Raw genomic sequence first — 72,089 nt, forward strand, 5'->3', positions numbered from 1 at the left:
ATTTAAGTGGAACAAAATTTTAATTGAGATTAATACACAGTTTTGTGGTTGATAATATATTGAAAAGTTTGCTTGTAAAAAATGTTCGAATCCAAAATATCACAGAAAATAATAGCATTAATTTACTAGAAAGTTACTGTACTTAATTGTACACCTATTATTAGAGATTGTTTTACCACTAAAAAAATTTGCCAAATTTGCCTCGAAATTATGAAAAAGTGTACCTTAAAATAATAATGCAATAAAAAATTGAAAATTATCTCACTGCATTAGATTGTTATTAAAAATTCAGAATTTCTTTAAAAATCATATTAGATCTCTATCCATAAGTGTGCAAAATTTCAATAAGATTGAACAAAAAATGGCAAAGATGTGGATTTACAAAAATATCAGTGCAAGACTGCCATGGTCTCGCCTTAACTTTGTGGCTGCATGCCTTTCCTAATGGTACAGTCGCCAGGTTAACCTAAGAAGGAGAGTCGTATGTGTCAGCGGTCTATGACTCCTGTGAACTCTGTTCTGTGTCTTATCGTACTGACTAGCGGCGCGTACCTCCGCAGAAACTGCTAGAAAACAACGCGTGCCCTTAACAGACTGTAAGAGTAGCAGTGCTCCAGACAATGTACACTCAGTTCTTCACTGCAGATGAGTAAAAGTTCTTCAGGTCACGGTCAGGTACTCTTCGGATGGTATTAAAGTGGTAAGCTACTGCCGTATGATCTCCACAAACTCAGTGCAGCTTTACTTTCGTATCTACAGGCTGACAATTATTGATCTATATGCAATAAAATCGCCATGACTTCTGAACGATTTGCGTTAGGACGTCCAAACTGCACGGTTGGCCGCGGGGCACGATGGGAATTAGTACGCTGGTTTAGCGACGAAGATGAGTTTCATCTGAAATGGTTCGTCAATAAGCATAATTGGCGCATTTGGGGGACAGAGAATCCGCATTTCGCGTTCGAGCAGTCTCTTCACTCTCACTGGGTGACTGCGTGGTGAGCAGTGTCCAGTGACGGAATTATGGGTGCGATATTCCTTGATGGCACGGTGACTACCGAACGGTACGCAAAGGTTTTGGAAGATGGTTTGATCCCCATTCTCCAAAGCGACCCTGATTTCGAGATGATGTGGTTCTTGTAAGACGAAGCCCAACTCATCAGAGCAGGAGAATGATGTCCTGTAGGAGTATTTTGGGGACCGCATTCTGGTTCTCTGGTGCCCAGAGGTCACTGGCATGGTCGCCACATTCTGCGGATCTGAACACTTGCAACCCCTTTGTGGGGCTGTATTAAAGACAAGATGTACAGTAATAACTTCAACAACATTGATGACCTGAAAACAGCCATTGAGGAGGTCATCGACAGCATCGAAGTTCCGGCGCTTCAGCGGGTCATGCAGAAGGTCGCTATTCGTCTGCGCCACGTCATCGCCAATAATGGCAGGCATATCTAACATGTCTGAAAATTCGAATATCTGTATTGACGTTTGCATGTTGAATAAAACGTGCGCACATAATAAGTTGTAACTAATTTGCATTTTTTTGTAATTCAATAATTGTTACCCCGTAAATACTGAGTGCCACATTATTCTTTCTTCGCCGCAGTGAAAACAAATTGGTTTTGAAATATTCTCTGATCCGCGCAATTTTTCGGAGGAAATACATTCTAAGACAAAAAAAGAAAAAAAAACGCACCACGAAGGAATAATCCGAATGGGACGAAAATACACTGATACTCTTAGGTGACAGAAGTCATGGGATAGCGATATGCACATATACAGATGGCGGTAGTATTGCGGACATAAGGTATAAAAGGGCAAAGCCCTGGCAGAGCTGTTATTCGTACTCAGGTAACTCATGTGAACTGGTTTCCGACGTGATTATGACAGGACAACGGGAATTAACAGACTTTGAACGCAGAATTGTAGTTGCTTTTATAGGCATGCGACATTTGATTAACGACATCGATAGGAAATTCAATATTCCACGATCCACAGTGTCAGGAGTGTATCAAGAATACAAAATTTCTGGAATTACCTCTCACCCCAGTCAACGCAGTGGCCGATGGTCTTCACTGAGAGCAGCGGCGTTTGTGTACAGTTGTCACTGCTAACAGACAAGTAACACTGCGTAAAATTACTGCAGAAATCAGTGAGAGACGACGGCAAAAGTATCCGTTAGGATTTGGCGTTAATGGGCTATGGAAGCATACAACCGACGTGAGTGCCTTTGCTATGGCGCGCAAAACGCCATGGCTGCTAGATGCGCAGTCGGCTGGGAAAGCGTGCAGAGAGTGGCAGCCGTGAGGGTTCAAATGGCTCTGAGCACTATGGGACTTAACAGCTATGGTCATCAGTCCCCTATAACTTAGAACTACTTAAATCTAACTAACCTAAGGACAGCACACAACACCCAGTCATCACGAGGCAGAGATAATCCCTGACCACACCGTGAATCGAACCCGGGAACCCGGGCGTGGGAAGCGAGAACGCTACCGCACAACCACGAGCTGCGCACGATGAGGGTTCGCTCAGAGCGCTGCAGAAGAAAGTGCTAAACTGAAGCCTAGGCACACAGATTTTGTAAATGTTAAGTGTGGCCTCTCCATGGCCAAACTTGCATGGTAACCATTAATAAAGATCTACTGTCAACTCTGCTTTCTTTAGTATCTAAGAGGGATTCCATGAAAAATGCCCTGATTCATTTCATCTGGCTTGTTAAATACTGGAAAATTCAAAGAAGCATGTAGATACGTTCCTTCAGTCCGTCACCCCCAGCCCAGGTTTCAGCTGGCGCCAATGCTGGTATCGTGGCATTGTTCTCCTGGAGACCTGTCTCAGTGAGGAGCTGCATTGTCTGCCCAGTATGGCTGTAGGCCTATCTGGCAAGGTTTACTGAGGGATGTGCTCGCCACCAGTTGCTTCCAACTCCCAACATGCCGTTTCTACTAGCTAAGAACTGTAAAAATACCTCATGCTTTTAGCGCCCTACCAGGCTCCATCAACGTCTGCTCAGACCATTAACATTCTAGAGTCTCGCTCAAAATGCACCAGGTTCTAACAAAATCTTTAACAATTTTCTGCATACGAAAAATTGGTGAGAGAGTAACTTGACCTTTCTCACTGCCCTCTACCTGCTGTCGATTTTTGCATGGGTAGTGTCTCACTTCAGTATTGTTTAGTGTGATGTGAACCACAGAAAACCATTGAAAAAAGTAGGAGAATCTCATCCTGATGACCAATATACTGGGTGGTCCATTGATCCTGACCAGGCCAAATATCTCACGAAATAAGCGTCAAACGAAAAAACTACAAGGAACGAAACTTGTCTAGCGTGAAGGGGGAAACCAGATGGCGCTATAGTTGGCCTGCTAGATGGCGCTGCCATAGGTCAAACGGATATTGACTTTTTTTTTTTAATGGGAACACCCATTTTTATTACATATTCGTGTAGTACGTAAAGAAATATGAATGTTTTAGTTGGATCACTTTTTTCGCTTTGTGACAGATGACGCTGTAATAGTCACAAACATATGACTCACAGATTTAGACGAACAGTTGGTAACAGGTAGGGTTTTTTAAATTAAAATACAGAACGTAGGTACGTTTGAACATTTTATTTCGGTTGTTTCAATGTGATACATGTGCCTTTGTGAACTTATCATTTCTGACAATGCATGCTGTTACAGCGTGATTACCTGTACCACATTAATGCAATAAATGCTCAAAATGATGTCCGTCAATCTCAATGCATTTGGCAATACGTGTAACGACATTCCTCTCAACAGCGAGTAGTTCGCCTTCCGTCATGTTCGCACATGCATTGACAATGCGCTGACGCATGTTGTCAGGCGTTATCGGTGGATCATGATAGCAAATATCCTTCAACTTTCCCCACAGAAATAAATCCGGGGACGTCAGATCCGGTGAACGTGCGGGCCATGGTATGGTACTTCGAGAACCAATCCACCTGTCATGAAATATGCTATTCAATACCGCTTCAAACGCACGCGAGATATGTATCGGACATCCATCATGTTGGAAGTACATCGCCATTCTGTCTTGCAGTGAAAAATCTTGTAGCAACATCGTTGGAACATTACGTAGGAAATCAGCATACATGGCACCATGTAGACTGCCATCGATTAGATGGAGGCCAATTATCCTTCCTCCCATAATGTCGCACCATACATTGACTCGCCAAGGTCGCTGATGTTCCACTTGTCGCAGATATCGTGGATTTTCCGTTGTCCAATTGTGCGTATTATGCCGGTTTACGTTACTGCTGTTGGTGAATGACGCTTCGTCGCTAAATAGAACGCGTGCAAAAATTCTGTCATCGTCCCGTAATTTCCCTTGTGCCCAGTGGCAGAACTGTACACGACGTTCATAGTCGTCGCCATGCAATTCCTGGTGCATAGAAATATGGTACGGGTGCAATCGTTGTTAATGTAGCGCTCTCAACACCGAAGTTTTTAAGATTCCCGATTCTCGCGCAATTTGTCTGCTAGTGATGTGCGGATTAGCCGCGACAGCAGCTAAAACACCTAGTTGGGCATCATTTCTTGCAGGTCGTGGTTGACGTTTCACATGTGGCTGAACACTTCCTATTTCCTCAAATAACGTAACTATCCGGCGAACGGTCCGGACACTTGGATAATGTCGTCCAGGATACCGAGCAGCATACATAGCACACGCCCGTTGGGCATTTTGATCACAATACCCATACATCAACACGATATCGACCTTTTCCGCAATTGGTAAACGGTCCATTTTAACACGGGTAATGTATCACGAAGCAAATACCGTCCGCACTGGCGGAATGTTAAGTGATAACACGTACTTATACGTTTGTGACTATTTCTCCGCCATCTATCACAAAGCGAAAAAAGTAGTCTAACTAAAACATGCATATTTCTTTACATGCTACACGAATAAGAAATAAAAAATGGGGTTCCTATTTTTAAAAAATACAGTTAATGTCGGTTTGACCCATGGCAGCGCCATCTAGTAGACCAGTCATAGCGCCGTCTGGTTTCCCCCTTCAAGCTAGACGAGTTTCGCTCTTAGTAGTTTTTTCGTTTGATGCATATTTCGTGAGGTATTTGGCCCTGTCACTATCCATGGACCACGCTTATATGTGAAAAAGGTAACTTTCCAATTAGGATTACCCATGGCTAAAACACATCTTAGCTTAACTTCATCCATTTCAGGGGTGATTCACTTACATGGAGCTGTAAGCTGGCAAGGGAACATATAAACATTGCTGTGAATAGTATGAAAAATCCCTCCAAAACCCAGGCGATCATTGTACGCAAAACCACCCCTTCCTTCCGCCTCCTTCATTTCTATCTCACCATCTATGGCCGTCCTATTGCCCTCACTCCCACCCTTAAGTACCTTGGCGTCACCCTCGACCGTCGCCTCTCCTGGACTCCCCACCTCCGGACAATCCAAGCCAAGGCACGCTCCCGACTCAGTCTCCTCAAGCTCCTCTCCAGCTGTACATGGGGTCTGGACCCCTCCACCATCCTCCACACCTATAAATCCCTCATCCGCCCTATCCTTTGTTATGCCCATCCAGCTTGGATCTCCGCCCCCCTACCTTTTACAAATCCCTCCAAATCCTTGAACGCCATGCTCTCCGCCTCACCTATCGCATCCGTCTCCCCTCCCCCATGCGGATCCTGTATGATCTCATCCCCTTCCCCCACCTCCTCCTTTTCCTTGAAAGGATACGGATCCTATACACCTCCCGTAAACTCGATCCTCCTCACCTGCTAGTCTCCCCGATCCTCTCCCACCTCCGCCTGCTGCCGCGCCTGTATTCCCACGTCCCACCCGGTCTCCATCTCTCCACCCTCCTTACCCTCTCCCAAGGTGGCTTCCGCCAGCTCCCCCTCCCTGATGATGTCCTCCTCCCCTCCATCTACTCCTCCTATCAACTTTGAACCTCCTCCCTTCCTGTGTCCTTTCCTTGAGGCACCCACTCACCCTCCCTCCCTCCCTCCCTTCCCTTCCCTTCTCTTCTCTTTCCTTTCCCTCTTCCCCCGGGCTTCCCCTCCCCCTTCCTCCCTCCCCCTCTCTCCTCTGCCCATGGCATCTCTGCTCTCCCGTCTCCCATTCCCCTCCTCCTCCTCCACCTCCACTCTTGGCAGGTCCCCGGACTCGTACACGCTCAGCGAACATTCGCGCGCCGGAGATCGTCGCCGTCAGTGTTTCGTGTGTGTGCCTTCGTTTGTGTGTAGTGTTGTTCGCCGTCACGCCACCACCGTTCACATGCCGTCGCCATCATCCATGTTCTGTGCACCGTGTCGCCTAGTGTTAGTGCTGTTTCTCGTCCAGTGTGAACAGCTACATGTTTTTTCGATTTTTAGTGTCTACATTTTTTGCCCACCGTTTTGACTGTCTTCTCTGTGCCACCTTTATGTACTACTTGTTGTCAAACTCGAGGCTGAAGAGCGGCGTATTGTGCTGCTGACAGCCCGCCTTTGTATAAGGTGTTTAAAATCACAATAAAGAAAAAAAAAGTAGTATGAATTACATTAGACCCAGGGGTCAGTGCTGCATCACAGACTTCTGATAAACATTTAATAGGCAGTTAAAAGGCCTTGCAGTATAGAAATATCCCATTCACACCGTATCCTGAGGTCAGAGATTCTAATGTCCTTAACCATTTACAATATCCTGGAGTATGAACTGTACTCTTCTATTGATTTACCCCTGCTCTATCACTCATTTGGTCTCAATCATCAAAGACTTACATTCTCAGATTCTCAATGAACAAGAAATCTGTTTGTCGTATTACTTAAGTTGTGTAAATTTGTGTATTACTTTCTACGACATGAAAACAAATACAGGCACATAATCAGATAATTAATAAATGTGCAGACAAATATATACCTCACAATCAAGATAGTTCAATTGATACATACAAAAACACAAAAAGATATTACATAATGTTATTGCAGGAAGGTACCCTATAACCCCCTTCACAAAGGTGCCTGGGGAGATAAATTTTACAGTTGAAAATGTCACACGAATTGAAAGCATGGCATTTATGCACTCACAGATGCTGTGACTGGTAGGACTGAAGAACAGCAGTTTGTACCAGAGTGGAATCCGAGATCCTGGCAGGGGACGCCACAATGAAAGTTTACCCTGTGGGGTCTTATATAAAATGATTGGAAATGAAGCAAAATTTACTAGAGTTCTAACAACATTTATTTTTCAAAAGAAAAAAACATATAAATTATGATAAAAAAGTTATGATTAAATACCGTAAATAATTAACAGATGTGAAACTGCCTGGCAGATTAAAACTGTGTGCCGGCCCGAGACTCGAATTCGGGACATTTGTCTTTCGGGTAGAGTACTTTACCGCGAAAGGCAAAGGTCCCGAGTTCGAGTCTCGGTCCGGCACACAGTTTTAACTGCCAGGAAGTTTCACATCAGCGCACACTCCGCTGCAGTGTGAAAATTTCATTCTGGAACTAACAGGTGGTTTAACACCACAATGGACAAGAATCATGGGTGGCAGAAGTGAGTCAATTACTCTGGCCCTAAAAATGTGGATAACGTAATCTGAATTGACCTCACGCAGAAAACCGAGCGAGGTGACGCAGTGGTTAGCACACTGGACTCGCATTCGGGAGGACGACGGTTCAATCCCGTCTCCAGCCATCCTGATTTAGGTTTTCCGTGATTTTCCTAAATCGCTTCAGGCAAATGCCGGGATGGTTCCTTTGAAAGGGCATGGCCGATTTCCTTCCCAATCGTTCCCTAACCCGAGCATGAGCTCCGTCTCTAATGACCTCGTTGTCGACGGGACGTTAAACACTAACCACCACCACCACCACCTCACGCAGAACAGACTTTGATTGATCAAATCTACTGAAGTTTCTCTACATAGAAGCACCTGAGAGCAAATGGCGATTGACATCTGTACACCCTTACAATGCCGGAGCGGCAGTACATTACCCTATTTGCTTCGTGCGGCGATGTAACTTGCAGCTGGCGAGATGTGTGCGGTGGAAGTGAGACGTGCAGGTGGCACCTGTGAATACATCACGGCCATGAAAGAAATGCAAAAATCTCACGGTCTAGCGATCAGGATGATGAATAGCAATTTAATCTTTATCAGAGCCCTGAAATCACAGGAGATTTCAGTGTGTGACATAACAATTCGCTGGTCGTACGAAGGACCAATTTAGCTCACTTATGCGACAGAGCGCACAAGGATACCAAACGTCAAGACTGATAAACCAAAAACGAATTAGTGTGCCCTCGACAAACGAGTAGTCCAAGACATTTGAAGTCACACAGTCATTACAGTAAGAACTTCACCACAGGCTCCCCAGTATAAACTAATAGCAAGTGAAGTCAGTCTGGGGACTGATGACCTAAGATGTTAAGTCCCACAGTGCTGAGAGCCATTTGAAGTCAGTCTCAGGACAGGTCCTAAGTACCAACCACACATGCCAGAGCTTTGACCAGAAGTGTTTATCAGACCAAAGTCCTGCATCCGATTGCCTCACACCTCTCCAGAAAAAAAATCCGTTTTCCAGCAAAGTGCGCGAACGATACCACCTTCACCCCACCTTGTGCCAATAATAGAGTTCTAGAGGCGCTAAATCTCCGCTCCCACACAACAACACAAACTCATATCGAACCAGGGCGAGAGTTAAGAAACCTGCATCTCTGGTAAAAAAGGAAACCGCCAATTACAGGCTTATTTAAGTTTTCGCAGAGGGGGAAGAGACGATTTTCTCCAAAGTCATGTTGCTTTCCACGTCAACAAGCGAACAGGTACAATCTTACACACCTTTATCTAAATCCCCTGTACCTTGGAGCTTGTTAGACCTAGCAATGAAGTGTAGTAATGATTCTATCTCTAAACGTTTTCCAGACGCCAGATTTTTCTTATGCAATCGAGGTGGCTGGGGGAAGTGGTTTACTGGTCTACTTGAACTTTCGTCGAACACGAAAACTTACGAACTTTTATTACACATGGTTCTGCACACAACGTCTGGCTTACGACTTCATTGTGTAGATGCATTCCTTTGGCCCATCGCCCCAGCCCAGACTCCTGCTGGCGCTGCAGCAGGTATCACAGCATTGTTCTACTGGAGGCCTGTCTCGATGAGGGGCTGCCCTGTCGGCCCTAGATGGCTATGGCCTGTCCGGCAAGATATACTAAGGGATGGGCTCGCCGCCAATTGCTTTCAACTCCCAACAAGCCATTTCCACAAGATAAGAACCATAAAAATACCTCATGCTTTTAGCACCTTACCAGGCTCCGTCAACGTCTGCTCAGGCCATTAACTTTGTACGGTCTCCCTCAAGGTACATCAGGTTGTAATGAAATCTGTAATAATTTTCCATATGTGAAAAATAGGTGTGGGAGTAATTTTTCCCCTCTCAACCTCTATTTTTCATTACATATTTTTCCGAATTTCGTGCAGTGTCTTTTTTTCACATAAATGTCAGCAGCTATCACCATTAACGAAATGATGGGCCCATCATCACGGACACATAAAGCTATAAGTAAAGCAAAAATTAAATTTTTTTTCGAATAGTTTCTGTATTATCGTTTGAGAAAAATTACAGGGTGTGCACCTCAATCCTATCATCAGTGACCAGCCGAAAGGTCGGAAACACTTACTGGCTTCCCCTTCTGAACTAACAAATTAATTCGCCCAACACTTTGGACGAAAGATGGTCACTGCTCATTGGCCACCATATCTTGCATGAGCTATAACAGCACAACATCGCCTGCAACACCTCTCTTGGGCCTGTGTCCATATCAGTTGAACTCTAGACGACTGGATAACCATTGCCTAGTCAGATGAGTCCCTACCTTCAGTTGGTAGGGTTAGAGTTTAGAGCAGAGCACATGAAGCCATGGAACCAAGTTGTCAAGGAAGCACTGTGCACGCTGGTGGTGGCCCCATAATGGTGTGGACTGTGTTTACATGGAAGAGAGTTGGTCCTGTGGTTCATCTGAACTGGTCACCGACTGGAATTGATTACCTTCGGCTATTGGAGACCGTTTGCAGCCATTCATCTATTTTATGTTCCCAAACAACGCTGTCATGTTCAAAATGGTTCAAATGGTTGTGAGCACTATGGGACTTAACATCTTTGGTCATCAGTTCCCTAGAACGTAGTACTACTTATACCTAACTAACCTAAGGACATCACACAACACCCAGTCATCACGAGGCAGAGAAAATCCCTGACCCCGCCGGGAATCGAACCCGGGAACCCGGGCACGGGAAGCGAGAACGCTACCGCACGACCACGAGCTGCAGACAACGCTGTCATGTCACAGGGACCTCATGAATCCCACCGAAAATTGATAGGACATAATTGAGGAGTCAGTTTGTGCACAACATGGACACCTATAGAGGCAGCATGAGTTAGTTTTCTGCAGAGGACTTTCAACAACTTGAGTTCATGCCACGTCGAGTTGTTGCATCACTGCAGGCCAAAGGAGGTTCAGCACGATAGTGGAAGCTCTCCCATGACTTATCAGTTCAGTGTACTCCTGGAAGCAGCCACCATTGCACTCGGCGGCAATCAGACAAAAGGCTGTTGCTGGCACTGTGTCCATCAAACCTGACGGCTTCTAGTCGGTGGACGTGGGCCAGCTGCAGGCTCACTTCAGCCACAGCGAACAATCTGTCTGCGTGTGGGTGCCCGGGGGAGGGAGGGGGGGGGGGAAAGGGGGGGGGGGCTGCTAAAGGCTAGTGTGATGCAGCTGCTCAGCCACTTACGCGCTGAGGGCGACTTTGTCTACAACAAGAATCACTGCGGATTCCCGCGCATTCTAGCGCACCCTAGTCGTGCTCAGATGATACACAAGCTGCCATGGTCTCCGCTCGTCAGCACTCCTGCACAACCACCGCGGCCGTGACAGGCTGCTGGCCGCCTATTGCGTCAGCGCTGTGGAGGGCGCTGCCACTAACGACTGTCGCTACGAGTGTTACACTTTGTTCGTCAATAAATGTGTGACTAATAACGAAGTTCTTATAAGCGGCCATCGGTCATCATACTGACAACAATTCACTCAACCTCAGCTTAATGCTGCCATTGTAGAGGTCACCTGCACCAGGCCTCTTCCTACCCCAGAACATGAACCGTGTTCTGTTCGTTGAGTGGGAGCCGTTACAGGAGTGGATTGTTTTCTAACAGGCACTCAGACTGCATTTGGGCAAGTCCCCATGTAAGCAGGTGCAAATATAGCACTGGACACTGTACGAGATCCACGCTCTCATTTGAAAAGCCGTAACAGTTAATAATAAAAGCAAAATTATGTCTTTCTTTTTTTTTTTGAGCTTTTCTGCGTTCGTCCTGTTCCTAATCCATTGTGTATGGAAACATTTCTATACGTTTTTCTTGCATTCACAGCGCCAGATTTGCACCTGATGGCCGAAATAGCAACTTTCTCCCCCCCCCCCTTCTTTTTCTTTTTTCTTTTCTTTTTTTTCTTTTTTTTTTTTTTAGCGAGAATCGGTTCCGCATTAAATCATGAGCGTACCTACCAAGTTTCGCTGCCATACGATAATTACAGCCACCCCTGCCTCTGTGACCCGGTAGAACCACTATTTAGAATACTGCCTGAATTTCCTGTAACGCCATGCGAGACTTCATATTTCAGTAAAAATGTTGTTACTAGGTATACTTGGTTATTATTTTTGAAATAACATTTTGATACACTACCATGGTTCCTCAGTTTGAAGAAAGAGCCTTAGTTCAGCTGCTACATTTACGATGTTCTAATTTAAATTTGGCACAATACATGAGTACGAGCCACAGTACAGTGATGTAGTTTAATTGCAGTACTACAACGTGTATAAACAATAAATTTTGACAACTTACCACAGTGGTATAGGGGACATAGATACCAGGAATCTGATATATTACATTTGCGATTTATCAAGCGTGGATTTAACCTTAGAGTCGCCTACAAAAACCACCTCAGCCACTACGTATGCGCGCCGCGCAAAATTCTAAACATCGTCCCGCTTTCTCAGTCCTTCGGCTCCGTCGGCTATTTCGCTAACATTTTTGGTTTAAACATTAGTGCGAGAGTAACGAAATAAAAAAAATTTTGCAAGCATAATACAAAAAACAAATATGTTTACAGTTCGTTCTAAACTTAATCCTCACAAACTCAGTACTCGTATTTTCATACTAAGTAGGGCACACAAACAAAACAATGTAATATTTAATTTTTTGCTGTTAAAATCGCATTATTTTGAGGCAAACTTTACACAGAGGTCAATTTTACGTTTCGCAGGAACAAGGGGTTTTTAATATTCGAGAAATACCTCGCTCGGCGGCTATGCGATGTGGCTTGGATAGGTTTTGTAGGCAGTTTGAATTTCTTTGCCGGCTTGATAACCACAAGTGTGCTGCGACAATTAGTTCGTCTCGACTTCACCTGCACCACTGTTGTGCATTGCTAACGGTCATCGTTTACTCCTCGTATTTCACGTTCTTCAGTTATATTCTTTCGCGTTTTACTGCACTGCGCATAAGGTCGTTTTCGTTTACTTATGTCCACAGTCCCGCAACATTTCAGAAAGGACAAATTTTTCCGGCTGGCCTGTTATTAAATGTATTTATTCCAACGATCGCGTTTCCGGTTTATTACACTATTCTCTGTTGATATCTCGTAAGGAATGCCTCAGTGAATCGTACCGTTTAAGAGAACACTGTCATCGTGTCACACATGTTTAAATATTCCTTGTTTATAATAAGGCAGCAAATTTCAGTACGTACACTACCTGACAAAAAGTGTGAAGCGCTCGGAAAGTGAAGAAGAAACGAAATGAAGCTTCACGGGTTCAGAGGCTATCAGACGTCATTTCTGCGATTACAACAGCGTGTCAGATACACAAAGAAATTGACAATATGGGTTCATATCAATATTAAACTGCATCGACTCTGGCCTTCTCAGGCAAGCTGGCCAGTAACTACATAACTGGTTCTTGATATAATGGATATTGGTAGTGGAACACATTTGACGACCGAGCTGGTCCTCAAAGTGTTCTGCCGGCGATAGAACTGCGGGATCTTACCGACCACGTTTAGAGACACCTGTCACGTGTGGAGGAGCATTATCCTGTTGAAAAACGGCACCCCGATTCTGTCGCATGAAAGGTAATACGTGATGACGTTGGTTCTCCGTGACGCACTGTTATGCCTTCAGAATTCGGTCAATGTCTACCAGCCGTGACCTGGAGTCGTTCACGATGGATCCCCGTACCATGACCCACGATTAGCCCCGCTGAGCCCCTCTAAATCACTGAAATAAAAGAGACCCCTCCCAGGCTCTCCACTATGCTCGCCGACGATGGTCTTCCGGAGTAGTGCTTCCCGTGATCCATCGCTGAGCACAATGCTACGCCATTAATCAGCAGACTGTAATCCCCATCACAGCATCACCCCAGAGTCTTTTGTGTTGCAGTGCCAACTGCAGCCCGCACATCGGACGGTAATTCCCTAGTCCGGCTGCTGGTTTCCATCCAGCGTTGTGGAATGACACAGGATGTTGCAGGAAATCCGTCACTTGTTCTCAGGTGGCAGGCGCAGATGCGAAGGTGCATTTATGTATTTAGTGCACTATACGGAGACAGCCCTTTCTGATGGTCAGTTGTGGTCGACCAGAACATAAGCGTAAGTCGGTCCTCATACTGCCACTGAGTCCAACATCGGGCCATTGTTACATATAAATGCTCCATAAGTGTGGATATTGCACGATTCCATCAAACACTCAAATGGATACCAACAAGAAAGCCGAATTCAGATTCTGTCTGACACGAGTACACCTGTTTCCTTCACACTGGTTACTCAGCCTCTGACACTGTTCACGCCCCTTTAAACCTTGTCAGGCATGATAACGATTCTGACATTGTGAAACCTGAGTCTCTCCTGGCGTATACAATTTTAAAACAACTTACGGGAATTCAGCCAGGTAATATTTACAGCGACCGCCGATATTTCGGCGGTGGTGCACCCCACCATTTTCAAGGCACAAACTGCAACGGACAGGCTACGTACAGGCAAATTTAAAACCACGGTTCTTGGAGTAATTCAGGAAAGATAACACACAAACACACTGAACACTAGTACCACCAAAGATGAGAAAGTCAGAGGTATCGATAATGGAAGTCTACGAAGTAGCAAGTGAGGTAACATTGTCTCTGTCCGTATGTTTTTTGACAAGGGAAAGAGCAGGATTCTAAGCATGGTTTAAACAAAAACCTCCATCCCTGTTTACAAGCCGGCCGGGGTGGCCGAGCGGTTCTAGGCGCTTCAGTCTGGAAACGCCCGACCGTTACGGTCGCAGGTTCGAATCCTGCCTCTGGCATGAATGTGTATGATGTCCTTAGGTTCGTTATGTTTAAGTAGTTCAAAGTTCTAGCGGACTGATGACCGTAGATGTTAAGTCCCATAGTGCTCAGAGCCATTTGACCCATTTGAACTTGTTTACAATATTGCTCGCTAATTTAATCTCAACAGCCTCCTTAATAACAGTGTCCCAATAGCTGGACGTGCATGCCAATATCTCGATATTGTTGTATAACATAGGGTGACCAGTATCCAAACAATGCTCAGCAATAGTAGATCCACTTGGCAGCTGTAATCGTGTGTGCCGTTCATGCTCAGTACATGGGTACTTCACGGTCCTGATAGTGTGACCAACATATGACCATATGACATGCCACAGCTACAAGGAATGCGATATACACCCACCTTACGCATACCAAGATCATCCTTAACAAAACCCAAAAGCACTCTAATTCTAGATGGAAGTCGGGAAACACATTTCACATCGTATTTCCGGAAAATATACGACCGATCTTGTGGGAAGTGCTTCCTACGTAAGGCAAAAGGCAGTAGACCTAGGTGTCGACTCAGTATTATCATCAATCACCCGATGCACAGTTGATCGATAGCGCAACGCACCTTCAGTCTGTCTTTCACTATAAGCATTTTGACGAAATGTAGCTTCAAGATGGGCCAGCTCAGCTGGCAAAGTCTCAGCGTCGGAAATAACGTGTACCCGTTCGCGCTGAGCCGGTTGGTGACAACTAACAACGTTTAAATGTAAGTCAGTACTCACACTGACTTGTATTTACGTTATATAACAATACCGAGATACTGGCATGCACGTCCGCCCTTTATTGTGAATAGGAATGGAGGTGTTTGTTTGACCCCTGCTTGGAATTCCTGCTCTCCCTTGTCAAAAAACAGAGGGACAGTATCAATGTTACCTGACTTGCTAGTTCGTAGACTTTCACTATCGATATCTCTGACGTTGGTCATCTTTGGTGGCAGTAGTGTTCAGTGTGTGTTTGTGTGTTATGTTTCCTGGATTACTCCAAGAACCTTCGTTCTAAATTAGCCTGTACTTAGTCTGTTCGTTGCAGTTTGTGCCTTGAAAATGGTGGGGTGTTCTCCAGCCGAAATATCGACGGTCCCTGTAAATATTACCTTGCTGAATTACCGTAAGTTGTTTGAAAAGTCAAACGTTCACTGGTGGCCGTTCTACATGCAACAGAGGAAGGAACTCTCATCATACACATACCCGAGTGAGGTGTGTAAGAGCGCGAAGTTGTACTGACATCCGACCATGCACTCTTGATTGCTTGATTTTCTTTGTCAGTGTGTGTAAAAAAATGTTCAAATGTGTGTGAAATCTTATGGGACTTAACTGCTAAGGTCACCAGTCCCTAAGATTACACACTGCTTAATCTAAATCATCCTAAGGACAAACACACACACCCATGCTCAAGGGAGGACTCGAACCTCCGCCGGGACCATCAGTCTGTATATGTAATGTATATTAGTATCAGCTGACGAGATGTTTTCGATAGAACTTAGTACTTAAAGTTCTGCGTTATTATACAAAAATGACAAAAAAGTCCCCTGTCTTATTATACAGAAGGACTGTTTAAACATGTATAAAATGAGGACAGTATCTTCTTAAATGGAACGATGCGTTGCCACGCTGCATAGTGAGCTATCATATAAACATGTCATAATAAGTCGAAATAGCGATCGTGGTAAATGAATAAATTCTATAGTACGTTATCCTCTCTGTAGCAGTTCATGTAGTTTTCACGCCGCTGTCCGATGCGCAGTCGCCTATTAATGGATGGAGATCGGTAACTCCTATTCATCGCAATTCATTATTAAGGGGACAGGGTATTGTTTCGACTACATATTATGTGGAAATCAACAAATATTTCATTCATGCGTTATTTCATTTGTATAAGTATTACAGTTTTGTAGTTTAGCTCAGGTAATGTTCAACGCTTTCTCAACAATTTTCAAGTATTTTGAGCAATTTAGAACATACTGACGTTTATAAAAAGCAATAATTAGGAAAGTGACGCACAAAATTTTCTAAAGTGCTTGTTCAAATTCAGGTTCTATTTTACCCAATAACACGAGTAAACCACACCAAACTTTTACCGAATGTGCATGACATGTTGCCTGCGATACCAGAACTATTTAATTTCGATTATCAAATATACAAACCTGAATAGAAATTATTATGCCCTTTAGTATAGTTTTTACAATATGCTTCCTAATTAAAAAAATTATTTTTCTATAATTTAGTTGCCGCACGGGATTAGCCGAGCGGTCTCAGGCGCTCCAGTCATGGGCTGTGCGGCTGGTCCCGGCGGAAGTTCGAGTCCTCCCTCGGGCATGGGTGTGTGTGTTTGTTCTTAGGATAATTTAGGTTAAGTAGTGTGTAAGCTTAGGGACTGGTGACCTTAGCAGTTAAGTCCCATAAGATTTCACACACATTTCAAAAATTTTTTTGTAAACACAATAAAACATAATAAAATTTAGGTCTGCTAGATAGGAAAAGACAATTTCAGGTAACATAAAAAAAATTTTTGCTACCCAAATTCAGAAAAGCACAACTTGCGGGAAATTGGTAATCAAGATGTGCCTCCGAGTATTACTGAAGCATGGTCGTTATAGTGCTGCGTTTCTTCGTCCTCAAGCTTCCTTTTGGCATTCTTTTTAGTACTTATCGTTTCATTGTTGAATACATATTAATTATATTTTTAGTCCATTTACTTCAGCGGAATAAAAAATTTAATAATTGTTCTTGCATGAGATTACTAGACAGATAAATACATTTTACACTGAAGCGCCAAAGAAATCGGAATAGGCATGCGTATTCAAATACAGCGATATGCAAACAGGCAGAATACCGCGCTGCTGTCGGGCAACGCCTGTATAAGATAACAAGTGTCTGGCGCAGTTGTTAGATCGGTTACTGCTGCTATAATTGCAGTTTATCAAGATTTAAGTGACTTTGAACTTAGTGTTACAGTCGACGCACTAGCGATGGAACACAGTGTCTCCGATGTAGCTATGAAGAGGGGATTTTTCCGTGGCGCCATTTCACGAGTGTGCCGTGAATGTCAGGAATTCGGTAAAACATCAAATCTCGGAAGTCGCTGCGGCCGAAAACAGATCCTGCAAGAATGGGACCAACGACGACCGAAGAGAATCGTTCAACGTGACAGAAGTGCTACACTTCCGCAGATTGCTGCAGATTTCAATCCCACGGACGATTCTACGAATCATCATCGATATATATTGTGGTACGACTTCATAGTCAGTTATTGACTATTGGAACATATTTTTTGATAAAGGGAGTCGTGAAATGTAAACAATGCGATGGTGCAGATTACCTGAATGTAACTGCACGACAAGCTAGTATGAATAGTTTAGGATCCATTTCAAACAGCATAACTGCTAACGCAGAAATTTGAATCATGTCTGAAGAACTGATACATAAGTTCCTCTCACTAATATGGATTGTTTTGTTTGTAAATTAGTTACTCTTCCGTTTTCTTTTATCGAATTTCTTGATGTATGGCACTTATAGTAATTTTTGCAGGTTAATCAGCATCTACACTCACAAAAATCTGTAGGATTTAGGAGGCAGACTTTCGGTACGACATAAACAAAACACTTGAGCAAAATGAAAAAAATGGAAAAAAGGAGCAAAGTTGATCATTTACGGATTCTGGAAACTAGCACTGTTGGTTTTCTGTAATTTTTTATATCCTGTTTTACATAATTGGGTCTTTGCTGTATACACTACGTGGCTCTAAAGTTTAGTATATGGCAGCAATTTTTCATTCTAAACCTAATAAAGTACACATCAGTATAGTCAGGAAAGAGTAGAGAACAAGGTAATAAAAATGATTTTTCCTCCATCCTTAAGTACTGTTAGGCATCCCTTCTCGGACAGATGAGTCGCTGGCCGTTGTGGCCATGCGGTTCTAGGCGCTTCAGCCTAGAACCACGCTGCTGTTACGGTCGCAGGTTCGAATCCTGCCTCGGGCATGGATGTGTGTGATGTCCTTAGGTTAGTTAGGTTCAAGTAGTTCTAAGTCTAGGGGACTGATGACCTCAGATGTTAAGTCCCATAGTGCTCAGAGCCATTTGAACCATTTGAACAGATGAGTCGGCGACCAGCAGAGCAGAGCAGAGCCAGAGTGTGGGCGGCCAACTCGAGGCCGCCTCTGCAGGTGGTCCGCCTGCATCACGGACCGCCCTCGCCAGCCGCGGCCGTAACCCTCCTTCTGTTCTCGGCGCTTCCCTTTGGGAATTTTATATTCAAATTAGCAGGCCCGCCCCTCCTCGCAGTTTAATTATACGCAGAATTTTTCACGGTCGGTTTGTACGGCCGGAACTCGGCCTGGGAGGGCTGTATCTCAGCGAAAGGGTCCCGACACAAGCTGCGCTACTGCGTTCCGGTGCTAACCGTACCCCATGGCCAGGCAAGCGCTGAGCGTTTCTCGGCAAATAACAACAAAAAAGAATACTCTGTCCTATTATACTTCGAAGACAGAACCAGTACATTGTACGAAAATATGACAGGAAAAAAAAACAGTCAAACGTAATAATAACGAAAGCTCTCCACATTATCTTAGTTTTAGTTACAATTAAATAATAACAACAGAATTTCTATACCGTTGTCAATTATTACTTGCCCACGCCAAAGTTTTCAGGCACATTAAATTTTTTTAAGAAAAATGCATCAGACCATAGAAAATGAAGGCCATTCAGACACAAATGGAAGAAGTGAATTGTACCAAAATGGCCGGCCGGAGTGGCTGAGCGGTTAAAGGCGCTACAGTCTGGAACCGCACGACCGCTACGGTCGCAGGTTCGAATCCTGCCTCGGGCATGGATGTGTGTGATGTCCTTAGGTTAGTTAGGTTTAAGTAGTTCTAAGTTCTAGGGGACTTATGACCACAGCAGTTGAGTCCTATAGTGCTCAGAGCCATTTGAACCATTTTTGTAACAAAATGACTTACGTAAACAGTAAAATACGTTTTAGGTACAATATACTGAAAAAGAAAAGAAATATACCTCTAATGTAACCCTGAAGCTTTTACAGAGGAGACCAGAATTTTGAGCAAACAATAATAGTGGATATATGGAAAATATTGAGCAAAAACTGTCTGTAAATGTCTTCGCAAATACGAGAGAAGATAGAATGAAAATTTATTGCTAGAAACATTAAAACGATGAAAATGTAAGGAATACAAAATTGAAACTCGTGTTGATAAGAACCGCATTTTATCTGTTAATGAGTGTGGCGTTAGCTGAAAAACATCAGTAACGTAATATTTATACGTGCAAAAATATTGGCTAAAGTTACTCTCAAAGATAATGATAATAAACGTTAAATTGGTTAATCTTTACTCTGATCAAGTCCAGTAATGATATACGTATAATGAAATAGCAATCAGTATCCTAAGCAAAGAATGCAGACAATGAATGTATCCGAGAGGAGAAAAATCTTATCAAAGTTACCGCTTGTGACCTCTCTCGCAGCAATATAATACGCGGACAGGCACAAATATTTTGATTATGAGTAACATGACGTCGACGTAGACATCACAGTTAATTATAAGTGGCTTCGATATTGGATCAAGCTATTCTATAATATAACAAGAAATGTTAGTTTCAACTGGTTATTTAAAATTTCTTCCCGTAGGCCCAGTACACAGTATATTTATACGTAGGTGTCCGTTCTGATCTAGCAGAAAACTAAATGGTAGGTCCAGTACACAGTATCTTTATACGTAGGTGTCCGTTCTGACCTAGCAGAAAACTAAATAGGGATGTAAATGCATTACAATGAGAGTCACACAGAGTAATCGATAAATGCGTGTCGTTTGCTCGGATGCCTGCGGCAGAAAGAGTGAAGACCGACACCAAAATATCTGCACGTCCAGTTAAAACAAACAATCGCTTAGGTTGTTATACTGCAGAAGGCCGACGGCTCTCTAACAATTAACAAAGGGAAAATTGTCCAAGTATTAGAAGATTTCTTTAAATGTTTGTGTATGTCATGAGATGGATCATCAATCACGAATGCAATGATTTCCCGCATGTAGTACCATGAGAGAGCATACGAGGAATGAAGAAAGAGAAGGCACTGGCAGACGATGGTATTTTGGTACAAATTATTATAGCTGAGGAAAAGGTTATACAAAAGACAATGTTCCAAAACCACAATAATTATTCCTCTTACAAGAAAGAAGGACATGTCACCACGGTCTGTAGTCCTATAACTACGAATTTCAATTGAAACGTTACGAAATTAACCGAGCAAACGTTGAACGTATGAACATCATAAGTAACTATAGCACAGTGGATTACTTTGAAATTTGAAAGAAATGCTGTTTTTGAGTATGTGCTTGAGGCGACCAAACAGTTTAGTTCATCAGTCTCTAATTCTGAAAGCAAATGTGAGAAAGCGTTCTAAAAGTCTCGTAGTGTTTTTTTAAGGTGGAACGTGTGAACCATCACGGTATTCACCTAGTTGGATGTGGGAAATCGCTTTGTCTGTAATTTCTAATCAAGACACTCTTTCCAGCTCCAGTACTTACCTATTTTTTTCCATTCAGTGTTTGTTTTGTGCTCATTATGGCCAATGTACCGCGCAAACCGTCCGTAAGCCAAGGTATACAGTTGCAGCCCAGCAAATCCAAGAACTCCTTGGCGGAACGACTCAACTGATGCCGCTCCAAACCTGTTTATGGGCATCACCTGCAGCATCGCAAGCAACGCCGCAATGAGCAGCCGCGTGGGGTACCCGCGTGGTCTCGGGCGCCTTGTCACGGTTCGCGAGGCTCCTCCTGTCGGAGGTTCGAGTCCTCCCTCGGGCATGGATGTGTGTGTCGGCCTTAGCGTAAGTTAGATTACGTAGTGTGTAAGCCTAGGAGCCGATGACCTCAGCCGTTTGGTCCCATTGGAGCTTACCACATATTTCCAATTTTCCGCAGTAAGCACCGCTGTCCGTGCACCACAGTTCTCGGCATTCGACGCACGGCAGGAAGACTGGTTTGAGTACTGTGCCTAGCTCGACACCCGCTTCACGGCACATCATATTCTAAGTATGGACAGAAAAGCATATTTTTAGCAACAGGAGGAGTTGCAGTATACAGGCTGGACTGCTAACTTTTTCCAGTCACCCGCCCAGAAGGGACATCTTTCTGACTCTAGAATCAGGGAACAAATACTAAAAATTCCGCGCCCAAGATTGAAGCAAGTGTTGGAATGACTCACATGATAGCGCTGCAGTACAATTTGGATCTCCCCGCATTTCGATGGTACAAAATAGGGTTGTTGGCAAACAGGTCGCACTCCCAGTTAACGCGCCGCGTCATACCAGATCACAGCGAGGGCATCGCCGTAGGCAACGGCGGCAGAGTCATAGGCAGACGGCACACCGTGTTCAGTCCTTCCGCCAGTGCTTTACTTCACACAAGCGGCAGGCACTGATTCCAAGTGGGTGTCTATAAATGTCAATGCCGTAGCTTCAGAGCCATCTAGTGCCTATAAAGATGTCACGTCAGCGTCAGAATCAGTGCTTAAGAAGCCACAGAACTCTTCTCCTATTCAGCGACTAGCAAACCAGTGTTTCGTCACTTTGCATATCGCTTATCGCAACGTGCGCATGCAGATATATGCGGGTGTTTCGGCGACAACAGAACGCAGTTATGAACTGCTAGGAACGCCTAAATTGCACAAGTCACAACAAATTTATCAGCTTATAACTGTCATGATATCCCAGTTCTTGGTGTTTATAGCCTGACTGACACTTTTCGCAACGTTATGTGTACAGTTTCATTCACAGTGTGGTAGTCAAAGGACAGCCAAAACATCTTTAGCATTGAGACATTCGATCTTTCTGGACTGCAAATAGAGGGTAATGTACTTTCTGTGAAAGTAGGACAGTGTTTTAAGACTTTGACCGGAATTCAGTGAACTTTCTCGGGACGGTGTACCAAAAGAAACTAATTTCGACGCCATATTACAATAAAGGAAAATGCACAACCTCCGTTTTATTAGGCGTGGACCGTCCCTCGGGAAATTAGGGATCAACTGGCACAGAACTACCTGAACTGACAGAAAAAGTCGTAATTTCTCCAGAAGCAGCTAGTCGATGGGCATCTCCACTAGCAGTCTCGTGAAGCCTTCTGGTGAATTAAGAATGTGTGCTCATTTCAAGGTAACAGTGAATCCCCAAACAGTGACTGGCCTGTTTCCGTTATCACGGCCTGATGAACTGACGGAGAAGGTCACTTCTGCTCTAAAATAGAATTATGGGATGCCTATTTGCAGATTCCATTGGCCGAGCTGTCTCTTTTTTTTTTTTCAGTACATACATGGAGTTATCTTCCTGGACTCGGGTAGGCACGCTGTCGCGGATCGAATCCGCCTGGCGGATTACCGTCGATGGCCGGTGTGCCGCCCGACCTGGATGTGGTTTTTAGGCGGATTTCCACATCCCACTGGGTGAATACCGGGCTGGTCCCCACATTCCGCCTCAGTTACACGACTTGCAGACATCTGATCACGTTCGCACTCTTCCATGGTTTACACTAGATGCAGACAGCTGGGGTACACTCATTCCGTCCCAGGGGGTATAGGGTGGCGCCAGGGAGGGCGTCTGAACACCCCTTAGAATTAACGTTCTCAAATCCGATTCCAACCGTGCCGATCCTACACAACTGCAGGATAAGGCACCAGCAAAAGACAGAAGAAAGAAGATGGACTTATTAAGTTTTTACATTTGCCTTCCCGCCATGCCTCATCGGCAGCTATTTTTCACCAGCGACGGTAGGTAACGGTTACAGCTGAAGAGTTGCTCTTCCAAACGGCGCTCCATACGAGCAAACCAGTTGCGCCTTTACCTGCGGCTACTCGTATTTTAGGTATTGCGGCTATGCACGGCTCTGTTTAAAAAGAGTAGCTCGATGTAGTCATAGGGTTGAGCCGCGCATTCTGCTTTCGTGCCTCGCAGCTCATTCGCTTCAAATAATAACCTGTAGCTGTGATCCTGCAGCCAAATAGTCTAAGCATTTCGGTCTGCCGAGCGCTGTTGGTGATGGGGGTGCAAATTGCAAATAGAGGAGCTACTTGATTGAGAAGTAGCGGCTCCGGCCCTCCATATCCGCATCCAGTGACGCCTGTGGGCTGAGGATGACATGGCGGTCGGTCGGTAGCGGTTGGCTTGTATGGCCTGTTCGGGTGGAGATTAGTTTTGTTGGCTAGAATTGCAAGGTAATAAAATGTCCAGAAATATAAAATAAAATAAAAATGAATAATTTAATAAAAAGGGTTCTATTCTAAGGTCTGTAATTGAAGAAGACGACACAGAGTTATGATGAAATAATGTTTATTCAAGAAAGGACACCTCAGACAAATGGGAAGTGGTCCTACAATATTTGTTTAAAACACAGAGACAAAATACCCTTATAGAATGCTGTAAAGTAACGTTAAAAGCGTTTTGAGAATGATAGCAAAATCCCCAAACTAAATAATCATGAAAGACTCGCGAAAACCAAGTCACAATGCACGAAAATTCACCATCTCAAAGTAGTTCAGAGCTCAACATGATGATTCACAAATTGACATACGCGGTACGAAGAATAGTACCTCATACTCTGTCTATTCTCAGTTCCGTAAACCAAGCGGCAAAAGTTTGTCTTACTCTGAAGCACATTCAGACCTCTTGAAATATAAAATCCGCTCGAAAGTTACAGTACTGTGGCGGCCGTTCACCGCCCAGAAACAATCACTTATACGACCGAATCGCGTACGTTACTCTAGAGAGATCTGCCTTTTTCCAGAACTCGCCACAAAGTATCCGGAATCACTCCCTTGAGTTCTTAACTCGACATTTCCCCGTCTCCACATGACTCTCGTAATGTTCCGCTACTAACTGCTCTTCTATTGGCTGAAGGACATCCCCATGAAAAATACATCTTCCTTAAGCTCTACACACATGATTTGATTCAAGGTGACAGCTTCCCGGATCAGACAAATATATTACAATAATATTTCAATAAATAAATATCATAATCACTCGGTTACACCCAGATTATTCACAATACTCATAAATAAAGGTCTGATCATTAATAAATATCCAGCATTCTTGCGCAAGTGCGCTCATGTTACATTACAGCAGATTGTCGCCAAAAACTGCTTCAACAATTATTTATGCCTGCTTGACAGAAGCGTCCTCTGGCACTCTTTTCAATTATGGTGTCCGCTAACACATGCGGTTCACCACTTTTCCTGCTGCTGGTGTCAGGTACAACAAAGACAAGTGTTATTCTCAAACTGAAATTGAGTACTTTCAGTTAACCTACTGGCAAAATAGTAAACTGCTCATTAAATAAAAACACAAGTATAACAAAATGTGAGGTACTAATGCTGTGTCCATTTTCTGTATAAATGTGGAGAATACGATGTTCTGATGAACATTTTCATAGCGAAAAAGGTGTAAAATACGTCCCAAATCAATAAATGAAATACATACAAATACGTAGCTTTCAGGGATGAGAGCTACAGTTCAATACTATCATCTGAGATAACGTTTGTTGAAATCGCATAAAGCGATTAAAAGTTGTTGATTCAGAAGATCATAGTGAAAATGTTTATTCGATGTCAGATATTAACTCTTATAGTTCTAAAGATTTTGTGGTATTGTTGTGTCACTGGATGCGCCTCGTTTTTCTGAGATCACAAATGTATTCAGATTTTCATTAATTTTGATCTAATTATTGTCGAATCTCGAATAGCTGTAACTTGGCCATCTTTAAGGGTGTCTGACACTCCGCCATTTCCTGGAGCATATTTTGCACAAAAACAATGCGGGTATCAACCGTCCAAATTCCCAGCTCTAGGATTTACCCATTTCCGGCTACTCGCTCAGTCTCTCCTCACCTGGAAACGTTCAACTACCCAGGCTGGCCGCGGGGCTCCCTGCGCTCAGCCATGCATCAAATTCACTTTACGTCGTAGCAGTTATAGGCGGACGATTAGCTCGCCTAGACACGCTTGACGTTAAAAAGCGTTATCTTAAACAGCTGACTGCTGCAGTACCTTCTTACTTAAATTACTGTATGATATTGTAATTTTGGATAGTGCTCCCAAGAAACATCTATCTCGTGTGAGAAGTTTGTTTCAAGTTCTCTCTGCTGCTGGTGTCAGGTACAACAAAGACAAGTGTTATTGTCAAACTGAAATTGAGTACTTTCGGCACGTAATCAACGCTCAGGGCATCTTCGCAGCCTCATTTAACTACAATTCGTAATCTCCCAGCACACCTCATCGTTAGTGAACTTCAAGCTGCACTAGGGAAACTCACTTGCTACATTTGTCTCATTCCAAATGCAGCGCAAAATGCAGCTCCGTTGCACAGATTATGTAGGAAAAGTTTCTTTTGAACGTTCTTAGCAGTGTCAAAGTGATCTTCACCGTTTGAAGGAAGCTATGTTGAGTGGCAGCTGCTTAAAACATTTTGATCCCACTAAGCCAGTCGTGATCCCACTATTCCAGTCGTGCTAGTAGTCGATGCTTATCATACAGACTGGCGCAGTGGTTTCGCACAGAGCTGGATCTTGTAAGGTGCCTCTTACGCGAGGAAGACATTTTTACCAGTTTAAATAAATTATTGTCTCTTATTGATGTATTCACGATAGTTAGGATGTGCTGTATTACGTAGCCGGCCATGAATCGGAGAGCATTTCCCACGCCGTCTGGGTAGGTGACGAAGCGACCATGTGTCACGCGTAGTGGGGTGGGGCTCGGCGCTGGACCGTAGCAACAAGCGTTAGCCTGGGAAATATATATGACGGGAAGTACCGCCATCTTGGCGCCAAAGTCACCGATTTTGTTTATTTATATTTAATAATTAAAGTCATTTATGACAACATGAATACTAGGAGGAGCCTCTGGATGTTTAAAACTATTTATCATAATTTTGCCTCGTTAAAATTCACACCCGTTCATTAACAAATGCATATCTAAATGCATGACTAAACTAGTAAGAGATACGGTGGTGGTGGTTGTTAGTGTTTAACGTCCCGTCGACAACGAGGTCATTAGAGACGGAGCGCAGGCTCGGGTTAGGGAACGATTGGGAAGGAAATCGGCCGTGCTCTTTCAAAGGAACCATCCCGGCATTTGCCTGAAACGATTTTGGGAAATCACGGAAAACCTAAAGCAGGATGGCCGGAGACGGGATTGAACCGTCGTCCTCCCGAATGCGAGTCCAGTGTGCTAACCACTGCGCCACCTCGCTCGGTAAGAGATACGGACTGCGCGCTAAAGTCGGCAGTCGGCGTTAAGAGTTCGTCCTGTCTTGTTCGATGGTAGCCATGTTACGAGTAGTTTGTGACATAAGTGTTTCATTATTGATCTAATAGGAATAAAAGTGATATTACGGCATTCTGAATGTTAATTTCTAGTAAATAGATACCCCAAAGTTGATCGACAGCAATTTCAGATAATTTGCTTCCACCGACAGTGACATCCAATGCGACAATGAAGAATCTGCACGAGACGACATTTACGAGAGCTGCACTGCGCACAGGTAGGAGGAAATCCGACGGTACGACCCACCAAGGCCGGGTGGAAATGCTGACCAGTCATACTATAAGTCACATAAAAAAATGGTTCAAATGGCTCTGAGCACTATGGGACTGAACTGCTGAGGTCATTAGTCCCCTAGAATTTAGAACTAGTTAAACCTAACTAACCTAAGGACATCACAAACATCCATGCCCGAGGCAGGATTCGAACCGGCGACCGTAGCGGTCTTGCGGTTCCAGACTGCAGCGCCTTTAACCGCACGGCCACTTCGGCCGGCGTAAGTCACATATACCACCCTCTAAGGACTCGCGGCTAAGCTAAGTAATAAGAGTATCAATTTAGAAGCGAGGGGATCTTGCAATCTCCAGACAGACCGATTGTCGTGATCAAGACGTGTGTATTCCTGGTTATGACAGCGGCTGCAACTGGCACGCTGCATCTGTGCGGCGGCCTAAATATTGCGCTGGCGTATGTCTACGGCATAGCACTCTTGATGAGGGCACATGACGCAACGGAAGAAAGTAGTGCTGTGTTCGCCATGCACCCTTGTGGTGTAGTGGTGACTGGGGCGCCGCCCGTGGGCGAAGGGCGCGCCGCCTGCCGTGGCAGCAGCTGTCGGTGTTGCCCATGAAAACAGCCTGATGTTGTTGTTCTCTAGGGACGTTCGTGAGTGGCTTCAGAAGACGAATTGCCAGCAGACTGGCTCTTCGTCAATCCGCGGAACTTGAATTGTGCGTTGGTGAACTAAGTATCCCAATACAGAAAATATTATTTCAACGTTCCTGTTCAATCGTTGTAGACTGAGCTGACAAAGTCATGGGAAGCATTCTAATTACGCGTCGGGCCTCCTTTTTCCCCGTGTAGAGCAGCAACTCGACGTGGCAAGGACTTAACAAATCGTTGGAAGTCCTCTGCAGAAATATTGAGTCATGCTGCCTCGATAGCCATCCGTGATTGAAAGTTTAACCAGTGCAGGATTTTGTGCACAAATTGATCTCTCGACTGTTCTTGTTGTTGTGGTCTTCAGTCCTGACAGTGGTTTGATTCAGCTCTCCATACTGAATGTTAATTTCGAGTAAATAGATACCCCAAAGTTGATCGACAGCAATTTCAGATAATTAGCTTCCACCGACAGAGACATCCAATGCGCCAATGAAGAACCTGCACAGTACTTACTGCAACCTACATCCTTCTGAATCTGGCTAGTGTATTCATCTCTTGGTCTCCCTCTACGATTTTTACCCTCCACGCTGCCCTCCAATGGTAAATTTGTGATCCTTTGATGCCTCAGAACATGTCCTACTAACCGGTCCCTTCTTCTTGTCAGGTTGTGCCACAAACTCCTCTTCTCCCCAATTCTATTCAATACCTCCTCATTAGCTATGTGATCTACCCATCTAATCTTCAGCATTCTTATGTAGCACCACATTTCGAAACCTTGTATTCTCTTCTTATCTAAACTATTTATCGTCCACGTTTCACTTCCATACACGGCTACATTCCATACAAATACTTTCAGGAACAACTTCCTGACATTTAAATCTAAACTCGATGTTAACAAATTTCTCTTCTTCAGAAACGCTTTCCTTGCCATTGGCAGTCTACATTTTATATCCTCTCTACTTCGACCATCGTCAGTTATTTTGCTCCCCAAATTTACTACTTTAAGTGTCTCATTTCCTAATCTAATTCCCTCAGCATCACTATATTCCATTATCCTTGGTGACAATTGTGGCTTGGTGACATGACACAATGTCGTCCATAAAAATTCCGTCGTTGTTTGGGAACAAGATGTCCATGAATAGTTGCGAATTATCTCCAAGTAGCCGGACCTAACCGTTCCCAGTCAATGATCGGTTCATTTCGGCCAGAGAACTCAGTACATTCCCCACAGTCGACGCCATTATGGAGCTACCACCAGCTTGCACTGTCTTGTTGACAACAACAGCCCATGGCTTCGTAGGATATGTACGACACTTGAACTCTACCACCAGCTCTTGCCAACTGAAATCGGTATTCATCTGACCAGGACTCGGTTTTCCAATCGTCTAGGGTCCAACCGATATGGTCACGAGAGCAGGAGAGGCACTACAAGCAATGCCGTGCTGTTAACAAAGGCACTAACGTCGGTCGTCTGTTGCCATAACCCATTAACGTCAGATTGGGCAGCACGTTCCTAACGGATACGTTCGTCGTACGTCCCGCGTTGATTTCTACGGTCGTTTCACACAGTGTTGCTTGTCTGTCAGCACTGAGAACTCTACGCAAACGTCTCTCCTACCGCTCATTAAGTGAACGCCGTCGGTTACAACGTTGTCTGTAGTGAGGGGTAATGTCTGAAATTTACTATTCTCTGACCACTCTTGCCACTGTGGGTCTCGGAATACTGAATTCCCTAACGATTTCCCACATTAAATTTCACATGGATCTATATCCAACTATCATTCCGAGGCCTGTCATGCGGTCTTAATGAAGTGGGAAAACTTCCCACAAGAATCACGAGAGTACAAATGACAACTCCGCCAATAGCATCTCTGTCCCACGGCTTTTGTCACCTCAGCACAAAGTCGTATCAGAGAGCGCTTTAGTGCCTCTGTTTCTTAAAAGTAGTAACGTAAGAGACAACGAGAGACCACTCTGTTTTTACCGTCACTGTAGAATGTTTGACTTTGTTGTCGGAGCCACAGCATCACCTCTGCTGGCACCACTTCATCACTATCCAAGTGAAGCCCTCGAAGGTTTCTGTAAGTTTTGGAAACAGCTGAAAATGTATGGGGCAGAGTTTGGGCTAAAGGAGGATAACGCAATGGATCAGATTTTTGCAGGTGTCGGAGCAATCGTGTGTGGACTGTGTAACACTCCCTTTTGATCTTCTGACTTATCCCGCTCGATCGGGATCTGATAGCAGCCCAAATAGATATTAATTAATGTGACCGTGTGCCTAATGGGGCTGGCAATCGGATTGGACTGCTACGGAGTTGTTACATTCCATATTGTCCTTCGCAAATACTGTAATAATGTACTGTTTGGTGGCAAGAAGAACAACAAACACAGCTTCACCAAACAAAACCTATATTCTTATCAAAAACCACAAAGATAAGGAGACAGCCACTGCCTTCGTCAATACACTGTTAATAACGGCTAATCTCAGCACAGGCTGCCTCGCTATTCATAATTGTCACACACAACATACAATCACTGTAATCCAACACTGTAATCCAAATAATGCCGGCGCGGTAGACGCGGAATCTCAATAACGGCACATAAATATCACTGAAGCACTCTGTTAATTATACTTTCTCACTTTCCCGTATAATACTAACACAAAGGGGTTGAACCGCGGCGATGGCCACTCCCTTTGTCGGTAATTTCTATCAATTGCTGGCTTCTGCTCAGCTCTGCCCGCCTCGCGGGAACCTACAACACGCAACTGACTTGACTCAACTCTCGCTCTCGCGACCCGACACACTAATCGATAGTTGCCCTGTCGACCTGTGTGAGTGCAAACCTAGTAGTAAGGGCCTGCGGACCCCTTACAACTGGCACTATCGTGCTAAAGAGATAACTCTTCGAATTCGTGCTTTCAGTTTTCTGAGCGTCTCGCAATACGCCGACACAGTTATGTCACACATCGCTATATTACACGCTACAGTTCAGAGAACTCTAACGGAACGGGGTTGCTTCGTACGTCAGTAAAGCGGGGAAGTCGGCCGAGTAATATGACAAGTAAGACCTCAAACCACATAGAGAACGGAATAAAAATTCTGAGGCATTACTTTTCAGCACCCTGTCGTAACTGTAAGTACTGGTTCTGGTCTCAGCATGATAGTTTGGAGAAAGAAGCTACTATGTGATAACGGCCAAAAAATCGTTTTGTGTAGCATTAGATTAAGATCACAGTTCCAAAAGTGTCCAATAGTTTCTCATAGGTGACGGCTGGAACACAGTGAAATCTTCTGACAGGAAGCGTGAAGCGTTGTGTGAATGTATTGATGTCAAGTTAAATTAAATACGGAGCCTAAGGCACGGATTGAAGCCATAGTTGATAAGACGACATGCAAAATGTTGCTTTACCTGATAGCAGTTATTGTACATTAACAACATTCGTGTTGATGCATTGTTATTTGAAACATAAGGAAAGTGAAACACAAGTAAAGTGAATGAAATCTAATACAGAATGGGTGTAAAGTGTCTTTGTCTTTTACATTAGTTTTGTTACTGCATAAACAAAGTTAAGATAGGTTAATGACATCGTTCTTGAGAATGAAAACTAGATCTTTACTCACAGGAAGTGTTGAGTACTATTGGCATGGGATTTCAAATTTATTCCGTATTTCTAGATTTCTAATAGGCTTTTGACACTCTGCCACACAGGCGACTTGTAGTGAAATTGCGACCTTATAGAGTATCGTCTCAATCAAATGACTGGATTTGTGATTTCCTGTCAGAGAGGTCACAGTTCGTAGTAATTGACGGAAACTCATCGAGTAATACAGAAGTGCTTTCTTGAGTTCCCAAAAGTAGTGTTATAGGCCCTTTGCTGTTCCTTATATATATAAACGATTTAGGAGACAATCGGAACAGTGGTCATAGGTTGTTTGCATATGACGCTGTCGTTTATCATCTGGTAAAGTCATCACAAGATCAAAACAAATTGAAAAACGATGTAGAAAAAATATCTGTATGGTGCGAAAATTGGCAGCTGCCCTAAATAAAGAAAAGTGTGAGGTCATCCTCATCAGTGCTAAAAGGAATCCGTTAAACTTCGGTTTCCCGATAACTCCGTCAAATCCAAAGGCCGTAAATTCAACGAAACATCTAGGAATTACAATTACGAACTAGTTAAATTGGAAGTGGCACATAGAAAATGTTGTGGGGAAGGCTAACGAAAACGTGCGGTATATCGGCAGGACACTTAGAAAATGTAACAGATTTACTAAAGAGACTGCCTACACTACATTTCTGCGTCATCTTTTAAGATGCAGCTGCGCGGTGTGAGATACATGCCATATAAGATTGACGGAGTACATCGAGAAAGTTCAGAGAAGGGCAGCACGTTTTGTATTATTACGAAATAGGGAAGAGAGTGCCACTGAAATGAAAGAGAACTTGAGTAGATATCAATAAAACAAAGGCGCTTTTCGTTCCTGCAGAATCTTCTCACGAAATTTCAATCACCAGTTTTCTCCTCAGAATGCGAAAATATTTTATTTGACGCCGACCTATATAGGGAGAAGCGACCATCATAATAAAGGAAATCAGAGCTCGTACGGAAAGATATAGGTGTTCGTTTTTTTCCGTGCGCTGTACGAGATAGGAACTACAGAGAATTATTGTGAAGGTGGTTCGACGAGCCCTCTGCCAGGCACTTACATGTGATTTGCAGAGTACCCATGTAGATGTAGTTGTAGATGTAGGCATAGCATGTAGAGAAATATTCAAAAAAGTTGGTATTCAGTGAAAGTAAAAAAAGAAGAATGCCATTATAGTTTTAGAGGCTGATCAGACGCTATACTTTGTCCCAAATTTTCTCCTTGCTGTGATATCATACGATAAAAATATTCACTGAGATTCTAAAAAGTTAACTTTGCTTCTGATGCCTCTGCATAACGCAGCTTATTATCTGTTGCGTAGATGGGTTCAAATGGTTCAAATGGCTCTGAGCACTATGGGACTTAATTGCTCTGGCCATCAGTCCCCTAGAACTTAGAACTACTTTAACCTAACTAACCTAAGGACATCACACACATCCACGCCCGAGGCAGGATTCGAACCTGCGACCGTAGCGGTCGCGCGGTTCCAGACTGTAGCGCCTAAAACCGCTCGGTCAGTCGGGCCGGGTGCGTAGATGGGTCTGAGGTAGAAACACTTCTTGCGAATACACCAAAATGAGCACACACACACACACACACACACACACACACTGAGCACGTGTGCTGTGGATTAGCTGAGCTCATTTGACAGACATTCATGTATCTGCCACTTGAAGAGTCCCCCTCCCGCTCCCTCCCGCCATTCTGGGCTTCTTTGTGGCGGCGGTCAGCTGCCGGCGGCGGCGTGCTGCAACCGCAGGGGAGGACCCCGCCGCTTTGTGGCTGCCCTGGCCCTGTCTACTGTGCGCTTTCCGGGACACGGCTGTTTGACTTGGCCGCCACGCTGTGTTTATAGAGCAGCGCAGTGCGGTGCGTCTGTGACTGCAGCGGAGTCCTGCACCACTCTGTCTCTGCTGTCACACTACTGCCACAGAATCCGCAGATACTGCCTGTCTCGCCTCAACATGTTTACATTGCCCGTAAACCGTAAAATACCACCTCTTCTTCGCTATTTTCATTATGAGTGTATTACCTGTGAAGCCCACGGAAGCCTTGGCCAAAATGGCCGCAGGAAAGATGCGAAGAAATCGGAAAAGGAATGCTCGTTGGTAGGACTGTCTCAATACCTAGAAAAGTCGAACAAAACTTCGGTGCAATTAAAATCAAGGGAATTTATAATACCATTTAGGGAAATAGGCAATAAAACAGCTATTCAAGCTAGTTTGTAGAATCTATGTGACCGCCTACGTATCATCATCAGGCTTTCGGAGAAACATCCATGCTGATCCGAAGACAGCAAGGGCAGATAAGTGTGCGAACTATCGCACAATCAGCTTTACAGTTCATGCATCCAAGTACTGACAAGAATAATACACAGAAGAATGGAAGAGACAACTGAGGACCTGTTAGATGACGATCAGTTTGAATTTAGGAAAGGTAGAGGCATCAGGGACACAGTTCTGATATGGCAAATGCTGATAGAAACAAGACAGCAGAAAAATAAACATACGTTCATAGGACTTATCTATTTAGGAAAAGCGTTCAACAATGTGAAACGGTGCTAGGTGTTCAAAATTCTCAGAAAAAACGGAAGTAAGCTACAGTGGAAAACGGATAATTTTAAATACGTACAAGAACCCAGAGGGAGGTAACGCAGGGATGCAGCATTCATTCCTGTTGTTTAATCTGTACATCAAAGAAGCAAGGACGGCAATAAAAGAAACGTTCAAGAGTGGGATTAAAATTCGGGGTGAAAGGATATTAGTGACATGCTGAGGACATTGTTAACCTCACTAAAACAGAAGAAGAATAACAGAACCTATTGACTGGAATCAAGAGTCTTCTGAGCAAAAAATACTGATTTAGAGTATACTGGGAAAAGACAAAAGCAAACAGAAGTTGCTCAAATAAGAATAGCGACAGATTTAATAACCAAATTCGCGAGCACGAAATAAGCAAAGCTAAGGAAATCTGCAACCATTGAAACAAAATAACCCATGATGATGCAAGAACGGCATCAAAGGTGCATTAGCACAGACAAAGGCGGCATTCGTGGCCGAGAGAAATCTATAGAAGTCTAATGGTATCAAATATAAGCCACAATTTGAGGAAGAAATCTCTGAGAACGTAATTTTTTAGCCCAGTATTCCAAGGTAGTGAATCATGGACAGTATAAAACTCGGAACTGACGACATCGGAAGCGTTTGAGATGTGCTGCTACAGACAAATGCTTAAAATTATGTGGACTGGTAAAGGAAGCTACAAAGGGGTTCTCCGCAGACCCGGCGAAGAAAGGAACGTATGGAAAACATTGACAAGATGAAGGGACATGTGTTAGGTATCAGGAAACAACTTCTGCGATATTAGTGGGAGCTGTATTGGATAAAAACGTTTGAGGAAGACAGTGATTGCAAACCATGGGACGCAGGCTGCAACAAGTGCTACTCTGAGAAGAAGTTGCCACAGGAGAGGAATTCGTGGCGGGTCGCATCAAACCAGTCAGAAGAGTAATAACGCAGCGTGATTTTTACCACCGTTTAGAAACTCTAGGGATTGATCGATGAGAGGATATGGAACAAAAAACGTCTGATGAACTTATTTCTTCCGTATCCTCTCGTCGGTCAATCCCTAGAGTTTGTACACGGTGCGAAAAATAACCCTACACTGAAGAACCAGTGCTGTGATGCTGTGTCCCATCGCTCGCCCGCCGACTATAACACCATGTCCTAACTGACTTAAATCTTGATAATGTGCCACTGTAGCAGCAGTAACCGATGTAACAACTCCGTCAGATACTTGTTGTCTTATATAGACGTTGCCGTATCCTGCCTGTTTACGTAACTCTGTATCTGAATACGCATGCCTGCAACTGTTTCTTTGGTGCTTCGGTGTATATAGAGCGGAGAAAAATTGTGTCACGAAATTTTAACCCTGGTTTGCTGATGCCAGTAGGAACTAATATTACTAATGTTGTGTAGGTCGACAACGAACAATTTTTGAGCTACGGAAACTTGACCTCGTCCGTTTGGCCGCGGGATTTCCCTGTTGCCGGATGCTCTGGACAACAAATGACCGCGAATGTTTCGCCAGATATAGCGACGTATCCAAGACGGTGTGAAACGACAACCATAGCGTCTCCCATCAACCGACGAACGGCAATAGGGCAATCCCATTCCAGACACCACCAATTCCTTCCTTTGCCATCTTTGACAGAATTACAAAGTCATCAGCAAATCAGAAAATTTTAATTTCTTCTACCTGAACCTTAATTAACTTTCTAAATTTTCCATGGATTTCTTTGCAGCTTACTCTATAGATGGATTGAAAAACGTTGGAAACAGGATACAACGCTATCTCATTCCCTTCTGAACCACTGCTTCCATTTGACTTTTGCGAGATGTTTGAGAAAAGTAATGAGACTGACAGCAGAGGGATCGACCTGCAACGCCGTGTTGTTCCACTTATGTAGACCAGTGTGTTCATCATCTCCAGATGCTCAGGCCGAGTTTCAGCTCCCTACAGCCATCTCGTAACTTTTGTGAGCCTCATCAGTGAAGTTGTGTCTTACGGAAATGGAATATCGGATTTTAGAGCAATATTATGCGGTTATGTTTTGTGTTAGGGAATCCGCGAGTGTTAACTTGGAAAACCTGAAACAGGCCAATGGCGAACGTTCATTACCAAGAACAAAAGTTTTCTACTGGCACAATTCAGTTTTGGAAGGAACTTCAAAGACCGACGAAAACGTTGAACGAGTGCGTGTTTTAAAAAGAAATCCTCGGAATGTTCAGAGAATGGGTGACTCGAGTAAGATCGAACATTGCAGACAAGTGGATGGTGCATCATGACAAAATCCAATGTCACACGGCCTCTACAGTCACGGAATTTTTTACGTCAAAAGGCATTCCTGTTGTTCCAAAGTCTCATTTTCATCTGATCTGAGTCGTTGTGGCTTTTTTCTTTTCCCAAAACTGAAAAATGTCTTAAAAGTACGCCATATTGGGACTCTGGAGAACATTCAGAGGAATGTAACCGGCATGTTTGAGGCTGTAACAGTTGAAGCCATTCAGAGCTGCTATCGAGACTGGGAACGACTTCTCCAGTGCATAGCTGTAGAAGGGAATTACTTTGAAGGGGACATTATTGTTGTTTGAAAAAACATAAGAACTTCGGCAGGTAAAAAAGCAGCCACTTTACTTTTCTCACACACCTTGTAAAACTTCTAAAATAAGTCGTATTGTCAGTACTGCCTTGTATGTTCCTGTGTTACTCCGAAGTCAGACCTTATCTTCTCTGAGGTCTGCTTAAAATTGGTGCTATTATTCTGCAGATAATTCGTTTCACTCTTTAGAAACCACGGCTTATTAAACTAATGGTTCGGTAGTATTTATAACTGTCAGCCCCTGCGTTCTTTGGAAATAGAATTACTACATTCTTCTCCGAGTCTGAGGGTGTCTCACATGCATCATATATCTTTCATGCCAGGTAGAATAGTTTTGCCATGGCAGGCTCTAGCAAGGGTCGTAATACACACATTAAAAAATGTTTTGCATCACCCCTGTTTCCAGAACTCCTGAAGATATACGCTGAATGTGGATATTGTATCACAGACACAGTCCCTTCTGACTGTTCAGAGATCTCATTAAACCCGCCTGAAGATGTAAACAATCATGCATCAGCAGCGCCTATTAGACGGAGGGATCCGACATCCGATCAGTTCCTGGCATTCCACCAGGAAGGGGGTACACGGCTCGTGTTGTCTGTAGTTCAACCATGCCTAGACGGTCAATGCCGCTGTTAGATCGCGTCCGCATTGTTACTTAGTGCCAGGAAGGGCTCTCAACAAGGGAATTGTCCAGGCGTCTCGCAGTGAAACAAAGTGATGTTGTTCGTACATAGAGGAGATACAGAGATACAGTAAATGTCTACTACTGCAGTGGATGACGGCTACCTACGGACTGTGGCTCGGAGGAACCCTGACAGCGACGCCACCATGTTGAATAATACTTTTCATGCAGCCACAGGACGTCGTGTTACGACTCAAGCTGTGTGCTATCGGCTGCATGATACGCAACTTCACTCCCGATATCCATGGCGAGGTCCCTCTTTGCCACCATGAATCCATGCAGAGTGTTGCAGATGGGTCCAACAACATGCCGAATGGAACGCTCAGGATTGGCATCACGTCGTTCTCTTCACCGATGAGTGTCGCATATGACTTCAACCAGGCAATCGTAGGAGACGTGTTTGAAGGCAACCCGGTCAGGCTGAACGCCTTAGACACACTGTCAAGCGAGTACAGCAAGGTGGAGGTTCTCTACTGTTTTGGGTTGGCATTTGTGGGGCAGATGTACGCCGCCGGTGGTCATGGAAGGCGCCGTAACGGCTGTACGATTCGTGAATGCCATCCCCCGACCGATAGTGCAACCATATCGGCAGAATATTGGCAAGGCATTCGTCTTCATGGAAGACAATTCGCGCCCCCATCGTGCGCATCTTGTGAATGACTTTATCAGGATTACGACATCGCTCGACTGTAGTGGCCGGCATGTCCTCCCGACATGAACCTTATCGAACATGCCTGGGATAGATTGAAAAGGGCTTTTTATGGTCGACGTGACCCACCAACCAGTCTGAGGGATCCACGCCGAATCGCCGTTGCGAAGTGGGAAATTCTGGACCAACAGTGCCTTGATGAAATTGTGGATAGTATGCCACGACGAATACAGACATGCATCAATGCAAGAGGACGTGCTACTGGATATTATAGGTACCCGTGTGTAGAGCAGTCTGGACCACCACCTCTGAAGGTCTCGCTGTATGGTTGTAGAACATGCAATGTGTGGTTTACATGAGCAATAAAAAGGGCGGAAACGATTTTGTGTTGTTCTCTATTCCAAATTTTTGTACAGGTTCCGGCACTCTCGGAATCGACGTGATGCAGAACTTTTTTTGATGTGTGTAATTCTGAGGGAATGTTGGATACTACTGGAGGCTTGTTTCTACTCAGGTCTCTCAGTGCTCTGTTAATCACACAAGGTGAATTATTCATCACTTTTATTCATGTAACTGAAATATCGCTCTGCACTGTACAAAAAGCATCAAGAACATGGTATTTTTTCATAAATAGTTTGTTTGCTGAAGTGACGATATTGATTGTTGATGCTTGCGGACATACACGCCCACTACAAAGCTTCATTACTGTCAGAAAATACCTTTGAAACAAGAAACACTTTGTAACAGCTGTTACCCTCTCAGCCGTCGGTCTGAGTGATGTGTCCCTCCTTACCAGTAGTCTCAAACTTACCCACATTTCATAACTAAGAGTTACCCTTTTCCCCCTGTTTTTAAATATATCAATCGGTAGTACTGGAATTTCGCCTCCTGAATGTAGCTTAACATTTTCTAAAGAGCGTCTCCATCTGGTGCCTTCTTTACTTCTGACTACGTCAACTATTTCGCTGGGCCACTAGTTTTAAAGTCTTATTTTGTAATAGCATCCCCTCAGCATCATCCAATTCAGTTCAACTCCATTCCATTACACCTTTACTTTAGTTGATGTTCTTTTCATAAATTTTTTTAGCACAGAACCCGTTCCGTCCAGTTAAATTTCCAGCCCTTTGTCGTCTCTCACATAATTATACTGTCATCTCCAAGAAATTTAATTTCTCTTCTAAATGTCTACTCCATTTTCCACATTTCTCCAGCACCCATATTCACCTTCCTACAAGTCGCCTTGTGCCATCAGTTTAATTCCTATATAGGACAGTGATATTAGTACTTCTGCAACAATACTTATGAAACTGATGGTAAGGTAATATTCACAACGGTTAGCAGTTCTTTGGTGTTGGCTTTATCAGATTCTTCTTAACATCGGTGGTTTCTTCGCCTGTCTGTTGTATTCTGCATGCCAAGTGAAGCAGCTATACCATGGTTGGTTCACCCAAGTGTCTCAATAATTCCAAGGGAAGTCATCTACTCGTCCTGTTTCGCCTTGCGTCATTGTGTGCCCTGACCCTCCTTCTTCCAATAACGTATTCCTTTTCCCATCTTCATCAACTTATTCTTCCCTTCTCATAATTTTGTTGTCAGTTTATTTTTCCCTCTTTTGCAGCCACATGTAGTAAGCGTTGCTTCACACAGTGGAGAATGGCAAAACGGTATGAGATTTTCCGGTTCCGCAAACGGTTAAACAACTGCAATCGTATATTGGTCTTGCGAGCTGTTATCGAAAATTCGTACAGGGGTTCGCAGAAATAGCGAGGCCACTTACTAAGTTGCTAAGAAAAGGTGTTACCTTCCAGTGGACGTCAGGGTGCGAGAAAGCATTTCAAGAGTTGAAACGGATACTGACACCAGATCCAGTTTTGAAGTTTCCAGACTCTTCGAAGGAGTTTATACTACAATGTGACGCGTCGAATCACGCTCTTGGGGTTGTACTTGGGCATAAAACTGATGGCAAAGAACATCCGATTGCGTTCACGTCTCGTCAGTTTAACAAGGCGGAACAAAACTACTCCACGACGGAGAAGGAATTGTTAGCGTTGATATACGGGATCTCATACTTTCGATTTTATCTGTACGGTAGAAGGTTTAAGGCTGTGATGGATCATTCAGCTCTGAAATGGTTATTAGGTCTGAAAGACGCAGCGAGTAGGCTAGTGAGATGGGCGCTGAAACTCAGTGAGTTCGATTATGAGGTGATACACAAGCCAGGTGTGAAACATGCAAAAGCAGGAAAGTGGCAGTATTACAAGTAACAGGGGTGACTGAAGATGAGTGGAAAATGGCACAAGGCGTGGATAGTGATTGCCAATTGTTCTGAAAGCAACCGCAGTTCCTAGTACAGGATGGGTTACTTTGCAGCCCGCGCGTCGCCGTACCAGCAGCGTTAAGATCTGAAGTTTTGCAACAGGCGCATGACCATTTTCTTTCAGGACATGGCGGGAGAAGAGCTACGGATAGGCGGATAGCGGATGAGATTTGGCGGAGGACACGACGTCAAGACGTGGACGAGTACGTCAGGAATTGTGTGCCATGCGCACAGCGTGCAGACTTGAGCCATCAAAAGATTCTGCTTCAAAGGTTACCAGAGGCAGACAGACCTTCCCAACAAATCGGAATTGATGTATTAGGTCCATTAAATAGGAGTGCAGCAGGGAATAAGTATGTGTTAACAGTGATTGACCACTTTCCTAGGTATTTAGTCATGGTCGCATTACCTGATCAGAAAGCAAGTATGGTGGCACAAGCTTTAGTTAATAATTGGTTACTCACGTATGGGATACCTCAGTCCTTAATCTCGGATCAAGGTACTCATTTCACGTCTGATCTGCTGAAGTAACTGTGTAAGTTACTGAAGGTAAAGAAATTACGGACAAGTCCATTACATCTGCAAGCAAACGGACGAACGGAGGGAGTGCATCGCACGATCGCTAAGATGTTGAGTCACTATGTAAACAGTCAACACACCAACTGGGATGTGTACTTGCAATTCGTAACCAGTGCATATAATAGTAAGGTACATTTGTCGACAAGATTGTCGCCGTACGAAGTGGTGTATGGGCGGAAGATGCCATCACCTTTTGACATGCTTCGTCCAAGGCTGGGAGCAGAGGGCGAGCATGTAAGGCAATTTGCGAAAACCATTAAGCACGTATGGCAGAGAGTTAGACGAGCTAACACGAAAGCGTTGGAACGATAGGAACGGATGGGAGGTACAACGAGGAAGTTGCCACAGTACAGAGTAGGTCAATGGGTGCTACTAGCTAATCCGTATGTTCCAAAAGGGAGAACCAAGAAGCTTACCAACAAGTTCCAGGGACCGTACCAGGTAGTGGAAATGACATCACCTGTCAATGTAAAATTACAATTGCCTACAAAGATAACGGTGGCTCACATTAGTAGAGTTACGCCGTTCCAGGGGGTAGTAGATCCGTGTATATGTACTTCTTCTTCTGGCAGAATGCGAAAAGAAGCGCCAGAGGCAGACAGTAAACCGGGTATTAAGTATAAGTTGCGTTCGAGGGATGTGTAGTTCGCAGTATTTATCATGTGTGTATTATTTTTGTGCACGGGCAGGTGAGTGTGACGTTGATGTCACCAGAAAAATTCAGACAGAATCTGAAGCAGGCAGAGGGAGAGTTTCCAGAGGGGGTAGAGCACGTAGTTCCGATAATTGAAGCGAGTATGTCACTTTTTTATCATATGTCTAGGATTAAGGTAACAACGGATCTAGCTAAGATGTATATAGAGATTAGATTTCCAGTAACAAGTGTGGGGAGATAGTATCGCTGTTACACAGTGCATCCTTATCTGGCCAGATGGGAGCGCAAGGGGAAGGGCGTACAGTTCAGGAGGTTTTATTAATTTCTAAGGAGGGGGATACTCATGCTACTATGTCGAGTTTAGAGTTGAGTAGATGTCTAACGGAGTCAGTTTCCATTTGTCCATCACGGATTGTTTGCATGGCCAAGGGGTCGTGTGACATCCAGTTATTTAGGGCAGAAGCAGAAGCTTCGGAGAGTCGGAGAATAACAGTGAAGCCTACGCCACATTTTCAGCAAGTTGAGAGGCATTGGTTGTATTCTGTATTCGCTTCGGAGAGGATATCAGCCAAGTGTTATGAGAATGGGAATTGGACAGCAACCACAGAGGTGGAATTACGAGACAGTGGTTTGCTAATCAATGGGACAAATTGTGAAGTACTAGGGGATCGTTTCAGCTTACCAGCGACAGTCACGGGAGTCAGCAAGGTTACAGATGCTCATCTGACGTTGTACTGGCCAGATGCTTTATTCAGTATCGCTCCAGGAGAAAATTTGATGTGTATTAACAACACCTTGGATGCTACGCTATTGCAAACGATAGGTAAACTTGTAGATTCGGAGAAAGATCAAGTTTTAATGCAGCAATTATTAAGGCATATGGAGGGGCTCGATACTAGGCGGAAACGTAGCATAGTGGCCATTGGTATTTCAGCCAGTACTATTACCGTGTTGATTGTATTAATCGGTGTGGTATATGTCTTATTAAAACGGAGGATTCAGCATGTTAATGCAAGACCACTCCATGAGATTCCTATAGATTGGATTACCACTAAGGCATGAGTCAGGGCAACCTGGATGTATATAGGAAAGAAGTAGAGTATAGGATAGAATTAGAGTTAACGTATAGGGTAAATTCGGGGACGAATTTAATTTTTAGGAGGAAGAAGTGTTGCAGCCACATGTAGTAAACGTTGCTTCAAGCAGTGGAGAATGGCAAAGCAGAGGCAGCCGGCGATCGCGGCATTGCAAAGTAGGCGCAGCACCGATAGCCTTGCTGACAGTTGCAGTCTACCAACCGGCTGACGCAAGGACGCACGCAGACCGAGCGCCGAGCGAAGCCTAGAGAGTGCTGAGTAAGGGAAGTGAGGCCAGCACGCTAAGTTACGCTGCAATATACTGCGGGAGTAATAACAAGAAGCTGTCACCGAGGGTAAAAAACGTCCTCCTGCCGGATATTAATAGTGGAGCGCAGGCAGCAGCGGAGAGAAGCCATTAGGAAGCAGTTCGGATCTGAGGACGGACGTGGTCATGTCCGAAAGTTCAATCTTCGTAGGTGACGATTCCGGAAGTCTGTTCCAGCTTGCAGGAGTCATCCGTTCGCCGCCAGATGTCAACTTCAGCTCTGGAGATCGGCCCGACTTCGGTCGGCACCATGGCTGACTAACTACAGCGAGGACTTCCAGCAGGAACGGCAGCAGCGCGGTCTTAGTCACAGGCGCCGCTGGGGACTGACGCCCGGACTTAACGGCAACCCGGCCACGCCGCGTGCTCCGTCCATGACGGGACCTCGCGGACATCGAGACTGACGGCTTCCCAGCCTCCGGTGTAGCAGGCGTCGGCAGCTGACCTCACGGCGACGCGGCTCCGTGGGGGTGCCATACTGGGCTGCCGAATGACGACGAGTTCATCTCAACCACAGGGCATCCTGACTTCAGAGGAGCACTTGTCGGTGAATCTACACAGCAGCAGCCAGGCGGAAGGATCCGCAGGGCTGGGCAGCGACGATGAGGGAGAAATTGTAAAGAAAGTTCAATAAATAATTGTAAAACTCCACGCCGTCTCAGTCTTTGGTGCATCCACTGTGTCAGTTGCTAACAAGTACCAAACGGCTAACAAGTACTGCAGAAGTCGTAATAAGTAGCAAACGGCCATAACACCTCAGATAGCGTTCCACCTCTCAGCCTTCAATTCTTTGTTTAGTACTGGCTTGTCACCTGACATCTTGATGTCCAGGTGGCTGCTTCTATTTCTCTAAATAATCTTTAATTTTTCTATATTCGGTGTATGTCTTTCTTACAGTCATGCATACTTCTACAACTTTATATTTCTACTCTACCAGTTTCCCTTTTGCTACTTGCATTACTAAATAAAATCATTCTTTAGAGGCTCATATACCTTTTCCTTGCTTCACTCTCTACGTTCTCTGATTCCTTCAATTAAATTCAGTAACTCCTGTATATTGCAAAGCTTTCTACGGCATCTTGTCTTTTCACGTATTTTATCCTCGGATGCCTTCACTATTTCATCCCTCAAAGATATCCATTCTTATACTGTATTCTTTTCCTGTCTCTCAGTCCATTGTTGACTGATATTCGTTCCCGAATTCTCAACAGCCTCTTGTTATTTCAACTTATCCCGGTGTCATCTCCTTAATTTCCTACCTTTCTGCAGTTTCTTCAGTGTTATGCCTTTTTATAACTAATGAATTTTGATCCGAGTCCACATCTTCTTCCGAAAATGTTTTTCAGTTTATTATTGGCATCTAATTTCTAAATCTCTGCCTTACCATTATATAATCTACCTCAAACCTTCTGGTGTCTTCAAGTATCTTCTATTTGTGCAATTTCCTTTCATGATCCTTACGCAAGTGTTAGAAATTTTCCGCTATTGAATTCCAGTCGATCATCACAGGAAAAATTACGTTTCCTTTAACATAATGAATAATTTTTTATGCCAGAATAGAGGATTCCAATCTCTTCATCAGCTATGAAACAGTACCACTGTTGTGGTGTGTCGCTGTTTTATGTCTTTCTTGGCTATGGTAATACATTCACTGAACAGTTCATAGTATTATAGTCGCGTTTCTATTTCCTTGCTCACTATCAGACTTATTATTATATTTTCTCTATTTATCTGTGAAGCTTTTGATATACTGGCCTCCACTTGACCAGAAATCATGCCCTTCCTATCCCAGCACCTCACTTATCGCCACTAATCCTTAACTTTCCACTAACTTCCACCTACTTACACGATGAAGGGATTTAACATTTCACATTATGCGCTCAAACCCTGAAATACATTTTTTGTGATGACGATAATTTTATTCCTGAATAGCCTCTGTCTGAAGACTGTTTTACGTCTGAAACATTTCAGCCAGGATAATATGGCCATCATTAAACCACACACAAGTCCTGTGTCATCTTTGTAATACTTGTAGTTTCCTCTGGGTTTCAAATCAAATTACATACATATTATGGCCATGATGGCTAATTTGCAGGACCACATCAGTTATCCAGATTTTACCGCGATTACTGCTACTGAGAAGTCTTCTGGTCATTTTTGGAATCATATTGTTGCCTGATCTCCACACAAATACTCAGATGTAGTTCCACCTATAGTATGTCTATCTGTATCATTGAGGTGCACACAGTACCACGTTGTGACAGGGTCCATAGTTCATAGGAGCACTTAAAGCTAAAGTAGTGCAAAACACTTTTATAATTACTTTTGTTGTTTAACTAAATAATTTTCGCTGTTATGTGAACCCATCTGTAAATGGTCCGCTCGCGGTCATATTTAAATACGAACTATGTTAAAAAGCCTGAAAATTCTATAATTCCATGGTTCTTACGGTTTAATACCCAAAAAATTTATGTACTAGTGTAATGTATGTCAGAGATGTACGGGAATCATTCGTAACGTAGGCTTTTGATGAAAAGGAAAGAAGATTAGCTAGCTGTTACAAAGTTGTAAAAAATCATAGGGTCATTCTCACTCTACAATTTATCGAAACCATCGGAAGCCTAATTCACAGTGATTAGTCCAGTACGTGGATTTGACTCCAGTATGGTTATCATTCTCCCACTTGGGTCATATGTGCATCATATTTAAAACTCGAACTTCGAATTTGTTAAAGGGTTGCATTTATACGTTATTTAAATTAAATAAATTGGAGTTGAATAATTAAATACTGCGTTCCATCTGATAGCACATCGATTTCGTGCACGTCACTTCCATCACATAATTAATGTAACACAGCTTTCTGTCGCTCTACCGTCCATCCCCTCTCTCTTTCTCTTTCTCTTTCTCTTTCTCTCCCTCTCCCCCCAACCCCGCTCTCTCCTCTCTCTCTCTCTCTCTCTCTCTCTCTCTCCCTCCCTTCAAATACAAACAAATGCCTTCCCCCTCCCCCTAGCTACCACCTGCCTCACATACAAAGACAGAGAGAGGTTTATAATATTTCTTTATAACCTAAATGAAGTGTATCATGTGTCTATGATTCTTTGCCCACAGCTCTCTTTCGCATGTGCCAAGTTGTCAGCATTTCATTACTTATAAAGGAATATATCTTGATCGGAACCGGTCTGGCACAAATGTAAATTTCGCCACAGTTGTATACAGACGTAAATACTGCATTGAGGAAAGTGACTGACTACCTCAGACAAGCATTCTACAGATCTCAAGTGGCTATTTTAATACTACTTTAATTGAGCGAGATATTTGTACTACTGTTTCTCTGTCAGTTTTGGAAACGGAAACAATTAAATTACTCTGCCAGTTCCTCCTCCATCATTCTGTCCATCTCCTTCCTGTCCAGCTCCACCCTCCTCTCTCTGTACACCTCCTCTGCAACTTTTATCCACCTCGTTTCAACCCCTCTCTATTTCCAACCCCAGTCTCTCTGTCCATCTTTGTTAACCTCCCCCTTTCGTCCAACTGCTCCTCTCCATCTTTCGTCCATCTCTTCCTGTCCATAGATCACTTCCGTCCCTCCTCTTATAAGGAGGCAGATTGAATAATGTCAATTTTGCACCTTACGTAAGAGATTGTATGGGGTGTTAAAAAAGTCTGTCCGCAGTGCCGTGTGATTGTTAGCGACGCGTACCGTATAATTGTTCGCCTGCCAACGATACTGCATATTTTTCAACGAAACAATATATGCACAACGATACTGCAGTGATATTCTGTACCCATTCATAGGAGAACCTGTGTTAAATGAAATTTTCAACAAGATGGTGCAACCGCGCATGCAGCTCGCCTTTCAGTGTCACTGCTTGCTGATGTTTTTGGTGATCGCATAATTTCACAGGGGCTTTAGCCTCCACGATCGCCTCACCTAACACCACCTGACTTTTTCTTCTGGGGTGCAGCGAAAGCAACTGTCTATAAAAACCGTCCAAAATCCATCCATGAAATGAAAACTGAAATATCCACTTTCACTGCTTCTGTTCCAGATTAAATGTTACAGCTTGTGTCTGGAAACATGATTAGACGAATTGAATTGTGTATTCAACAACAGGGGGGACACTCACAACATTTAGTGTGAAAATTTATTAGTAAAAATAAACATTCAATAAATTAATAATTCATTTCGGTATATTCACTGCAGCATACCGCACGCGCGGTTCACAATCGTACGGCACTACGGAGAGAATTTTTGAACACACCTTATAAGTCGTAACAAGTAGATGAATGTGTCACCTGACATACTTCGGTGGTAATGAGCAGATATGCCTATCAAAATGTACAGTATGTAATGTAAAGGGATGACACTCAATTCGACGGTATTAACACACCAAACCCAAATCCTGTATTCAATGAGGAAAAGGTGAAAGAAGCTCCTGGAAGAAACTTTTTAGTTTGGGGGCGCACACGAGTTACGCCGTCACGGCTCAAGTACAACGGAACGCTTCTAAAACGGGCTGGTGACCTGCGGCGAGAGGGACAACGAACACGCCGGGCGATACATCGAGGAGAGCAGGCAGAAGGCCATTGCTGCTTGCGATGGAGAAATTCTTTAAAAAAACTACATTGGGGGATTTCCAGGTTAATACAAACAGATCATCGACACAGTTCATCATGTGAAATGCTTGTGGTATGCTAGTGATGTACGCGTGTAACTTTTAGACGTCAGGAGTGGGCACAAAATGTCCGATTGGCTGAAATAAACTTGGAAGGAGTAGAAATGGGCGATACTTCGACGCAGTTTAGAAGTAGTCCATTTGCAATTGGTAGAGGTGATTTCCACAGGATGAAAGGAACGCTCCCATTGGTCTGAAAAAGCCGTGACGTGAAGCACGAAAGGAAACATGTGGGGGACAGTTTGCTACGAAAGACACAAGACCGAAAACTTCATCGACTCTCCTCTGACTACCGAGCGAGGTGGCACAGTGGTTCGACACTGGACTCGCATTCGGGAGGACGACGGTTCAATCCCGCGTCCGGCCATCCTGATTTAGGTTTTCCGTGATTTCCCTAAATCACTCCAGGTAAATGCCGGGATGGTTCCTCTGAAAGGGCACGGCCGACTTCCTTCCCCATCCTTCCCTAATCCGATGAGACCGATGACCACGCTGTCTGGTCTTCTTCCCCCAAACCAACCAACCTCTGCTCTGAACCAGCATCAAGTGTAGAACAGGGCGCATCACCTTCTGTACGACACCAGAAGAGGAATTCTGTGTGAACACTGCGTTCACTTTGGCTGACATTCAGCTAAAAATTTGTTGAAAAATTGTTGAGCTCCAATAGTGGAGAAATGAAACAGCCACGTAGTTAGATGTTCTTACGAGAACTGGGAGGACATTTAAGTATACACTCTGCACCACTTATGCACATGTATATCGCTATATTTTTCGGACTATGGATGAGTGCATGTTTTCTCGCCTAACGAGAAACATAGGACAGTTTCAGCTGATGAACTCAGTAAAGATTTTGATTAGCTTTTTGTAGGAGTTTCAGAGGGTGAGAACAGCTATGCAGCCAACAGCACATCGCAGCTAATAGGTAATTCCCGCTGGCAAACGCGTAAACTTGTTGGTTCACCAGTTTGCGTCCAGTGTGAACTCGAGCAACCTTCAATAATCTTTTGCTCATCTTGTTACAAAAACTAAGCATCCTCCGTAGACTTGCTTGTCATCCTACATAGTACGGAACTTAGAACCGGAATCGGATAATTTGTCGTAATCTTGGCCAACTTCACTGTGTGGCAGTGAGAATAATCTTGTAGAGAATCTCCTATTTAAATCTGATTTTGTTTTGTTCAGGGTTATTTCTACTGAGCAGGACGTAATGCATTATATTGGCAACTGTCCTATTAGTGTCAAATCACAATCTGTAAATTCGTGTGTTTCTTTGACAATAATTCCGAAATTAAACAATTGTGTACAGCTAAACACCGATTAGGTATTCCATAGAACAAGGGTCTGCTTCTAACCCCAGTCACTTATTTTATAGATGCTAACGCACTCACAGGGTGTTTCTGATGATGTCTGACGAATGTGCAAAGGAGTGGAGTGTCAGACTCTATATTTCGATATCCACCTCTCCTCTCTCCCTGCCATCTCCTTACCCCTCCTCTCTCTGCTCACCTCCTCCTCTCCACTCTGTGCATTATTCTGTTGTTGGAGGTTGGTGGTTTTTAACCCAAGAGATTTTCTTTGCTGATAGCATATGACATATTAACCAAACTTTACAGAAATCGATCCAGGAACTGAGGAGATGTTGAGCATATTCTTATAAGACATATATTGTACTAGTGTATCTGATTCTCTGCAGTTTAACACCATACGATTCCTGAGAAGATGTTAAATTTTCTGTGGTTCTGTAGTATTCAGCTGTGTGGTGGCTTGATTTTAGATTTCGAAACACGGTTACAACGTTACTGACACGCTGTGGTGCTCATTCTCGTGATCTGATTCACACAATGAACAATACAAATAAGAGACGAATTGCACTTCATACTTTTAAAAGTATTCCAGGTTAAGTAAATACAGTAAATAAATGCCAACAGTTCGTCTTCGAGATGTTTTACTTTACCCCTGCTCCCCTACATCCCCACCCCTAGTGGTATTAGTGGATAATAGTCTCACAGTTCTTTAAAAAAATTGTAACACTAGTACCTCAAAAGCTTGACTGAAATTGCTCCAGCTGTTCCTGAGGTATGCCAATGTGTCAGCTCTATTTCATTCCCATGCGTATGGGATGTAAGTGATTCTTAAGCGCACAGCCCTTCTTTTCACACGGTATGTAACCAATAATCAGAGGTTCTTTAAAGAATAGAACTCCCCTGTATAAAACGGCATTAAACTTCTGCTTACATTGCAAGTGAGTTAATGCATTAAATATTTGACATTAAGTATGATAGCGACAAAAATTACAAAAGAATGGAAATTATGTTACAGGTAAGTTGTAAGTCGCTAAGTGCTCTGTTTGTCGAACACTAGGTGAGTATAATATGGGTGTTTTGCACTCCGTTTTAAGAAATCCAAATTTTTCACCCATCTCATTGTTTATGGCATCATATCTCCCCAGCTGTATACCCTACAATGATACAATTTTGCAGGCATATGTAGCTGATACTTTCTGCAAAATGTATTGCGAATACAGTAAGCAGTAAAGAAATAATAAATGGAAACTTCAAACCCAATGTAGTTTTACTGCATCAACAACGAAATGTAAGCGATAAACTTGTTTCTATCATAATTTTGTGGGAGGTGTCACCGAAAAAAAATGTTTAGTAAAGGTTTGAAGTTAGGTGCTTGGCTTGTTACAAGTCGCTAAATGGTTTCACTCTAAAATGCTGGACGAATACAATCTGGGTACTTGCGTGCAATATGCTACGCACATATTTGACCACGAGCCCGACCCATTTCAAAGGTAGATGGTTCTTAACCCAGCAGCGCCTCTTTCCACATAACAAGAGATTTTTTGTACGAAATTTCGTTGAACTTCATCCAGCAGTTTACGATGAGATGTTGAACATACACACATAGATACATAGATACACACATATGTTCATCACAACTTGTTATACTTTTGTGATACACTTGCTTTTTAACTGTAGCTTTGCCCATACATGTGCGTGTCACATATGTTGCACGCATCTCCTTCTCCCCCATTTCTCTATCCACTCCTCCCCCATCTTTCTGTCTGTCTCCTCCTGCCCCTCTCTCTGTCCATCTCCTCCTGCCCCTCTCTCTGTCCATCATCTCCTCTTCACTCCCTCTGTATAACTCCTCTTCCATATCGCTGTTCATGTGCTCCCATGCTCCTACCCCTTCTGTATTTCCTCCTTCTCCATTCACTGTCCATCTCCCCCACTCTCTCTCCGTAAGTCTCCTACTCCTCAGTCTCTCTCCTTCACTCTGTTTCCATCTGTCCTTTTCCACTCCCTCTCTGCCTACCTCCACCCCCTCCCTCTATCTGTTCATCTTCATCTCTCCTCTTTCTCTGTACAACATCTTCTCCTCCCTTTAATTGTGCATCTCCTTTCCCCCTCTCTCTGTACATCTGATCCTCTCACCACTCTCTGTCCATCTCCTCGTCCCCCTGCCTCTGTCCATTTCCCCCTATCCCTTTTCTCTGTCCATCTCCTTCTCCTTCATCTCTACATCCATCTTCTCCTCCTACTACCTCTGTCCATATCCAGCCCCTCTCTCTGCCCATTTACTCGCCCTTTTTCTGTCGATGTTCTCCTCTCCCTTCTGTTTGCGCCCATCTCCTCACACTCTTCTTCATCTCGATGTCCATCATCTCCTCCCTTTTCTTGGTCAATCACCTCTTTCCTTCTCGCTGTCCACACTGTCCTCCTCTCTCCCTCTGTCAATCTCCTTCTCTATGTCTCCATCCAGCTCCTCCTGCCCACCTCTCTTTGTCCATCTCCATCTCACCCCTTTCTCTGATATAAGCGCAGCTTATATCAATCATTCTCCTTTCCTCCTCCCCCTCTCTCTGTATCAATTTCCTCCTCACTCCTCTCTTTATCAGTCTTCTCCTCTCTCCCCCCATTATCCATTATGTCCTCCCCTTCTCTCTGTCCCTCTCTCTTTCTCTCTATCTCCCCTTCTCCTCTCTCTCTGCCCAACTCATCTCACCTCTATCTGCCCATCTCCTCTGCGCCCCTCAGTCAGTCGACCTTCTCCACTCTCTCTCTCTATGTTCGTCTCCTACAGACCCCTCTGTCCCTCTCCCCATCCCCCTCTCCATCTACTGCATCGTTCCATTTGCACTGTCTATTTTTTCCTCACCTGCACTCAGCTCAGGCGTGTCAATCTGCACAATACACCCGGAATGCAATATAATCCACACACTTAACATGTCAATCGTGCATGACAACCTAGATGTCAGACGTTACCAACTACTTTTTATCTCCATCCCCCCCTCCCCCCTATGGAAGTTCGGTGGTACAGAACACCTCCCAGACAATAAATAGTGAAGTAACCAAATTCGTTGAAATCGATCCTTCGATTCAGTAGGAGATGTGGAACATATATACATACACACATTCACCTGTTTTAAACACACATTCGGAGATACGTCCGTGTTATATATACCAATATATGGAATTAAGAATTTGAGGTGTATGGCTCAATTTTATAAAGTAAGGCACAGCTTATATCAGTCACTCACCTTTCCACAGTATATAGTAAGCAACCATTCACCATCCACACTGCAACAGATCGTTCATAAAAGTATTACTGCGTACGCAGAAAGGCGAGTTCTGAACAAAGTACCACAAACTTATAATACATTTTCCTATATTCCGAAAATCCTTCAGTGAAGGTAATCAGTTGCACATTACATTTAACAATAGTTAATCGTACATGTGTGGCCAGAAGTAATGCTTGATTGTTCAGTATTTTAGGAGTATGTTCAGAATATTTGTTTCGATCTGTTACCATATTAAAATTCACAAGTACTAGCATAGTGTTTTCGGTAAACAAGTTTATACACCACAAGCAATGTTCAGTTTGGTAATTTTAGTGAAGTGTCTCAGCGATACACTCGCCAATATATCGATAATAAATTATGTTCACAAGGACATAAACGCTATGGGCACAGCAGTTTCTACTTGTTTGTAAATACAGTACATTTCTGAAATGTACTTTAGTCTCATTCTTCACAATATTCAAACAACACTGTAACCAGCATTACTAGAAACATAAAAATTTACGCATAACTCGATTTACATTACAATACGGCACTGTCCAACACCTTAGGTGGTTCCTGACACATGCTGGGATGCTGGCGACAATGACCGGCTCCGGAAAAAAGTCTCAAATCAAAGTACAAGGGCCGACGCGCTTCAGATGCTGCGTAACGTAATATGACATTAAACTTACATCGTTTCTTCTACACCTTCCTCATGAGTTTAGTTCCAAGGCGAAAATAACCATCTTCATAGGATTTCTTCATAGGATTTCAGACTTACGCTTCGTGTTGTATGAACACTCTGGCACGTTATGGCATCTCGACTACTCACTATATCTACCGATATTAATGCGATAATATATTTCCGGTACCATTTGGAGCAGAAAGTGAAACATATGACTCAACATCCTCTCAGTTTGGTAGCTATGTGGGATCTAATCATTAACAAGTGGCTTTAGATGGAAATGACTCACCTCAAGAAACTTTTTCACACACTCTGTCGCTGGACTGATACTTTTACAAAGGTTAAATGTGATGTTATACGGTATCTCATGTGTCTCGTTGCTGGTAGCTACAGATTTCTGTTCTGCATGAATGCAAGCCAACTTGGTTGATATAAATTAAAGTTTTATCTCTTGTGTCGCCGTCATCTCTTTCTTGTTGGCAGGAGACATCCGATAAGACCCTGCTGATGCCTAAAAAATTGTTCCTAAGTCATGATCCGTCCTGTATTTAACAAATAAATAAAACATTTTTACATTCACCTCGCTTATTTTCAGGTGATAAGTGCTTTTTCACACAGTTAGTATCTCTTATAGTGAATACGACATGTGTCTGTCGACTTCAACAACCAGAATTCCAGAGAGTGATACATTGGTCTATGCATAACGTCGTCTGATCGCAAAACAGTATAGGAGGAAATTCTTAAACGTCGTTGCAGAATATTACGCTAATATCACAGCTGGAAGTTGCTGCACCCATATCTCCGCTTTAAGAATCGAGAAGGATTCGCCGCCTGGAGACGTTAGAGGTAATTCAGTGGTGTCTCCTGGAGTGACTAAGATTTTTGTCCAGTGTTTTTGTCTCTTGATGTATAGAAGGAAAATATTTTGTATCTGACTTATCTGGCACATAACTTGTACAAGGGTTACCAGGAGCACGAAGGTGTTTCTTCCTAAGGGCCAATAAAGAAATTAAAAAAAAAGGACGTGCCACGTGCAAGTCTGTGCTTATTTGTTTTCTTATGGTATTATTCTTGTCTGATAGGGATCCGCAAATGTTGAGCTCATTTGAGCAACTTTAGCTTTACTTTATTTCTGTTTCATAAAATTAGCGTAAACTGAAAACTGAGGAAAACACTAGAGAGCCAACATTCTGTGAGATGGAAATTGTGTTCCGTATGGCTGAAGTGTCTGAATGTTGGCTTTCCGAGGTGGCGTTGGAGAGGCGTCATGCCATCAGCCACAACTAGTGTGGGAAACGACCTGAAAACTGTAGCAGACCAACTGCCGCGTGTACGTTTCTTCAGGTCGAACGAGATGAGTCTTGAAAGATAACACTCCACATACTACACTGTCTTAGCAACTTTAACGTCCCAGGTAACCTTCTGGCGCTTGTTGAAGTACAGAGTGTAAAGGCTCACAGTAGAAAGGACACTTTAAAACTTGTCATTCTGGGCAAAGTACTCCTTAGGGACATAGAGCTAGAGTCCAGGAACGCCTGTTCTCAAGGAGACAGACGGAGAGAACATAGCGCAACAAGAAACGGCCATACAGTCCGCAGAAACTGCACAAACAACACTCTTCGACTACTTTGGTAGTTTCCGGAGACGTAAAGATGAGCCTCTCGGAAAGCCGAACACGTTCGCAAGAAAAACGCGGGCCATTACGAGGCCAGCGGACGTAATAATGGCGACTTCGCGGACGGCTGATGGAGGGCTGGGCTGGCTCATTGCGTGAGTTCGGCACGCAGCCCGCAAGAGACGGCTCCCCTCTATGTCCTGCTCTGCTACCTGCCTCGCCTTGCCGTCGGACGTTCTCTCCTGTCGAACACTACACTGGCGCGTAGTAGATGTTGACTCTGGTACAGATCGATCTCAGAGAGAGCCAATAACGTGATTACGCTATTGTTTCTCCTTCACAAAATACGATACAAAAATTGAGTCCGGGATAAAGAGAAGTAAAAACACAAGAGTTGCCTTACAGTCAACGTGTTACCTACGGTGTTCTTTGTTGACATTTTATTAATAATGCTTGACAGTTATTAATTTATGAAAGTCACATAACGTAATCCGTTTTGCGTAGACCCGTTCCTACGCCACGGGGAGTGGCCGCGTGCTTTCAGGCGTCATGTCACGGACTGCGCGGCCCCTCCGACGGAGGTTCGAGTCCTCCCTCGGGCATGTGTGTGTGTGTGTTATTCTTAGCATAACTCAATTTAAGTCAATTTAAGTAGTGTATAAGTCTAGGGACCAATGACCTAAGCATTTTGGTCCCTTACAAATTCACACACACACACACACACACACACACACACACACACACACACACACACACCCGGTCCTAAATTTCACTTTTAAAAAGATTCGTACGTATGGTTATCTGCTTACTATTAACTGGCAATCAGTTCTATTGAAAATAAACGCTACGTCTGCCATTGGACGGGGCCATAAATAATGTGCATTATCAATCCATCTTACTGGTCATAGCCGCGCGGAGTGGCCGTGAAGTTTGAGGCGCCATGTCACGGATTGCACGGCCCCTCCCGCAGGAGGTTCGAGTCCTCCCTCGGGGAGGGGTGTGTGTGTTGCTCTTAGAATAAGTTAGTTTATGTAGTGTGTAAGTCTAGGGACCGATGACCTTAGGAACTCGCACACATTTGAACATTTTACTGGTCATATCCCTGAAATGATACGACGAGATGACCCGAAAGCACGCAGCTGAGTCTTTCTGACCGCCTGTCCCACATATCGTAGACTGGAACAGTGACAAACTTGGATCATAGACTGAAAGAAAACACATTTCCGTACTTTAATATGCAAAGCACATAGCTCAATCTGTTACCAAAACGCAAGTTTTTGACCATGGCACAGATACGACTACGATTACAGATGATTATGCAGAAGGCGACTAAAATCAGTAACAACAATTTCTAATTAATCTCTATTGACATAAAAATATGATAAACATTGGGGTTTCCGATCACGTACACTGTAAGAATACACATGACCGCAAACTAAAGACACGACGCATGGCCAAGTGATACAGAAACCACAAGTGTTTCGAACTCTCACATTAATTATAATTATAAAATGGACTGGTCTGATTCGACCCACCACGTATCACGAATTCCTATCCTGTGCCAACCTCTTCATCCCGGAGTAGAGATTGTACCTACGTCCTTAAATGTGTGCTAGACGAATTTCAAACTCTGTCTTCCCCTACAGCTTTTGCTCTCTACAGGCCCCTCTAGAACCATGGATGTTATTCCCCGACATCGTAATTCATGCCCTGTAGTCCTGACCCTTCTTCTTGTCAATGTTTTCCATGTTATTTCTTTGCACCGATTCTAAGGAGAATCTTATCATTCCTGACCTTCTCACTCCATCTAATGTTCATCTTTCTTCCGTGACACCGCGTCGCAAACGATATGCTTCTCTCCCGTTCCGGTTTTGGCTGGCTCAAATGGCTCTGAGCACTATGGGACTTAATATCTGAGGTCATCAGTCGCTAGAACTTAGAACTACTTAAACCTAACTAACCTAAGGACATCACACACATCCATGCCCGAGGCAGGATGCGAACCTGCGACCGTAGCAGTCGCGCGGTTCCAGACTGAAGCGCCTAGAGCCGCTGGGCCACCCCGACCCGTTCCGGTTTTCCCACAGTCCGTGATTCGCTGCCACACAGTGCTGTGCTCCAGTGGTATATTCTCAGAAATTTCTTTCCCACGTAAAGGCCAAGTTTGATACTACTAGTAGGACGTTTAAATTTCAATTCATAGACGCTGCCCCCCTTTCTCCCGCTAGCCTCCTTCAGCTATATTCGAAATTTTTTGAGTTAACTAAAAACCTTGTCTGAAAATGAACGAAGTATTCTATTTCCTCTTAAGTGTAGGCTATGATCTCAGCTCTGTGATGTCTTCTAAGTTCGTCTTCTGGTATATCTACAACCTGCGGTTGGTGTCCCGTTGTTGACAATCTGATTGTGCTTTTCTCAAGTTCGAAAGCGCCACACGCTGTATGCTCTACACCACCTTTAATTTCGTCTTACTGACCTGAAGAGCTTTTCTGTTGCGTCATTTAGATGCGACAAGAAGTGCTAAATAGAATGAGACACAAATAAAATATTCTTCTTGAGCGTAACTGAATTATTAATAATAGATACATGTCTTTCTTCACAAGTATCTTCCTGTATTCGCTTAGAGAGCAGATGATGGTATTACAGACGCAAAATTTCTGAATATATCTTTTAACACGTTCCTCTTAATCCAGCTCGTTGTAACTTATTCACTTCTCATCCCACAGCTTGAAAAAGAAAGTTCTGGAAACAATGTTTTTATTTGTGGAATTTCTTCATTTTAAAGTGTTCTCCTTCCACATAAACTATAAATTCTTCTAACGTTGCAACTTTATTTCTAATTCAATTGTTTCCGAAATTTTACAAGCAGCCAAGAATAACCGTTATATTTCGTGCTGGGGTAAACCTCCTGTAAGTCCATAGATATTTTGGATTTCAAAGTCCTGTTGATAACATTTAGTCTTTCTCGAGTTCAGCTCCACATCTTAGTGCGATCTCGGCAAACAATGATACATGCTAGAACGTCTACCAGTTGGTAGTCGCCACAATACGGATCGGGCTTCAGTCTAAGCTTGTACAGTTTTTCTCTCGTTAGAACTTTCTCATTTACGATATCATACCATACAGCTACCTATTTAGTATTGGAGGGCAGCGTGGAGGGTAAAAATCGTAGAGGGAGACCAAGAGCTGAATACACTAAGCAGATTCAGAAGGATGTAGGCTGCATTAAGTACTGGGAGATGAAGCAGGTTGCACAGGATAGAGTAGCATGGAGAACTGCATCAAACCAGTCTCAGGACTGAAGACTACAGCAACAACAACCATACAGTTTTTACGCCTGATGTGAGGATAGTGTTTATTTTCTTCCAGATATTTTCCAGTTTTTTATTGGATGTTTCAGCTCTTTAGGATTTTGTAGCTGTCCCCTAGTCAGTGAGATCTATCGGGTGGTAATAATTAAACTTTCCCTATTTAGCACGTCATAATACGGAAACTAACCACTCTACCAGAACCATACTTGGTAGCATTAATGTCAAGGACATAGGGAACAGAAATAATGTAGAACCATGTCAACTGAAACACTTTTGATGTGCTGCTACGGCACATAATACCATTACATACGGTGGCATTACTGCTACAAAAGGCACTGAATATGGTGCCCATAAGTGTCCAGAAGATTCTGCACAGCAGAAAGAAGCATGTCCATAAGTACGCTGGCTATATTCCTTGATATGCTACACTTCAGATCAGCACATTTGTAAATGGTCCCCTAGTAAACCCTGTCCTTCAGGTAGCCACACAACCAGAAATCGTGCCGGCCAAGCATTTCGGAATGATCGGCTGATAATTCGATCGTTTCCAAATGTGTTTCAGAGAAGCAGGTGAACTTTACGAGCGATATGCGGTGGGGCCCCATCTTTCATGAAAACTGTTGAATTAAACGCTTCTCTCTCCTGTTGGACGGGCATGACATGCTGGCGAAGCATATCGCAGTAATGCTGGCCAGTCACACTGCACGTCTTTGGTCCTTGACCGCAAAACTGTTCAAAAAAAGAATGGGCCACTGATGAACGTAGCCGTGAAGCCACACCATACGGTGACACGTTCATCAGACAGAGGAACTTCATGCAGATTGATTGGAGGTGAAGATCACCACACTAGGCAATTCTGTGTATTCACCTCATCCGTCAGAGAAAAACGAGTTTCGACTGTCCATACGATGTTCCAGCGTCAGTCCTCGTCAAATTCAATCCTTGCGAGAAAGTGGAGAGCGAAGACAACACGTCGTTGTGCAACCTCCGATGCAAGCTACTGTACGGTATGGATCATCTACGGATACCTCTTGAGAATGGGCCGAAGCACCTTCCGTACAGCGGACCACAGGGTGTTCAACTGTCGTGACACAGAACGCGCACTGCCTGACGATCGGGAGTTGCTCGCAGCGTTGTCTGCCATAGCAACAGCGACTTCATCAACCACCTGTGGTCCAACCGGTCTTCGGCCTCTTCCCTGAGCGACGCCCGGTTCTCCAATTGATTTGATCTTCTTCATCTGCTCCGCACAGCACGTGAAGAAAGGAAACCCTTCCGTAATACTTTCAGCCGGCGATATTCTCTAAGTGCAGCTGCAGCAGTACTGTTGTTTTGATACCAGGGCTTCACCAATAATGCCCTGCTCTTTTTATCCAAGCTCATGTTGACACGTCAACAAGTGCACTGCGACTGGTCATATGTGTGAGACTACGAATTACGCTGACTGACCACGGCGCATGGTGGCCATAGTTCAAGCGGACAATGGCGTTGTGACGCATGGAAATCATGCACCGTATACTCTGCACATTAATGCCACGAAATTTGGTACTCGTAGAGTTATTAGTTTCCGTGTTATAAAGTGTTAAATATGGAAGTTTGCTTATAACTACCTGGTATAACGCTGAATTGACATGTTGATGAGGGGTTTGTAGGAGATAACTCATTTCCGTACATTATTTACGAACATACTCTAGTTGGGCATTAACGTGTCCCACGCTTAGTAGCACCGTATGGTTTTTCATGGTTAGGTCACTGAACAGGTGTCTGCTCATGCCTAAGTGCAACAGTTTAGAAATTTGTTTTATAAACATTGTAGTACACCGCGAACGGACATCCGTGACACCTAATTTGCCATTAGTGCGAGCCAGAGTTATCGTATGATGAGAGATTTTGAATATTTGCCCCTCTATACTTAGCAATATACAACCGTCATATCTGATACGCAATGTGGGAAGGAATTGTTATCATAGCTGCCACGTGGTACGTCTTGCTGGCCATGTAAGTATTGATAAATATCTCTCTACGCAAACGATGTAGTGACCTATTTGCATGGTGTTCCAGTACGGCTCTTAACGCATTGAACTTATACTCTCTGTTTAACTTAGTCGTTGTAAAGTGTCGTTTGGGTTTGATTGGCGGTTCAAAAGACTCTAAGCACTATGGGACTTAACATCTGAAGATATCAGTCGCCTAGACTTAGAACAACTTAAACCCAACTAACCTAAGGACATCACACACATCCATACCCGAACCAGAATTCGAACCTGCGACCGTAGCAGCAGCGCGATTCCGGACTGAAGAACCTACAACCTCTCGGCCACAGAGACCAGCGTTTCGCTGGAGGTGGTGGCTTAAATATGTGAAACTTTAACGGGATACATATATAGATTGACGTAAGAAAAGTCGTGGGATGGTAACATGCACGTACACAAAAGGTAATAGTGTCGTGTACACGAGGTATCAAAGGAAAGTGTATCGGCGGAGCTGTCATTTATACTCAGGTGATTCATGTGAAAAGGTTTCGGTCGTAATTATGAAAGCACACGGGAATCAGCAGACTTTGAGCACCGAATGGTAGTGATAGCTGGATGCATTAGACATTCCATTTCGGAGACCGTTAGGGAATTCAACATTCCGACTCGCACACTATCAAGAGTGTGCCAAGCATACTAAATTTCAGTCATTACCTCTCACCACGGACAACACCGTGGGCGAGGACTTCACTTAACGATAGAAAGGGCTACAAAAGTGTATGGCCGGAGCTGAAAGCATGTTGAACCCTTAACTGCAAAAAATCTTCAGAATAAAGATGGAAATTTCTGAACATCGTGAAAAGTGACCGACTTTTCCCGCAGTTCGCATAGCAGTTGCGGCTAGATCTAAGCATTCTTACAATCTGAAAATGGTGGCTGAAGTGGCTGCAGATTCAGTAATTGGAGCTGTACCAGCGACTTGCATCTAATTTCAGCCGGATTTTAGCCTAATGAGAGTCCTTCACTGCCGCAGTGAATTCCAGGCAGCCAAGTACCGCTCGAGATGGCGGCTGGCTGAAGGGTAACATTCTGCAGTCTGCTTCCAATAGGGAAGATACTGCATTTTTCTGGCGTCATGTAATGGGCATGCTATTTTGATTTTTGTAAGTTATCGATGTGCACATCACAGAGCGAGCAAGTTAGGCTACTGTTAAACAGTCTCTGGTCTTTTTATGGCACAGTCTTTGCCTGTGCGCAGTCTGATACATTCTTAGTTGAAGTGTGGTAGACGAGGGATGCATTGAGTTGTGCTATGTTGATTTGTGATAGTATCTGTCACATGAAAACACATTTATTGTAAAGGACCGGGAGGATGACTAAGATGTATGTGTTGAAGGGGAAAAGAATACAAATTTTGGATAATGTTATTAATTTTTGAAGAGAAGAAGTTTGAGGTAAAACTGCAGCACTGCGCAGCTAGTTTGTCGTATTGGTTATTATCAGCTACTTTACTTTGACCACTTGCTCAGAGCTGTGAGAAAGACCACCCGACTTCCTTGAACAGTGCACTAACGTATTAACTGATTAATCTGTCTGGGTTTTATAGAAATTCTCTGTTATTATTGTATACTTTTTAAATCACTGTTCACATTGTTAATCATATTATTCCTTAGACCAATGCTATGTGTAAGATCACGTGAAATTTTACTCTGTATTTTTGAATACGTACTTCATTTTAAAATCGTTGTCTAGGAATATCATTTCATAGAAACAGCTGCTCTCGCCTTTCCGTAGTTTAAAGTAGGTTTATCATTAAGCATTATCATATTGCCCCATGCGGTATGCAACAGCTGAATACTGTTTATAAATTTTACTTAAAAATAGTAATGTAGTTTAGCCGCTGCCTGCTTGCAGTTTGCTGTTGTGCTTTCGAGTAATCTGCAACAACGTTGTTAAGACGAGAGGTAAATTCCATGTTTGATTAGGGCCAGATAACTATTTTACTTCAATTGCGCAATTAATATAAAGATAAGTTTTATTGAGACCAGCTACAGTTCAACTCAGTGTAGGATCTGTTTAGTCAAAGGTTAGCATACGAGTTTAAGTTAGAGAACAGTTTGTGGGTACACAGTTTTAGTAGTACATGAAATTTTTATAGAATGGGAGGTAAATTTGGGCTTAATTTTATACAGATAGGTAGACAGTGAGGATTTAACAATTTTGATTAAGAGAATGACAAACATTGAGAGTTCCACTAGGCAAAGGGCTGTCTTAAAAGACGCTACTCTCCTTCCCTTATTCTAATTTTCGGCAGTAAATCAGTTACGAAATTCATAATACTTGGCAATCCAAAACTGCGTCCTACTCTCTCCCTTTCTCCGTGAATGTTTGCGTACTGGACAATTAGGGTGGCTATTTGTAAGCTCAGTCGCGTTACTTACTCCCACTTCTAAATTGTCCAGATTAATCAAGGGCAGCTATTATTTTCATTTCGTTAAACGGTCGGTTTTCGCTGGGGCCTGAATGCAGTGGCCATGTCTCATGATCTTCGAAGGCGCTCTAAATTTTTCTGTTCCTACCTTCCACTGTCTCAGAGGTTATATTAGCTTCTTGTGTATTTCGACGAAATCTGACTGTTTGCAGTTCTGTTCACAATAGCCTGTCTTCCAGGAGTCCATCAGAACACCATGCACCCCAGACCACGCAGGTCGCTAAAAACAATCTCCGTTGTCTCCGCACAGCCGAGAGATACAATCTGCATTATGACCTTTGTTTCATTCTACACCATATCGGCCTACTTCAAAGCGCTTTCTAGTTTGACCGCATGCTATAGTTCCTTGCACATGTTCGTGCGCCTTTCCGGAAATTCTGCTGGGACTGTTTCCCCTGCTGGGTTTACGACCCATAGCATATACCTTCGCCTGCAACCAAGTGCAAGATGCTTTCATAGTGACTTCTTCCCTAAGCGTACTTGTAACTGAATATAGAAATATATATAGTGAGAGTCACTGGTACTGATTCATATTTCATCTGTGGATAGGCACTAATTTATTCCGATTTGACTTTCCTTTTTGCTTCAGGTTTTACATCAGTTATAGGACAATTTGGGAAAAGTTATCACATAACACTGTATCATGTAGATGCGAAGTTAAGATCATTTCTAACCAGTTTATCTTGTCAGTTCTTCGTAACAGTGTGTTTCTATATGAATGCAAAATCTTTGATTTATGCTCATTTAGCTTCGTAACACTGGCGTTGATATAAGCCGTAATAATCCCTCTTATTGTTTTGACTATTTGATTGGATTTCACAAGAACACTTGTCATCCACAGATGCATGGCATAACGGTTTAATCCTTTTACGTTTAAGTGCTAATATACAGCTGGCATTTCCACAGCTACCCATATACTCACAGATAAATGGCAGCATTGTAGAACAAACTCATCAGCACGAGGTTCATTCACTGACCATTGACCTCTATTCTGGAATGCTTTCGACTAACCATTAAACCCACTCCGTGCATCACATTTAACAAAAATTTGTGAATAATCCTTTCAAAATTTTTGTTAAAATCAATGTAATCTGACATTCGCATAACCATGTGAGTACAAAAAGTGATATGGATGTAAAAAGACAAATTCTATTTTTTTATGGAAAACTACTGTTCGGAGTTTTCTCTTTAATTTGATGTATGTTTTTTTGCTTTTGGATAATTGTAAGTGTTTCTAACATAATTTGAAATAATTTATTGCATAAGGTTCCATGAGCACTTTTTGAGCTACGGCAAGGTATCTAGGGAACTGTTCACTCTAGATGTCGGCGATTTATGTTGATTTATAGTAAACGTCCTGTTTTGTAGGTTGGCTAATTGGTTGCTGTGATATGACTTCCTGTTTTTGTTTTAGCGGATGGTATCATCCAGCTTTTTGTGAGGTGCATTACAGCTTGCGTTGTGCATATTTGGACTTCTTACTAATTGAGTTGTGTTTTTCTCAAATAACTCCACCAAATGGAATATTTAGGAAGAGAAGAAATAAGGGAAACAGATTCTACACAACATGTCTTGCTGGAAGTTTACATCCATAGAAAGAGGTTAGGACAAGCAACATCGAACAAATTTCTTCACCACCAAGTGCTTCCAAGAAAATCCTTGTGAGCAGTGATGAAGTGTACAGTGAAACCAGAGTAAGTGGTATCAGTTTAACATCAGGTATGAGTGCACTAAAAACAATATTTTATCAAACTGCATGCTATATGTGGTGGAGAGATAATCTCTTAAAATGTGTTCAATGGAAACAGTTTCATTCTTAGTTTGGAAGTCTCTTGTTCGAGTTGTGAGAGTAAGAAAGAATTCTGGACATCTGAGAAAGTAAAATCAATAACCTTTTTGAGCTCAACGTCAGATATTTCTAAGGGGCTCAGATGCATCGGTCAAGGCCCTAAGGCTGGAAAAACTTTGTGTGCTCTTACGCTCTGTCAGGCCCCCCTGCTAATGTTTCAAGAGACACAGATGCTTTAGTGGGAACAGTAAAAGTAATTGCAGAAGAATCATTGAAATCTGCAACAGTGGAAGCAGTTGAAGAAAATGGTGGTAACAGTGGTTTCCGTAGCATTTCACGGATGATGAATCAAAAAGGGCCATCAGTCTGAAACTTCTTGTACAGCTCCCACAGTTATTGATACCGGGAAGGTACGTGATGTTGAAGTATTGTCAAAACATTGCCATGGATGAACAAAAGTGGTATAAGTAATGAAAATAAACAATCGCGTGAACACAGCTGTCAGAAAACATTTGAGGGATCCAGTGGAGATCGAAAGTGCCTCATCTGTGATGATATTTCAGCGTCTCAAGCATAACGTGAGGTTCTGTATGCTAAATTCATTGATAATGGTGATTCCAGTTCTCTCAAAACAGTAACTGACTGCAGGCCCTACGATGACCTAAAACCGCATATGTTAGAAAGTGTCTGTAATGTGCAGAAATGAATGGGTACCCAACAGCGTAAAATCAGGCTGAACGTTTCTAAGAAAAAGCATGGCGATGCAATACGTTTGACTGACAAAACATTCAAGTAGATAAGTGAATACTGTGACCAAGCGATTAAGAAAAATACAAAAAACCTGGAAGAAATATGGAAAGCAGTATGCGCAACGTTTTTCCACAGGACATCAAGTGACGAGAAATCACTATACAATTTGTATTCAGTTGACTGACGTAAATATTGCAAAGCTGGGGCAACAGGAACCGAATATACCCATAGAGACATCATCATTGAAGTTGTTGGAGCTAGCACATTCAGATCTTTTGAAGGAATTCCTCACAGGAAAAACTCCCAATGAGTCTTGCAGCAATATATTTTTGGGCTTGGAAACGCTGAAGATTGGAGTCAATGATGCTGTGATCAAATTCAGTGATGGAATTTCAGGCAGACGACGAAAGCGACTGCACATGGTTGATCCTCAAGAAGATAAAGATTGGAAAGCTGGCGACGTTTAGGCTGTCTCTTCATTCAATAGTGAGTTTTCATTTGCTTCAACTTTAAAGGGCGATTTCTGAAAAACTATATTTTTTTTTTTTGCAAATATTTCCTATTGTTTCAGAATCTACGCAAGCTATGGTTAAGAAATTTTTACCTCTTATTGTCAGAGGTATTATGTTTATGTGGATCTACAATGATAGAGATAGCAGTCATAGTTTGATCATAAAAATACATTGTTCAAAAATTACATAAATTTTTATGACCTACATTTAAAAATTCAAATCTTGATTCCTAACAATGTTATCCACTTGATAGTACATTAGTACATATGTAAGGCATGAGTCTGTCTCCTGTCGGAGTTTTGTTTTATTGTATTGGATGGTTCCTGAGATAATTGGATACAAATGTGTAAAAGTTAACATTATCTCGATAGATCAGTGATATTTTCCTTAAATATAAAATGTTTCTATATTCACATAAAACATTCGTCACTGGTCTTTCTGTGCAAGCTCCCATTTGGTATGGCCTAAGTATCTTTCCGAAGAGTTGTTTTATCCTAGCATTTATTTTTTATTTATTTATGCATTTATTTTACCTGGCAAGATTAGGGCCTTCAGGCCCTCTCTTACACCTAACCAGGCATACTCAGATTCAACAAATTTCAGTTTCTACAGAACATTAAGGACATATAACATGTTATACAGTATTAATTTTAAAGAAAAAAAATAGAGATTATAAAAGTAGTACAATGATAATTATAACAATCAAAAAATAATTATAACAATCAATAATAATAATAATAATAATAATAATAATAATAATAATAATAATAATGACTATGTATATGACAGTAAACATATTTTTATTTTATGAATGTCAGTCCTATTGCTAGTTGGGAATTTTCTCGTTATATTCTTGCAGCTTGTGAGTTATTCTCATCAAGCAGAGACATAAGACGGTGGAATGGGGTGAAAGAGATATAGAAGAGGTAGATAGGTTAGAGGAAGAGAAATGGAATGGTAAAATTCGAAGCTATGATGGAGAGGAGAAAAAAAAAGATGAGAGGGGCACAACAATGGTGGCTATACCGTCCCTAACATGTAAGTTTTGAGTTTATCACATAGGTTAAGGTTTTGAAGTCAGATTTCACCAGATTAATCGATCTAAAGTCCCCTATTATGGTGCTTTGTGCCTTTTTTTCGATTAACACAATCATCCCTGCAGAGAATTCTGCTGGAAAGGCATAATCTGCCAACAGTTCTGTACACATTATTGTTAGTTCGTGGCCCTTAACGTTCCAAAATTTTGCATAGCATTCGACTGGTAAGCCACTTATTCTGGCTGCTTTGCTCCGTGGAGACTCCGTAATTATTGTTTTTATTTCTTTTCAGAGATGGTTTCTAGAATCCCTTCGTTATCCTTGAGACTGACTGTGGGTTGTATATCGGAGAGGAATGCATCCTCCATAGGCCCGTCTGTCACTGATTCAGAATAGAGATTGTCTAGTACCACATCAAATTGCTTACTTTCATTTTGGTCATCATAGCTATTTCCTACGTCATCGTGAAGGTGTTCATGGATTTTCTGTTTGCCACTTTTGGCTTCCATTATCATATGGTATACTGAAACATTTTCTTTATTTATATCAGTTGTGGAAGCCACTCCCATTTTTTTCCTTTCGATGACTGTTGTACCACAGCAGTAATTTATGCTTTGGTGCGTTTTATTCGAAGAATATTTGAAGCCAAATTCATTAGTTTATTATAGAAGTCGTGTAGGCATACAAAACAGTACTTGCCCGTCTGTTTACGCAAATACGCTTTTATTCTAGCAAATTATCCGTTTGAATCTACTAGATAATACGCCTCAAGTATCTTTACTGGCAACGGAGGCATTGTGTCAGCGTCGGTATGAATGCTTGAGATGCAACTCTTTGGCCTCCAAGAACGACACGTTTAGTTGCCGGATTCCTCGCCCCAGAAAATATTGCTGTTTGATATAGTTAGCCGTTATTTGATAGACACGACGGTTCGAAAAATTAATATTTCGAAGTCAACAACATTATGTAGAAAGTTTTTAGTGATGCAAATCCTGTATAGCGTATTTGTTCGGAGATGCTGTTGACGTTCGTATAGCCTATAGACTATGTCGGAGGAATCGGTTAAATATAATCCGGTCATTAATACACTAATGGCCTTCATATAAATTAAAATTAAGCCACTCACCTCTACGGCGCAAGGCTCAATTAAATTACATCGATTAACTTAAATTAATTCGAATGTTCGCTATTAGATTCACTATTTCGTTGCGAAACAAAACGCTTGTGGCACGTATTCCTGTGGGGTTAGTCTGAGCACATACATGAACTAAGAGCAGGTCGTGTATTTTTGCCGCAATCCCTCTGCCATTTTTGAGTATACTCAGTGCTTGATAGTGTACTCCCACCTTATATGTACATTATTGTTGCCAGCAATCCAGATATGGCCAATTTTATTTTTAACGGCATCTTGAAGCATAGCCACGTCCACATCGGCTGCATATAAATAATGTCGTAGGCATCTCGCCTCGACATCGAATTAAAACATTAACAGTACCAAACTTACGTGCTTGCATGAATGTGAGGTGTCTGTTTCCGGTATCGTCGGACCACGCACTCGTTTTACCAGAAAGGTTGGTGTCTTCCGAATCAATGATATTCACTGTCTTACCTTCCACGCTCAAATTAACAGCTTCATCAACGGTGTGATGTTGTCTTTTCCCGACAATCCATGTCGAAATTTTCTGTGCTGTCTTTCTTAAGTACCTTCTTTGTGCATCCCAGTTACATCGCTGATTCCTGTGTTTCATTGAGCATCTGATTCCGCGTTCCTTTTGATTTCGGGTGCTGCTGCCAATGATAATCTATGCCAGCAGTATACTGTCCTGATAAGTGTTGTCGTATTTGATCTCCACGGAATTGTTTTCGGGATTGGCGACTATACTTGATGGGATCGCTGCCTCCGATGTCGCATGGATACTCAAGGAATGTCCATCTACTAGATCTGCGTACCGTGTATCGTAGGCTCGTTCTCCTGGGTCTTCATTCCGAAATTGTTGTTTGTCGGATTCCTACGCCTGACTACGTTGTATCGTCACTGAAATCAACCAGTTAGGGATTTCCTGCTATATCGTGCACCGTTGCTTCGAGTGCAGCTGGCCCATTGTATTCGGCCCAGGCAGCCCTTCGCTTCGCGACGGCCGATCTACTAAAATTTGGAAGTATGTCGTTTTCGCCTCTTCACTGACAAGTAACACTACCCAAGTCCCAGACGCCGTTTCCGATACACTTCGAATATGTTGCAGACTAGAACTAAATATGAGATACGCATTTTTTTATACGTGCCCGTACGGCCGTTGAAGTGGTGAAAACCCTCCCAATGAAAACGCGGTTGTTATCTTTCTGAGTATCGTCGAAACAGTAGGAGATATAGCAAAAATATTGAAACATAGTTTCCATGGTTGCTATTGTACTTTACAATTGTGCTTTCACATCTTTAAGCATTTTGTTAAATTTCGAAATCCTCTCCTACAATTTTTGAAACGGTAAAAAATTTATTTGTGGTAAATCTCTTAGTATACTTAACAAGAAATTCAACCATATATGATAAAGTTACATCCAGAATTCGTAGTAGTCAGATATAAGTTGGAAGCATCCCTACATACCGCTGTGCGGGCGCTCTGTCCGCCGTACGATGCTTGTCATACATGGCGATGAAGTTGTTTGGAATTTCACAGTGCAACCATAAAAGACGGGCCTAACGAATTTAACGAAACAGAAAGGACTCGCTCTCTGTCCGAGTCCCAGAATAACCAATGTGGTGGGGGCCAGAGGCTATTCCTATTTTGTTTCTTCATGGGCTTTGTTTCAGTTGTTGTGTCGTATGTTTTGTTTAGTTTCTTTGGTTGTCTGGTTTTAGTTATAACGTTTGACATCTACTTTGTCATTTTACAGTATTTAGTTTGTGTTGCATTATCTTTGATTGTCAGTGTAATAATGATGGGGCGCTGTATTATCCATCGCAAAGAATTGCTTCATACACATATACACTGTGCACCACGCGCATCTGACTACTGCAACATTACTGCAAAATTTACCACATGTATCATAATTTTTAAAAAAATGGTTCAAATGGCTCTGAGCACTATGGGACTTAACATCTGAGGTCATCAGTCCCCTAGAACTTAGAACTACTTAAACCTAACTAACCTAATGACATCATACACATCTATGCCCGAAGCAGGATTCGAACCCACAACCGTAGTGGTCGCGCGGTTCCAGACTGAAGCGCCTAGAACCGCTGGCCCACACCGGCAGGCTAATTTTTAAAGCAATAATTAACTGCAGTTTCACATTTATCAAGTTTTTCTGTGATGCACCCGCGCTTGAACCACGCATACCTACATTCACAAATCGGGGGGATGAAAACTGATTATGAATCAAAGATTGAATTTTCAGGATATTTTTACTTAGGTGCAAATTTACATCACACCCCTACACCAGGATTGCATCAGAGAAATGTTTTAGAAAATTCTTCCGTGGTCTGATGTGTTAACATCTAGTGGTTGGATTATGCCAGTTGTTCCAGAAGGAATCGCTTTAATTTTCACTTACTTATTACCTTTGTCTCTGGTAGTAAATTTCTTTTCCGTTTGACCTGTCCAGGAATCCAAACACAGAACATATCGTTCAGCAACAGAAGGTAAGTAAACATCCGTAAACTATTTAACAGCGAGATCTGATGTTAACTGACCAGATGTTGAAGCAAGTTCAACAATATTAGCGCATTTGCACGTACTTGAACAATGGTTCCAAACTGACCACCTGTTTCCCGCAGGAATATGAGCAAAGGGGATTGTATGACACCACATGTAGATAGGATTGGCTGTAACGTCCCACCGTGCGTTAACGAGTTCAACGTTTGAGCGAGATACTCAATTTTTAGTGTTCCTTTAAAGGATAGGGTACGACCTGGGTGTGCCTCCAAATTAAATCCAGATTGGTCAGAATCGTAAACGTTGTCGTCTCCTAATGATGCAATATTCAATTTTACGTTTGCCACAAATGCATTGGCTTGTTCTACTAATTGTTTTTTATTGGTTAATTGTTTTGAGTAACAAATTTATTAATCTTTCTGCAAATAAATCTATGCCTTACTTTAAAATGGTGAATCCATTTCAACATTTTTGTTATATCTCCTACCTTTTCGACATGTGCTAAGAAAGATAACAGGAGGGTTTTCACCTCTTCAACGGCCGTATGGACACGTATACAATAATACGTGTCTCACATTTTGATCTATACTACTAGAAGTTTGAAAGTATCGAAATTGGCGAGTGGCTTTTGGGTGGCGTTACTTGTGAGTCGGCCTTGCCGTTGCAACTTGATACGGGAGCAACCGTGTTTTAGGCGTCCAGTAGAGCCGCAAACTATGCACGTCCGCGATTACCATCGTATACCACTAAGAACTTGAAGTCTGGACTCATGAGAAAAGAGTGCAAATGTTTGGTTAAATCGTTTTTAACATTCCTTCCTCCATTTCCAACGTTAAATTTTTTATAACCTAACAATTTTTCGGCTGTTATTTGTACAAGGTTGTCGAATGGTGATAAGGCCTGTCAAATATATTCGAACTCCCTTTAAAATGGTAGCTTAAATACTCGAACTGATTGGAGACTGCCGGCCGCGGTGGTCTCGCGGTTCTAGGCGCTCAGTCCGGAACCGCGCGACTGCCACGGTCGCAGGTTCGAATCCTGCCTCGGGCATGGATGTGTGTGATGTCCTTAGGTTAGTTAGGTTTAAGTAGTTCTAAGTTCTAGGGGACTGGTGACCACAGATGTTAAGTCCCATAGTGCTCAGAGCCATTTGAAGATCAGTTTGGATTCCGTAGAAATATTGGAACACGTGAGGCAACACTGACCCTACGACTTATGTTCGAAAATATATTAAGGAAAGGCAAACCCACGTTTCTAGCATTTGTAGACTTAGAGAAAGCTTTTGACAATGTTGACTGGAATACTCTCTTTCAAATTCTGAAGGTGGCAGGGGTAAAATAGAGGGAGAGAAAGGCTATTTACAATTTGTATAGAAACCAAATGGCAGTTATAAGAGTTGAGGGGCATAAAAGGGAAGCAGTGGTTGGGAAGGGAGTGAGACAGGGTTGTAGCCTCTCCCCGATGTTATTCAATCTGTGTATTGAGCAACTAGGATAATGGAATGTAGTCCAATTAAACCGGTTGATGGCGAGGGTATTAGTTTAAGAAATGAGACGCTTAAAGTAGTAAATGGATTTTTCTATATGGGGGGCAAAATAACTGATGATGGTCGAAGTAGAGAGGATATAAAATGTAGCCTGGCAACGGTAAGGAAAGCGTTTCTAAAGAAGAGAAATTTGTTAACATCTAGTATAGATTTAAGTGTCAGGAAGTCGTTTTTGAAAGTATTTGTATGGAATGTAACCATGTATGGAAGTGAAACATGGATGATAGATAGTTTGGACAAGAAGAAAATAGAAGCTTTCGAAATGTAGTGCTACAGAAGAATGCTGAAAATTAGATGGGTAGATCACACAACTAATGAGGAGGTATTGAATAGAATTGGAGAGAAGAGAAATTTGTGGCACAACTTGACTAGAAGAAGGGATCGGTTGGTAGGATATGTTCTGAGGCATCAAGGGAACACCAATTTAGTATTGGAGGGCAGCGTGGACGGTTCAATACACAATACACCCATGGCGTCAGTGGAACTCCGCAATATATTTGCCTAAATCGTCACCTCCGAACCGAAATTATCCCTCTTGGGAGGAAAAATCGGCCATAAATTGTAGACAGCGTGCAGTAAAATTCATCCGACCAAATGACTTTCTTCCACCGTTCCAAAGCCCAGATTTTGCGTCTACTGTCCACGTTTTCCTGCTACCGTCTCTTGCATCACTGATGCTTATGAAGACCACTTCGTGTCACTTTCGTCCTGACAGGGCTCGCTAGTGTGACATTCAGTTCTTCTGCGTCATTTGCAGCTGTCCCCT

This window comes from Schistocerca piceifrons, chromosome 2 (assembly GCF_021461385.2).
Source record: "Schistocerca piceifrons isolate TAMUIC-IGC-003096 chromosome 2, iqSchPice1.1, whole genome shotgun sequence".
NCBI classification, from domain to species: Eukaryota; Metazoa; Arthropoda; class Insecta; order Orthoptera; family Acrididae; genus Schistocerca; species Schistocerca piceifrons.